Source organism: Oryzias melastigma, linkage group LG10 (assembly GCF_002922805.2).
Source record: "Oryzias melastigma strain HK-1 linkage group LG10, ASM292280v2, whole genome shotgun sequence".
NCBI lineage: Eukaryota > Metazoa > Chordata > Actinopteri > Beloniformes > Adrianichthyidae > Oryzias > Oryzias melastigma.
Window position 1 is genome coordinate 15,952,572 of NC_050521.1, and position 71,413 is coordinate 16,023,984.

Genomic DNA, 71,413 nt, shown 5'->3' on the forward strand with positions numbered 1-71,413 from the left:
CCACAATTTGAATTTATCGGTATTGAACACATTCTAAAAAATCCACCAATGTTTTTACTGCTTTCAGATGCATGTTTCAGATACTTTCAGATACTTGTTCAAAATAGATCATTGGCACTGGGAAGCTTATGTTTCCAGTCATTGCAGTAATTGTTCCGACTGTTTTCATGTATATTATATATTTGATAGGGATACATGTTGTTCCTAATAAATCCCCGGCATTGGAGAGCTTGTGATTTACAGCTGTGTCTAATAGTCAGTATTAGTCTGAATGTTTTCAGAGTTTTAAAGTAATACTTGTTCCTATGAGACTCTTAGCTGTATGTTAAAAAGGTTAAGTATAATGTAATTGCATAATAAGAGATAAGTTGTGCATTTCTTATAAAGAAACAAAAATCAAATCTAAACCTGGTGTTGTTGTAGTGTAGACACCTAAATATTGGTATCTGCAAATATCGACCGAAGTTGCAGGAGAAATATCGGTTATTGGTATCAGCCAGAAAAAATCCGTCCATCCCTATTTCTTAAGCAGATGTTAAATATGCAACAAAAACTAAAGAAAATATAACATTTTAAGCCCTAGTTTGAAAAGATGTGTCTCATATCAGACAAGATTTGTGGTTCAGGATTCTTTTCATCTTCTTGTCTCTGTGGGTCTAAAATCTTCCAGACCATTTTCATTTCTTCCCATTTTTGTCAAACAGTACATTGATTATGACCAAAAAAGTGCCCCATTGTAAATGTGTGATGATGAACAACAGGGGTGTATTTCTGAAAATTGATGGGTTCAAGCTCAGTCAAGAAAAGAAGTTGCCATGACAACGTCTGTATGCATCGCAAAAGAACCAGAAAAAGGGGGAAAAAAAAACTGCTTTGAAAAAACCACCTCAGGGTAATTTTACAAACAGGAATATTCCAGCATGTGGGCAGAAAACAAAGATAGATTAATCAGTTATGGCAGCTGAGGCAAGGAAACGGTGAGGCAGGTGAGCTTTTTAAATCAGCATGAGCCGGAAGGAGAATTAAAAAAAAAAGAAAAAATCTCTTGATAACACACATGTTAGAGAGGCGTTCAGCGTGTTCAGCTGTGGCTGCTCTCAGTGGAGCGATCGGCAAACTGCCATGATGACATTCTGTTCCCTTTTCCACCAGTGGTGTGTGTGTGCGTGCGTGAGTGTGTACAACACGGCATAATCAAAGTCTATTCAACATGCAGGTTAGGATGAGAAAAACTGACCAGCTCCTTTGAGTTTCAAAATAATCTCTTCCTTTGCTGCTCTCATCCTTCCGAGCTCCTTCTTGACATCTGCACATCTGCCCACACGTCCACGTTTGACCATTATTTTTCTGTGGCCTTCACCCCCACACATTCTTTTTCCCACAAATAGTCCCTCTAGATGAGCACGGATCTCATGGCTTCTCCTCTTGCTTTAAAGGCTTCAACGGATCTTTATTAAAATTTCATTTATGGGGATTTGTGATGCAAAAAGAGCTCATTTAGGGGGAGTTTTTCATCGTTTTAATTGCTGCAGCTGTTTGTGTAAAGTCACTAAGTCAAATAACCCAAAATCCCATCGCGCTGCGATCTAAATGCAAGTTTTTCTGCAGATTCGGCAAGTGGACATTCATAATCAGGAGGAAGCGGTTGCATTTTTACATGCGGTGGCTGCAGAGGTTTTAAGAAAAAGTTCAAATTTTACAGCAACCAGACATTTTTTCTTTTCATTTTGAGGTCACGCAGTAGCAGTCCAGTGACGGGGGGATGGCGACATTATCAAATCATGCAACAGCTGGTCGGACACAAGGTGGTGGCAGCCAGAATCAATCAATCAATCAATCAATCAAACTTTATTTATATAGCACTTTTCATATAAAAATAACACAAGTTGCTTTACACTAAAACAAAAGAAACAATAAATAGATAATATAAAAGCAAGCATAAAAGTAAAAAATAAAACAGGGTCCATTTCCCCCCAAACCCGCAACCCCAAGTGCATCCAAAGCTAATTGCTGTTATTGGTTGCACGTTTTAATGTCCCGTTAGCTGTCCTAACCCTAATCATTCCTCTGGGTCCGTGCAGCCAAGACAAAAAGTTCAGCACTAGCTGCACAAATTAAGAAAACTACCTGTGAATACTGTTGTAACTTTTATCTGGGCTAATGCTAGCTAGCATGAAAGACACGTGTTGTCTTTATCTTTATGACCTGTTAGTTGCGTTTCAGTTACTCCACAGCAGAGTGTTCCTAAATTTGTGTCAATGTAATTTTCAGTGTCAGGTAGAAGCAGTCTGAGACGTGGTTCCCTTTTCTGAAACATCTCAACACATGCAGGAGTCCGTTAGCACGCTGCTACCGCTCCATGAAAAAGGCAGAGGCACCTCATCATCAGCTGAGAGTAGGATCTGAAGTCCAAAAGTCACCTCAAAGTTCTGTTGAACAGGTTTTAAATGTTCTAACACAGCTATGTTTTATCTCAAGAAGTTATATGATCATACAGTACATGGTAGTGTTTTGTGAGCACCTGGCGTTTGATGTTTCAGGAAAGCAAACTTTGCCTTTTTGGATGTCATTGTATATGCACATAATGACAAATTAACATACAATTTTTTTTAGACAATACCAGCAATAGTACAGAGAGTTTTGCTAAGTCGATGTGTAGAGTAAGCCACAACCGGAAGTAAACAAATGGTCTTATTTCAAACCGAAATCTGTTACACAGCTCCCTGTATTGAGTCCAGTGTTGGCCTGAAGATGTGTAAATGTGTCTCAAGACAGCAGCCGTCCATATCAAATACTGGCCATCGGTAACCCCGCGGTATATAAAAGCACGCCTACACCTGACTGCCACCTTCTACATTTATGACGACGCTAACAATTTAACAATTTGAAATAAAATGAAATCTTAAAGATTCTGCTGATGCCTCACCATTATACAGTTGTATTTGTGATCATACCCTAACTCAAGCTTTTATGTTTTGTTACTTTTACTTTTCAATCTCGTTGTGTCTCCTATTAAAGAGGAAGTAGATTTTTTTTTGTTTGTTTTTTTTACACTTCTCCAATGTTTGCTATATTTGCATCACTTTAAAAATAGCACCCAGAAGCAAAATATTTGTTGAAGAATCTCCATGACAGATCGTCTAACGGCTTAGAGCGGATCACATGATTATGTGGAGTGCCTCATGTCATCCGCTCAAAGTCATCAGGTGTCAGACTGGCAGCCTTCCTCGTTTGGCTGCAACAACGCCTCAGAGATTGAATTGTCATTACAGTTCTGACAGCAGTCGAGAAGTTAAGCGGCATCAGATTGATTCCCTGTAATACTTCAGCAGCTTTAAGGTAATAGTGCACAGAAAATTGATATTTGAGGCTCGCCTCAGCAGTCTCATTGAAATGACATGGAGTGTTCAAACTGAGACAAAAGCCTAACGTGTGAAAGAGCAAACTGGCACCAAAATGGCAAATGGCATTAACTCAAATGACACTTTTTTACCTTAATTACCTCTTTTACAAGATAGGTTTAGCTCCAGTGTTTGCATTCTTTCGACTACCGTAACTCTACAACAGTTTACGCGATTGATTCAAGTGATTCACTTTACAGTAGGGAATAGCTTACACAACCAACATCTGATTATGATACAAGAAAAGCAGCTTTGCATCATTATGAAACACTTTAAAGAGGTCCTAACATCTTTCAGATTAAACTATGTCCCAAAAAATGATCATTTAATACCTTTGGAACTCTTAAAAACAACTCATTCATAAAATATGAGACTCTTTTCATATCCAGAATTAAATGAGGCTCCGCCTTTTCTTCCCTGAGGGTGCCACCCACTTGATGACGTCATCCTAAAGCCATCCTCATCAGCGTGACACTCACAAAAAATGGAAAAACATTTTTTTTCTTTTTTTAAATATTGATGTAGGCCTACAATAAGTGAAGTCAGGCCTATATTCCCAAAATTTGGCATAGACAAAATGTAGATATAACGCCAGATAAACATTTCAGGATTTATTAAAATGATGGCATATAATCACAAAGCTAGTTTTACACCGCTAGCTTAAGCTGCTATAGCTTTGTGGAGAAAGGGTTTATGTTAGCCTGGGGGGCGGTATAGACTCTTCCTGAAAGGGCGGTTCTTACCTTGTGATGTAAGCAAGTGAGGACCTGTTTTTGTGGGTATGGGAGGGGCTAATGTTGAGAGTGCAGGTTTTTAAAGGATTACTCAGAAATGCATAAACAGACCAAAATACCGCTTTGGGGTTGATTATGGTGAGGATTGAATAGTTTATTACACTTAAAAGCTCAAAAAGTTGTTTTTTCATGGAATGGCCCTTTAAAGTATTACATAAGGGAAGTGTCGATGTGAGAATCAGTTGATTTAACCTGATCACGTTAACGATTGATCATTGATGCTTCAGTGTTAAAGGGTAAGGCCCAGATTAAAGTAAATTGTGATTGTTTAACATATTCTCACTCCAAACTCATCATATACTGTAGTTTCCAGACCCCTCTGCATCACTTTTGATATTTTGAGTGACACCAACTTGTCGTTTTGCTGACTGTTCCTATTAAATCGGGGTCCCCAACCCCCAGGTCGTGAACCGGTACCAGTACACAGTCCTCTTGGTCCCAGGCTACAGACAAGAAAGAAATGCATATAATTACTTTGATTATTTCCTCTTTTTTTATTTTCTGATTCTGAAGGAAGATATATTTTAGAAAACTACCAGATTCAGTTCTTTACATCAGCTTGTCTTTCTGAGTCTCGTGACATTAAACGCCAGCTTGCTCAGAGCACTAGCAAAAGCTAAAATCTAAAAAAAGCCAAACAAAAAAACGTATTTGGTAACTATCTTTGGTGATAAAAGAGCTTGTGAGAGACCTGAAGAAGAGCCTTCATTTTCAAAGAAACACGACTGAAGTTACCCTCCAGTTGTTAGCATCCACTTTGACGTTAAAAGGAGAATATTCATCCCAGAGTCTGTCTAAACCAGCACCAAACACTTCACAGATCCAATCAAATAAAGTTGCTGATCTGGTGAAGATGTTTCTGAACTGAGGAAACTTGTAAAAGGAACATTTAGGATTTTTTCCTGCAATAATCCATGAATTAGGCAGGAATTTGTCCAGAAAAATGTCTCTTTAACACTGCAGATGATGGAAACTTAACTTAAGAAGGGAAATACCTTCAAGTTCACAAAGAGACACAGAGAGAGCGGACAACTAGATAGAAAATAGAGTAAGTTGCTGTAAAGATAAATGCTTATCTTATATCTGGCACCAGAGAATGCAATTTGCCTCTTTTTTTTGCCTATGATGTATGATCACGATGTCCTTCGTGTTAAAAATAAACGCTGCAGACAATCGCATCACTTGAAAAGTATAAACACCATTCAGAGAGAAGGTCATCGCAGTTATAGCAAACAGTCGCCAGCAAAACCAGCCAACATTAGAATGAACAAGACCGCACAATTGTGGCGATGGATGATCGCTGCGAAGTATAAACTGGCCCTATAAGGTATACATTGCTTTACAGTCATAGTCAGTCTTGTGATAGAGTTGTACATACATTGTATTTAAAGTTAACATTTTTATTTATCACTTTTAACCAAAGAAGGTGAGTGCAAAGCTACATTCATTCTTGGTAAGGCCCGTTCAAGCAACCACTTTCAATGAGAGGTCTACGTAAACGTACGTAATGTGCATTTCAGGCTTCTGCGTTTGAAACTCTCACGTTCACACATCACTGTACACATTTTTAAGACAGTTTTTGAGCTCTTTGTACACAAAGTGCGGCCATTGAATGGGCACTGGAAGCTAAACCAGTTGAACTTTGACCAACCAGAGACTCTGTAACAACGTATGGATGAACCAAAAGTGCCAATTGTTTGAAAATCGATATTGGAAGAGAAATTCGTAATGATATGACACCAACTCTTTTGTTTATCGGAATAGAGCTGTTAAAAAAAAACATCTGGAGCAAGATTCATGAGATTTGCATCGCTTTGACATTTCACACCAAGCTTCTTTCAGCTGTAGGTGGCGGACATGAGCTAGTAAACAGTAGAAGAAGAAGAAGACCTTCCCTGTTCGTCCAGTGTGAACACCATGGGCTAAATGTCCATTCAAGAATTCTTGTTACTCAATGTTTTCTGGGTCAGTAAACAAGAAGATTTCTTAACTGAATGACGGATGACTCGACCAGAGCACAAAGATACTGTAAGTTTTAAAAAAGCTAACTGTCTTTGATATTCTAAGTTTTATATATTTTTCATCCATCGAGCCTCCCATCTCTTTCTACTGTCACTCCTACTTTCATTTATCTCCCATCCTTCTGAATTTCCTCAAATCTTGCCTCTGAAAGCTCTAGATTTTAACCCAAAGGGGAAAGTTTATGTGAAAATGTTTATTTTGGTTTCCCTCCATCAAGGCTTCGAGGCAGAACGGCACGTGCACACACAAAATCGCATTCACGTCAATTCCGAGGATAACTGACTCACATCCCATTTTCTAAGAGAAGCAAGCTCCTGCAATGTGATTGTGTTAGCAGATTTTTGTCCGCGCGGCAGAAGACACGCCACCGCGTTTCCCTGCACACAGTTTCCTTTCTCTCTCTCCCTCCGACACCCATTCTCCCTGATCTGTCTGTCTTTACTGCTTAGCGTCGGTGAAGATTCTCATTTACTGCTAAGGCTTACAGAGCAGCGCTGAGATGATAGATTAGGCTTCACTGTATTCCCCTTCCTGCCCAACGTTCCGCATCATCAAGTGGATAACTATTCCGGCTTCTCCTTCACTCCGACTTCCTCTCCGCTCAGTCGCCGAGCCACATCTTAGACATACGCAGATTTAAATTCACAAGACAGTCCTCCCTCTTTAGAAATGTATTAACTCAAATATTTACATCTAAATGTGAACTACTCATCCAAACAAAAGGAAAAAAAATGCAGAGAGGAACCAAAGCATACATGCAGAGTGGGGTTGATGCCAAAAAACTGCTTTGCAGGCCTGCAGAACAGCTTGAGCAGTGACGGGGAAAGCACCAGCAGACGGACTGTGAATCATTACGAGACCCAGAGACAGAGGATGTGTACAGGGTCATCGAGAGAGCACAGTCTGGGCTTTGACATCAGATTATAGAAGGAAGGAGGAAGAGAAAAATGACGACTTTGTTTTCAACTATTCTGAATACAGTCAAATGAACTGACCTAAACAACAATAACCAAAAAAAATACAGTTGAGCAGTGGCGGGCCGTGCATTTCACACCTAGGCCTTCAGTAGTGCTCCATCTGAATCAACCCAACCCTCAATAACTATTTTATGGCTATAAAACTTCTACTGCAGGTACAGCTGCCACACACACACCAAAAGCATAAAAAAATAACCTGATAAAATTGCAATAATATTTAGGTATATAGCAAAATTTTACTCACCAAAAATCCGGATTATTTGTACACAAAATCCATCCTTTCTATCCTCAAGAAGATTTCAATCACTCTGTCGTGCAGATTATCCGTGCGTTTTAGTTCCATCAAGAAGTCCTTTTCTATCGTCATGGAAGCTAATGCTGAAAGTCGAGCCTGCCCTGACGTATTTCTGGCATAAGTTTTAATTTGCTTCAGGGCTGAGAATGTCCGTTCAACAGAAGCAGTGGACACGGGGCTTGCTAGCTTCGGAGTTGCCCGACCCCGCTTAACAATGTCCAGCTTTTCTTGAAAAGTCCGTCTTGAAAACGGCTTTGACAGTAAGTCTGCAACCAAATCCATTTCTTCTCCTCCTTCAGCCATTGTGGATTGACAAACCAGCTATTAAATTCGATTTATTTGCCTGTGAGGGTCGCTACGGATTCAGTTTACCGGCTCTTCCTAGTACACTCTCCGATTATCCAATCACAGCGCGTGAAAATCCTGACGTTTCCGTGGGCCAGCTAGCTGGCCTATCACGTGGTCTCCTCCAGATCTGATTGGTTGAAGCAACAGCTTGGTCGACAAGTATTTTATGCTACAGAACTGATTGTGAAGGCCTCCGGGCAGATTTCTTTGACCCTAGCAACAAATGGTGCTGCAATGTGATTGGTTAATGCTTAAATAGGAAAATACACGTCTGGAAGCAGCGCAACCAGGGAGACAGCAATGAAAGGACGTAGACAGAGCATTTGGAATTATAGAATACGTATTCACGGAAATAAATAATAATTAATATCAGTCTGTGATTCAGATATTTTTAGGCCAGCAGAGAAGGCCTTGCAGGCGCTGACGGCCCGCCACTGCAGTTGAGGGTCAATTATTTTTAGAGATGCAAAAAGAGAGACTGCAGCAACTCAAATATATAAACAATAGAGCAGTCTACTGATTACAGTTTTTATTCACGATCACACTGTCAATTGTTAAGTTACAATTTATTGCAAAAGTATCACATTTTTAACTTTGTTTGCTTCATTTTGTAATTAGATGTAAAATAAAAACATAAAAGGATTAATGATGAAGAGGTAGAGTGGTCAACTTCTGATCAGAAGATTGCAGGTTCAGTGTCCGCCTTGTGTTGATCTCCACATATCTCCTATTGGTTTTAGGTTGGCGGCAGTGTAAAGCAGCAGAGTAGCAATCAGTGTGTGAATGTGTGTGTGGATGGGTGAATGGGGCTGTAACTGTAAAGCTCCACATGCAATAATGAGCAGCTAGTTCTTGAACATGCTTTCAGCACATGGTGTTCACACTGAACGAGTAGGGAGGGGCTTCTTTTTCTTTTTGTGCACCACGTACAGTCGGAGTAAAATGTCAAACTGGAGCAAATCTTCCTCCAGGCCTTTTCTTTCACAGACTCTATATTCTCTATAATTTGAGCCGATCACATTCCACAATTATTCATTTCTCCTCCATGATTAATTTACAAACAGCTGGCACTAAATCCCTGATTGGCCAAAGTTTGACCTGGTTTGAATTTCAATGCATGTTCAATTACTGCATGTTTTGTACATAAGGCCAAAAATCTGTCATTAAAAACTTGAGCATAGTTCTCGTGACTGCAAGAGAAACGAGCATTTCCATAGACATTTCATTGAAAGTGTCACTTGAACACACGTTGCCGAGTGCAGTATTAACAGTTTGAAGTGCTTTAGGTCTTCTATACATGCAATAGACACCATTTACCAAAAAAGCCTATATTTCAGGTTTTATTTGCACAACAAGACAAATGCATTTTCGAACACTGAATAATTTTGTAACAGCGTTCAAAAACCTGAGTTAAAACAGTTCTGACAGCATTGAACCCTAAATTCTGCCCATGATCACTTGAAGGCAACATTCAACAATAGAGTCATGTACATAATATAATATAGAGTCAAACTTCCAAACTGAAAGGTAAAACAGCTCAAAACAGCTAATTCCTATCTAGTACTTTGGCCATTTAAAGCACAACTACTCTCTAAACTTACATAGTTATCTGTCTGCTCTAACATGATTGAATACTTTTAATTAATCCAACCAGGTCTGGATCATTCTCTAAGAGGCTAAAGATGAGTAAAGCAGCAGTAGAGCAGATGTGAGAGCAGAGACATGAACCTGAGTTTTTTTTTTTAAGAAAAACTGGAAACAAGCTCTGAAAATTGATCAGATGGTTCTTGAATGTGTGCTGCATGAATCGGAAACCTCAAATATGTTTTTAGTTACACAAATCCACTGTTTCCTGTTAAAAACATCAACTTGATGAATGTGATTCTGGTAATGATTTCCCCAACAGAATACAAAAAAAGTCACATAAAGTCTTTCACCTCTGAGAGGCGCCGGTCAGGGTCACCACGTTTAGTGTAACTGTTTGGGGTCATTGTGACCTATTTGGTGAAAAATAAATATGCTTAACTTCTTTGTTCCTGACAAATAACCCAAGAAGTTAACAAACAAGATTTCCTTTGTTGCCTTTTTGTTTTCCTTCATCTTCATCACTAGTGAACCTAAAACAACATCCTTTTAATAAAGAACCTGACTTCTAATACTCCACTAATTTTATTTTGGATAATTTTTGGTTTTCCTGTCTGCTTTATCATCATCAACCTCTTCTTTATTAACTTTGCTTGCATTTTTCATCGCTGGTTTCAAACCAACTTTATCGTACTTCTCAGGACTCTTCCTGGCATAATGCGCTCCATATTATATTACAGCCATACTGTCAATGACATCATCATATGGCATAATGATGGTCAAACTGAATTAGATAAATCACATTACATGGATGTCATGACAACTGTCTCTTGTTAACCTGGTTTTCTCTTGAATTTCCACATTTGATTATTTTCTACAAACCACTGTTTGCTTTGGAGAATATTTTGAATGAAAAAATGTTATACTTTTCATTTTGTTATTATGTGTGGAATTTGATAAACACTTATGACACAAGTAAAAAATAAATATGTGATAATTTCACTACAACTAAAGTAGGATGAAATCTATTTTAAAAGATGCAGTATTCATTTTATAATAACAGACTAGTGTTTTTTTTTTAATTTAGAAAAGTTCCGGTTTACATAAAACACAATAACTCTAAATAATCTATTGGAAATGAAGGCCTTTAACTACCATCAGTATTATCTTGGAGCGTAAAAACATCTGAAGATTCTCTCTGCAGAGACATGAAAAGAAAGAAAAACGTCCCTTTTCCAACTGAAAATTGACTAAATTACATAATTCTGGAAAAACCTGCGATTTTTTTTTTTTACCTATAAATCTGTGTGCTTACAAATGAGGCGTTTTACCTTGTAAAGCTCACTGCATCAAAGAATTAACCTTTTTTTAAACAGACATCCTAAAAATAAATGCAATAGAAAATTGTTCTTTTATGAGAAATATATATTATCAACTGTTTTCTTGTGTGATTTGTTAAGTTTCAAATCTCAATGTTAGTTTACGATGTAAAAATGTTAACATTAGTGTTCAGGAGAAAAAAACGTTATTTACCTACTGTCTCAAATTTGATCCACTCATTTTTAAAATGGTGTAACTTTTTTTTATAAGAATTAAACATAAACAAATTTGGCTTTTTTTTTTATTTAGCAAGTCTTAAAAAGAAGAACAGCAACAGACGAGTTATTCTTTCTATAATGTTTCAAACGTTAGCTAAACTTTTTACGCCAAACGTGTTTAATGGAAGCAGCCATTTTGAAATAGGCGGGAGAAGCCCTTCTACTGCCCCCAGTGGAATGAAGATGAACTGCAGGGCTGAAAACATGAACTTTATTTATTTATTTATTTAAAACATGAATTATATTTAGTGGGTTCATAAGGAAAGTTTTGATCATTCTAATGAGATGGGGTCTCAGAAATGTTTGCGTCAAATATGATATAAATGGTTATTTACAGTTAAAAACTATTTTAGAACAAATGTTGACATTTTTAGTTGCTAAAACACACAATGCTAACCATATAATACCATGTCACGGTGACTGAATACCATGTTTCTCATAAAAAGAAAGAGACTAAACAGTGGCTGTGTAATGTTTGCAGGATGTTAACTACTCTGCAAATCATTCACAGGATCATGGTAAACATCTGTAGACTTTGTCGCTCTTTGAGTTCAATAGTTGTGGAGAAGAAACCAGTATCTAAATCTTTGCCTCAAGAAAGGGTTTCAGTAGCAAAAGGATACAAATAAAATTCTATTGTTAATTTAAAGTTACTAAAATGACAATTGCCCCCACTTCATCTTCAGAAATAGAATAAATGATACAGGAAAAAAAGCTCCATCTTCTCTTTGAAACTAGGAACTTTACAAAAGAAGAAGCCCACTGGGCTTTTGATGGCGGCAAGAGGAAAGTGTGCATTCAGTGACTGTATACGCACATGCTGATGCACCGAAAAGCACATTTTGTTCAAGCGATTCCTACAGCTATTTCAGCTCAAGCGGAGCTGCCACTGCAGCAAACTTCACAAAAGTGATCAGTCTCCCAGTACGCCGTGGAAGTGCTGAGATAACTGTGGCTGCTGGAGAATCTGACACCCGCCTTTCAACAATGCACACTGCCTCCGCTCTGAGAACACGCTCGGAGAGATGCTGGGGACAAAGCAGGAGCAGGAAGCTGGAAATAGGAGAGGAGTCCAAGTAGAAGGATGTGATTATTCACACCCACGAGAAATATGAACACATGCTCCATCCCGACCTGCAGAATGCACGTCATGTTCTGCAACGAGCTCAAACGTGAGCAGATAAGCACATGTGTGCTGAGGAGGATTCATTGGAGAGGAGAGCCGTATCGCCTTATCCCTAAGTAGCACGGTTGAGACATGTCGGCGTGAGTGCTCGCCATTTTTGTTTGAGGTGATGATTGACAGGGACATGTGGGAACCGTGGGCGCATCATTTTGTAGATTCTCACACCGACGAGGTGGCATGATAGAAAATCTCTGTGATGAGGAGCTTTATCTTCATCCACACTCGTTCTATAGAGGCGTGACAGCCGTGTAGGTTATGTAACCGGATGGGAATTGAGGCTGTCAGTGCTTAAGGTGGCTGCAAAGGCAGTGTCTATACAAAGACCTTTGTTTTTGTCGGAAGGCCCACACGGTGTGACTCACCATGCAGCAGCCACGCTTCGGATTCTGCAGCCATGAAGATCAACGCTTCCAAAAGAAGGAGCTGTTAAAGCTTATATCAGTCGGTTAGAGACACTTAGCTGGAATATTCTGAATAGATCTTGGCACGCTGTGAGAAAAAGTGATACATTAGTGGATGCCGTTCACCATGGTAACAGAGCTTCCCTTCATTGCAACGATATTAATCCTTGTTTTTAGTCATAATAGGTTTTATGTCGTTTTAACTTCTCTTTGCTCTAGACTTTTGCAAGCTTTTCTAAAAACCATCAAAGTCATTTTTTTTTCTCATTAAGAGCTGGAATCTAGAAATAAGTAAGTTCCACTCACACTTTTAAGCCAAACTTACAAAAAAAAAGTCATTTCTCGGACAGTTTCTGCAGAACAGCAGTGGTTCATTAGAAATTCACCTCCAAGTTGTAGGTGGGACTTTAGGAGTTAGTAAGCCTGCACTCATTTCCCATCATCCCTTTGTTTACACTTTCTTACAGCACCTCACAAATCCATTTCTATGTTAAAAACACCTAAGACACTATTTTCATCAGAGTGGGTTTTTAAATAAGTCCCAATCTTTTTTTTTTTTCATTTTTGACAAAAGAAAATCTTGATTTAGGACTTAAATTTGTTGATTTGAGAAATACTGATAAGACATAAAAACATTATTTTGAAACAACAATGTAGATTTATGCTCTAACAAAAAGTTCTAGTGTCGCATTTTATAAGATGGGCCAACTTGAACTGAGATTGTGTTGTCATTTTGTTCATATTTTGTTCTAAAATGAGTCATTTTCACTTATTACATGACTTTTTAGTTATTGTAATTAAACAAACTACAAAAGAAATGGATAAAAATCAGAAAGCACAAACTATTTTCTTATAACTAGCAAAAAATACTTATTTTGGTTCTGCAAGACATTCAATTATAAGTAATTATATTGAATTTTTTATGTTATTTTCCCTTTTTTTGATATTCTTGAGGAACTCCTTGTTTTAAAAGTGTATTATATGTTTCTTGTTAAGTAAATATTGCTGCAAGAAAAAATCTTTCTACTTTCTCGTGATTTTCTTCTTAAAATTGGTGTTCTTTTCCTAACTTAGCTGAAGGCTGAAATGGCACAGGCTGAAGAGTATTTTTGCCAAATTTTCTGTTTCCTTGTCTGTTTCCATCTTGGGCATTTCAATTGATCGGTTTGCCCTGACCATCTTCCTACAACGCTTAGATTCTCTGGTTGTGCAGAGATTACAACATATTAAACTAAGCTGTGTTAAATTGATCTATCATAGCTTCTTTTTAAAGGTTATGCACAAGGATTTTGTTGCATTAAAGAGCCACAGCTTAAAAAAAAAAATCTATCATTTCAAAAAAATTCTGTGCACTGTGGAGAGTTTTAGCCTAAAGGAACAATCTTTTATAACAGTACAACTTGCTCCAGCGTGCACTGCAAACTCCCACCCACGCAAAGTCGGGTGTGAACATGTGTACGAACATGCATGCCTTCGAAATTACACAAACGCACAGATCCATGTCCGGAAAGAAAGTTTATCTCTCTCCGTGGGGATTTCTATTCACCCCAAAGAAACAAAACATTTTTATCCTCTTTTTGTTGCCAACGCCCACCTTATCCTCCACTTCATCCTCTATATTTTCTGCTTTGCTTATTTTTTTTCCTTAGCCTTACAGAATCCCCGGTCTCACAGAGATGCCGCAGTTATGTGCATGAAAAAGCAAAACAAAAATAACCTTTGGGAGAAATTTCACTTGTCAGGAAAAGGGTTTGCAGCCATGTTTTTGCTCCGAGCTGCAGAGACGCAGCGATGCTTTTAGCCAAATTCACCTGAGTCTTTTTTACATGCTTCTTAGAACGACACTCCTGGGTGTACAAGGGTTTGTCTTAAAGAGCGAACAGATCATGTGGGCTGCAGTAAGTGGCCCCCGTTGCAGTGAGAACAGAAGAGAACGCAGCGTGGATGGGTGAAGCAGGAACATTCAGACAGCTCCCCTTCCATTAAGGTAATTAAAGGGCAATCGGAATGGGGATACTGCTAACATTCTTTGCACCATCCCTCACACAGACCTGTTGCTAGGAAACCCAAAGCGAGGCCGGTGGAAAGAATATCAAAAACAAACCAGCCTATGCTGGATGATAAATCTGCAGCATCACAGAAGATTGTGTGGAGGGAAATGCTATCAGGCGCAGAAGGCTGCAAAAAAAAGCTTTCCTTGCAGCTTGAAAACTGTCTGTTCTATAGTTTTTTATAATATTTAGTGTGAAAGGGTAGATTGTTTAACATAAAATTCTCGAAAGACAAAGCTATAACAGGGCCATGAAGGCGGTTGTACATTCTTCCTGTGTGCATTAAGTGATGATGGATCTGCGTGCTGTAATTACGTGAAAGAGCTCAGACCACATGGGTTAATCACCGCCCATAATGAGGCGGCGTGCTTGGCGCTCACGTCTTATCAGTCCGCATCCTTCGAAATCGTTTGTTTCTTCCTCCCTTCTCTCTTATTTATCTTCCAGCTCGCTTGCTTTGGCACAAACACACAATCGCACATGTTCCCTAATGAGATTAGCTTTTTCTGTGCGTTTTCCCAGAAGGGGAGACCTGCGAGGCTTCATGACAATTAGCTGCTCCACAGCTCTGCAGGGAGATCTGCAGAGGGCCTGCAGCACACAGAGACTGACCACAAAAAGTTAGCGTGACCCTTCAGTTTAGAGCAGAGGGCAGATGTAAAAATATCCTTGCACTGCATTTCTGATGAAAATTGTTAGTGTTTTCAACATGTTCTTGTGGCATTTTTCTGATGATGCAGGACTTAAATAAAGAAAATTAATCTTAAAGTTGCATCTCAGAGTATTTATTTATTCAAAAAAAATGTGAATTAGGAGCAGACACAAATATGTACTTAGAAAAAGCTTGCTGTTACTTAGAAGCTACTATGGCAAGCCACAAGCTCCCTGCTCAGCTCTATTCTGATGCATCCACTTGCATACAAATAGATCCATGTACATCTTTGTTTTCCTCTTCCTTCTGTCATTCCTGGGCATTTTTGTTGCACCACTAATGTGAATCTGGGGGTGTGAAGTCCTGTAAGCTAGCAGGAGAGCATGTAAACAGATGGACGATGGAAAGTGGGGGTGGGCTTACTCCTTGCCAACAGCCACACCCACAATTCAGAAGTGAAATTCTAATGAAAAACCACCACCCTGCAGAAACTATGTCCTAAAACATGATGGGTTCACAATTAAAGGCCAAATCTTTAAAATTAGATCAAATAATGATTGGTGTGGGGCTTTCAAGCTATGCTAAATTGCTAGTGTAAAGCTGTTTAGTATTATAGCCCTGTAACAGTGTGAAATGGCCTCTCTAACTGATACAAATCTGCAGGTGTCAAGGTAAAAACCAGAGGAAGCTCTTGCTGAGCGTGTGCAGACTTGATGCACAAAAGAACATCTCTGCGTGACTCACTGTAAAGCAGTGCTCTTCAACCCCTTTATTTGCATAATGTATGTAGGATGGATCCTCAGTCTTGGTGCTCCTAAAGATTTATCAGCGTGTACCAACACTGGAGAAAATCCTAACTATATGCATCACTTTATGTTTTATAACAAAAAAGCTGTGCACTGTGGATGACCCACAGCGCTCATTTTGGTAAAGTAAGGCCTTTTAGAGTTCTTAGTTTTGTAAATGCTTGAAATCTGTTTTTATCCCACAGATTATATTGAATATATTTGCAGTTTGTCCTCTTCATATACTCATTTGCATGCAAGGATGCTCCCGGTGTGGACTTTAACAATGAAACTCGTATTTAAATGCCATTTTGCCATCCTTCACAGACGTTTAAAAAGATCAAAGGAAAAGATTGATATATGGATTTTCTATGCATTTTAGGGGCTCAAAGAGACATGGCGTACCAAACTCTCAGTACACTCTGAATTGCCTCCCTGATGTTCTCCCTGCACCTCATAGTGGGGATGGATAAATCCAGGCCTGTTTTTTTTACCCCGAAGACTCTTGTTTTACACTGATTTGGGGTAACTTTACATTTAGTTAATGATAACTGGATCACTATAACAAGATTAGAGGTGTCAAACTCAATCACACAAGGGGCCAAAATCTAAAACACACCTTAGGTCACAGGTCGAACAGGATAAACATTCATTAAACGTTCTAAAACTACTTTTGTAAAACTTTAAAACTGTAACTTTTTAACATAATTATTATTACCTGCAACAATGCGAGTGTGAATTCTGAAAGCTGAATTTGGTCGCTGTAGATGCAAGTGCTGATAGCTGAAGATGCTGAAATTGATGGCTAAAAATGTTGTAGCTGAAAGGCAGCTAAAATATTAGCTAAATGCCCAATTAGTCAAAAAACTTTTTTAAATTGGCCAAAACAGCTAGGATGAAGCTATAAAATACCTAAGAAAATTTTAAAAACAAAAAAACTGAAAAAAGCCTAAATTAGCCAAAACAGCTAGCATGAGGCAAAAACTCTAAAATAGCCTCAAAATCTTAGTAAATACCAAAATAGTCTAAAAAGCTAGCAGAATGCCAATTTTTTTTAACTTTTAAACTGTAACTTTTAACATAATTATGAATAATAAAAGGCAGGAATATTATTCCAGAATAAATCAACCTTTCAATATTTTACGCTCCATAAAAATATGTTTTGTCAAAATTATACAAGTTAGAAATAAGCGCAAGATAACATTAATAACAATAAAATAAAATGATCTGGAGGGCCGGATCCGGCCCCCGGGCCTTGACTTTGACACGTAACTTTGGCGGACAATAGAAGACAATCGGAAAATTCTATGAAGAGGTTCAATAACAGACTCATCACAAAAAAAGAATCTGACCACACTATCAACTCCATGTCCAATTCCTTTCACAATAACATCCCTCAAAGCAATGATCAGTGATTCTTGAGATGTTGGGCTGCAGATAAAAACCACTTAAATAGCAGAACCCTCCATGGTGGCTAGAGACCAATCTTTGGTGATGAATTACAGACAGGAAATGTAAAAGGTGAGAGCAACAGTCCGTTGTAATTAGAACACTTGAGGTTGTGACCCCCAATCTGGGAGAGAGGCTCCAGCAGGATCAATATCTGAGATCTTTGACCAGAAGAGTGCCGTCCTAAGAACAGCAGAGATACTCAAGCTACCAGTGAAACAATGTAAAGAGGAGCAGACCACTGACTGACATGTCAAGTGGGGAATTTTTCAGTTAGATACTCTGATTATTCTCTGGTTCTGAGTTACATAGTAAGAAGAAAAAGTGTGTAGCAGTGACAAAGATGCCGTAAAAATATTTTAAATCTGTCCATCAAAGAAAAAACTGCGTTTAGTAATTATGTTTAAATCAAAAGCAACAACATAAAAAAATACAATAAAAAAATAACATTGCATCATTTAGATTTTATGAAAATCAAGAAAAAATAATGAAACATTTGCAAAATATCAATAATGTAAACAGAAATAGTAAGAATGTGAAGTTTTGGAATTCTGATTGGCTTTTCCACATGAGTATTAGACTTGACTGAATTGTCTAAGAAGGAAAAAAATATATCATATATATATATAATCATCATCATCATTTGAAAGGAAGAGCTTTCAAATCCCTGGAAAATCGTTTGTTTAAAATTCTCTGCTTCTTTTGTTCCTTGTGCAGTCTATCCTCCAGCTCCTGTCACATTCATTTCTACATTTTTTCTGAGGTTTTTCTTTGCTTAATATGGAGCTTTCCAGCATCTTTGTCCTCTCTTGTTCTAGATGGATAATTAGTGAGTTGTCACTTATCTTGAGGAGTGAAACCGTAATTATTGCCCAGCAGTTCTGGAAAAGACCAGGCATAAATTAGACTTTTATTTTGACAGCTTTGTCCTTGATGAAAGAATAGGATGAAAATCTAGCTACTGCACACAAAAAGGGTCATTTTAATCAGTTAGAATTGATACAGACGCGGATTGATTTCCCAGGAGAGCACAATGCTGATAAGAAACAGACACAAAAGCAGCAGGTTTGCTTATTCATCCAAACAAGCAGATGTCCGCGCACTAATAAGAGACCCTGAATGCACCTGTTTAAAGTGGAAAGTAGACAGGTGAGTCATGTTTTCACACCTGGTTCCCTCCGTGAGTTTGGAGCAGATCCTCAACGGGTAAACCTCTACAGTCAAAACAATGCAGCAGATTTTTAGACTGCCGTCATTGAGTCAAAAGGATGATGTCAGAGTCTCTGTAGGGAAACTCTCTGAGGGATGATGACACTGACTCTGCGCTGTGCAAGCCTTTATCTCAGTGTCTCAAGGCCCGAGTGGATAAGCAACAAGCACAGTGGGTGATGTCATCCCTTTCAGTTGGCCCCGGCCCAGTTGTGCCATAGGCGCTGCCGCTGTGAACGATGAACTGTGCTAATAGCAGCATTATAACAGAGAGCCTGGCAGGGAGCAAAAGGGAGAAAAAAGAGGACATAGCATAAAAAGGAGATCCTTTTTGGTCATCCTTTAAGCTCGTTGCTTCACCTCTTCCCATTAGTCTGGAATAAAACGTCTCCTGAAAGCCTTTGATTGAGCAGGCTGTCAGAAAAGTGAAGGAAAGTAGGGAGACGTCGTCAGTGTGTGAATCACAGACAGGCCCTCACAGGCAGCGGCCTGCTTTGCATGTGGGCCGGCGTTACAGACGGAGAACGGAGCTGAAGGAGGCTGTTGAACAGAACTCAACAGACTATGAGACATGGCACCAACAACTACTGTCTGCCGACTCCGTCTGCATCACAGTCATTCATCACGGGGCACGTTTGATTCAAGAGTACCCACAACTCTTCCATCTGCAGCACTTGTCTGTAGTGACAGAGCTACATAGCATCATTTTAAAGGACGAGGTCAATCATGGAAAAGAGAGGTGGGAAAGGGAAAGTTAATCTGAGGATGTCTCAGCAAATCCTATTTGCAAAAGCTCCTAAAGATAATTTCACTAACTTAAGGTATTGCATCTAATGCTACAGTACCTTCATACTGTGCAATGTGCATACAAAGGCCTCATTCAATTAAAAAAAGTCTGTGAAAACACGTGTTGTTTGCAGTTATAGGACACCAAATCTTTTAATATCTTCAATCTTTTAATTTTAATATTGAGTAGAGACACTCCAGCGTGAACACCATGTGCTAAAAGCACATTCAAGAACTCGCGTTCAACCTATTCTTAAACATGTGACACCCCCTCTGTGAGAATGTAGTATAAGAGAGATGAGCAACTTGTGTGATACAAAAGACACAGAAAAGACAGCTTACATTGATATGAATCAACATAACTAATGATATCCTGATGATAGAAGAACAAGTCGTAGAAATTACAAAAGTATGAAAGACTAATTTGTTGTGTATTTCAGGTGATTTAACGTTTTTTCTGTTTTTTGCAGAGACTGGGTGTAAATTTGCAGATAATTAACACGATTTAGACTAATGCATTACTAGCTGCATATTTGCTTTCATAAAACTATGTTCAAGCAGCCACTTCCAATGAAAAGTCTAAGTAAATGCACATTTTGGACGTAAACGTTTAAAACTTTTGTAAGTAATTACAATCATTTCCAGGCTGTACATACAAAACGTGTGACTATTGAACTTATGTTGCCAAAACCAGGTTCAAATCGAATTTGGTAGTGATGCAATGAAACTCACTCAACTCAGTGTAGCTGGTTTATCTTTATTTGAAAAACAAATGCAGTCGCGGTCAGGCGTCTGCATTTGTTTTTCAAATAATGACAAACCAAGCCCACATCCACCATTGCAAAGATGCTAGTATTGAACCAAACAGTTTCAATTACATGCCTAAATCATGACATTTGCACCACTTTGGCTAGTAAACAATTGGGAAAAAAAGAAGCCCCTCCCTGCCTGTGCAGTGTGAACACCGTGGGGTAAACGTGTGTTCTTGAACATATCAAATGGCCTGTGTGTACGTAGCTACATGCATTCAAAAGATGCTTTTTGACAAGGTATAAAGCTGCAAAGACTGGACTGAAAAAGATCATTATGGTAGCAAAAAGTATCCTGCTTCAGCATAACAGCTTCTGCTTTGATGTTGCCAGTCAAGGCACATGCCGTAGGTAGAGACATACAAAAGCCACCATACCCTTACATGTCCTCCAGCTCTCATCTCCTCCACCACTGGCACCCCGCAGGGAAGTGTGCTCGGCCCCATCCTCTCTATTGTTTCACCTTTCTAGAAGGACATTTCCCACATCAGGTTTGATGATGACGCCGCAGGGTTGGGACACATCCCTGGCAGGGATAAGGTGGCCTTTAGAAGGATGGTGACACAGTATGAAAAGAACAAGCTCAGACAAGATGAAGGAGATGACATCAGACGAGAAAAGATTCAGTTCTTTGCATGGGCTGTTCATCCATCCACGTACAAACTAGCAGAACAGGAGTTTTTCCAAATTGCATTGTCTGAACAGAAAGATTAATGTTATGTACCACAACAGCTGGAGACAATGAGGTTTTCAAAATTTAAATTATTTATTTCAAATTTAAAGGTCTATTTATACAGGGTCATGCAGGGTCATGCATCATTTTCTTGTCATAACCCTGAAATATTACAAATATTTATATTTGATTATTTCACATTTAATTTTCTATTTTGGAATTGTCAATAAGCATTTCAATGTGCTTCGTTTCTGGCTTAGCTGCTCCACAAGTCGCTTCAGACTAACTGAGTCAGTGCCAATCTTTTTCTTTTAATATCACTCATTCGGTTTAAACTTTGAAGTCAAACGCTCCAATCAAATGGATTTGAGTGTCTATGTTGTTTATATCTGACGTATCCCTCCTCTACAGAGATTCTTTCCCCAGAGACGTGCAGTATGTGCACTCTCCTTTGAACCCTCTCAGCGTGCGTGATGTCAGGGCCAAAGCCGTCAACGCACATTCTGAAACGTCCACACCGACCTTGCCTGAACTGATCGGGCCTCCATCCTTCGTCGCTTTCTCAGTCTCAACAAAGGCATGTCAGAAACTGTCAGGCTCCGCGGTGTCACAGTGACAGCTGAAATTCTGCACTAACAACTCTGAGGCGTGTTGGGTTGAAACCTGATTCCATGTGCTCATATTGTTTCCTGAAAAGAGTGGGTCGTGTGGTTCTGTTCTAACTTAGAGCATAAATGAACCATCAAGCCAATCATAATTTTAAGACCAAATACATGCAATAGCATATTAAAGAATTATTTCTCAGGTTTACCTATTGGCTGATGGAGAAAGCACTATTCCGAAAACTAGCAGGTCTGGATTTAGCCAGCCGTACTTTGGCCCACTAAGAACCCACTAATATCCATAGATGTCCATTAGTCATCTAATAGACATCGATTGAAGATGTCTGTTAGATAACTAATAGATACTTATTAGATAACTAATATACATCTACTGTAGATGTCTATTAGTTATCTAATAGACATCTATGTATGTTAGATAACTAATAGAAATTGTGTGTCTGGTAATAGGAAATTATCCAAATGGCTTGTTTACATCAAGCAAGACATGATGGTACCTCGACAGTAAGAACGTTTTCTGCTAGAGATCTAAACCTTGATATGCAATAGACCTCAATAAATAGATGACAGCCATATCTATGGCAGTGAACTTTGAAATATCCATGATTAGATACCTAATAGATGTGCCTGTGCCTACCGGGCTTGGGACAGGCACAGGCAGGTCACTGGTTAGTGCTGCATGTATCTTTTTTTTCAAGGTCAGTCCATCCATTCTTACATTTCTTTCTTTCTTTTCTTGTTTTTTGGATATTTTTTTACTGGTTTGTCGTTTTTTTTTTTTGTAAATTTTTTGGTATTATTTTTATTTTGGGGTTTTTTTTGTGGCCATCCCATTTTGGGTGGGTAGTGATGGCATTTCTTGGGGCATTGATCCCCCATCGCCCATACCTTTACAACCAGTGTCCTTGAGCAATAATTCCCAGTGATCCTATGGAGAACAGCTGAGCTCAGTGTGTCGCTCTTGGCAGACTAAACACAAACCACTCCTTCACCATCACACTTAGAGCAAACATGAAAGGGATTCCAATCTCTGCTTGAAAATTGATGTTCAGACATGAGCTATACTGGACTATAACATCATTAATATTGTGCACACACACACACACAACACCCTGAAGGAAATAGAGCTGCACAGGAGTGCAGGTCTGCAGTTGGCTGATAGTCACCACTGCCACCTCTGCTTGTTTGTCACAGCCAGGATGCTCAGAGGAAGAAAAAAAAATCCAGAGATTGATGCCTCCTCTCACACCTTAATGTCGCACTGAATCACACAGACCTGTTCTCCCAGAATTGCTGCAAACTTGTGTTTTGATTCCCCTCCATTCCACACTCTTTCTGTCTCCTCCGCTGTGACTCATCTTCACGCCGTCATCTGTACATTTCTCAGCGCTCCTCACAGAAACCTTTAGTCACTGCAATTATTCTGCTGTGACAGAAGAAGGTGTTTCTTCAGCTTGTGAGCTCTAATCCCTGCTAAACAAAAACAACTCTCTGCACCATCAAGTCCAAGAAATAAAATAGAATTTTGTTGTTCTTTTTTTTGTAAAAAATAGGGGTCTATAAGAATTTTCACCTAAGGTATGAAGCCATTTTTAAGACCATATAATGAGTCTTTGGTGAAATAATCCTTTTTTTCCCAGTTTTAAAAACAGATAAAGCTGTTTTGATACATTTTTGGTCCATATTCAGGTTGAATACACTTCTCCATAATGGATTTCTCTACATGAAGTGTCCCCAGTAACCAAACTAAAAAAGACACATCACATCCTTTGGTTCTGTTTTGGAATGGGGTTGTGGATAAAAGATGGGCTCGGGCTGAGACACAGAGGCGCCTGAGGAAATGCAGACAGTGGGGATGGAGAAGGACACTTCAGCGGGATTTTTTGTCTGACTTGCACCCCTCATAGGAAGAAAGAACAAAAAAGAGAGCAGCACTGAGCTTCAAACTGGAGCCAAAGTAGCATAGAGAGTCAGTTCTGGGGCATCTCTCAGCTGGCTGTTTATACAGTACTTTCCTGTAGCTTTTGTGTTCTTTTCTTTTACCTCCTTCCTCTCATTTGAGATCAGCTGTCAATGACGTTTAGGCTGCAGCAAAAGTAACCTCATATAATCGTCCATATCGAATTTGATAAAGGCATTTCAGAGAGTCTTATCTCATTAGCATGACCCATGCTTTCCTTTAAAATCTCTTGTCTAAAACTTGGTTTAAAGTTTCTGTCCTGTTATTCATTATTTTTCCACTAGGGGCACTAGAAAGGCTTTTCCTACTCATTTCAAAATGGCTGCTTCCATGAAATCTCAAAAACACTTTTGGTGGGAAAAATTTAGCAAATTTTTAAAACTTTACAGAGAGAATATCCCATGTTTTGTTACTGGTTTTATAAAATAACGACTTGCTGTTTTGAAAACAGTGTGATGATATTTAATTCTTTATAATACCTTTACACCATGTTAAAAATTAATAGATTAAATTTGAGACAGTAGTTAAATAAGGTGTTTTTTTCTTGAACCCTCACATCAATATTTTTGCATCTTAAGCTAAACCGTTGTGAGCAAAATCACTCGACGTATTATAATTGATACTATCTGTATCTCAGAAATAAATAAATAAATCACAAAATTAATTTTGTGGATCTCATCAAAGTTTTAAAAAATCCTCTTCATTCCCACCAAAAAATATAAATTTCTTTCTTTCCTTTGACGTAGGGCACTCGACAGGATTAACTGTCTTCTTGTGCGAAACCAAATTAGTACAACTTGTCAAAGAAAATTCACAGTTCTATCACAGTGTGATTTGTTTCAGTCACATAGGTGCTGAATCATTCCCATCACCATCAGTGGGACGAGCTATTTTTAAATGTTGGGCCCTAACAGATATCTGAACCAAGCAAAGAGAGGTTAAAGTTAAAGTCCCGTTAGCTGTCACGCACCTATGTGTGTGAAATTTGTTCACCATATTTGATGCATCCCCTGGGGGAGACACAGCCGTTCTCGTGTTCAGGCACTGAGTCCCATTTTTAGAGTCTTTGGTATGACTCTGACAGGATTTGAACACTTTCCGGTCTCAGGGTGGACACTCTGAAACACAACAAGAAATTACAGCTTTTGAAGACCCACTCCAATCATATTTTGATCCATGTTGAAGGCATTCTTAGTGTTTGTTTTTTTTTTTCAATTAAAAAAAAATTGTCTATAAGTCATTTTCAAGGACGCAGAGCAGCAGGAATCAAACTGAAATGTGCCTATGTTTTGTGATTTCTAAGTCTGCTTTCATTTCCCATCATCCATCTGTTTGCTCTCTCCGCTCTAGCTTACAGCCCCAAGCTAACATTAGCAAAGCAAACAAATGCAAACAATATTAGAACCAGCAAGCCGTACAATTTTGAGCCAGATAGCAGCTAAAATGAGGAAAACAAAGACCGATAGATCTATTTGTCTGCAAGTGGATGCATCTGAATGAAGCTCATGACTTGCAGATTGTAGATTCTATGTAAGAATTTTTATGGAAACTTCAGTTTTTTATCTGTTGCTGATTCACAACAGCTTAAATAAAGAAATACTTACGAATCCAATTTTAATTTGGTTTCTTTATATATCTACTGTACTCCATCATGAGCAAAATGCTACAATTACATTGAAATGTGTTTTTAACGAGTCCCTCCCTAAATTCAAAGCTAATGCTGCAGCAGCTTCATGTTCGCCTTCTGATCAAAGCAGAAAAAGGCCACGTTTCCTGAAGAGCAGTTTAACTGTGACACTGCAGTGCGCGTGAAGACCGTTCTCAGCAATGTAGGCTGTTGCTTCAACTTTTGATCTGTGGTTGTCGAACCAATAAACAACACTTCTCTGTGAAGGTGCACTTTTGAGCTTGCAGTGTGGATGTTAGCATGCAAACGAGTAGCAGAACAAAAGGGAGAAACCACAAACATAAATATATATATTATTTTTTTTTTCTTTAGGTGAAAGAATTAGTAAATACAAGCATAGATTGAAGGTTCTGTTCAGAACAAATTAATTTATGAAAACAAAAAGACCAATAATGGATTTTTATTTAAATGCACCTAAATGTCATGCTTGTCCATCTTCATTTGTGGCTGAGTCTCTGCTGTGTTTGTGTGACTGCATATGCTCACACACTGCAGGAAATCATCCTTCCATTTGGGAAAAACACTCGGCCACTACAGGTTCGACTATTTCAGGATGGTCGGTAATCATGGAATATCTTCCAATGTTGCTGTTGTGCTCATTTGTTTTCTTTTTATGCTTTTTGCGGGTTGTTCCGCCAAACTGCTCCACCCTCAACAAGTTTGTTCAATATTTAGTTGTGAAACAAAGATACCAAGAATTGATATGGCTGTAAAGGAAAGCTATCTTTTAACAGCATCAGACGTGACGCCTGGTTTTAGTTGATAAAAAGCAGACGTCAGTGTGAACTAATTGCGTTTTTGACATGACTTTTTCTTTTTGAAATTAGTCATAGTACAAATTTTTGACATGTTAGGAGAATCAATAAGCTTGTTTTAAACACTTATTGGGGTTAAAACGCTAAAAAGATCAATTTTCAAATGAAGTTTCTTTGGCTTTTTTCATATCAACGTTTATTTTACCCATAATTCAAAGTGAAAGTATTTCTCATTTGACATTTCAGTTTGCAATTTGATCATGCAATTTGAAAAAGCATTTTACATTTTAAAATTCAATATGAAAAATTACAATTCACTCTTACATCTTTAAAATTAAATATTAAAGAAAAGCTAAATCAAAAGCATTTGAAATTGCTGTAGGTTTTTGTTACCATAATGCAAATACAAATGAATTTTGCAATTCACAATTTAGTATTGAATTTGGTCATAATTTTTGAAAACAGAATTTCCAATTTACAATTTTAACATTAACCCCTTCACACCTGTCTTTATTTCCAAAAATAAAATTCTCTTCAATATTTGTTTTCATTCAAGGGGATGTTAAGTCAAGTGGAGTCCGGGATTAAACGCTGCAAATTAGCAATATAGGGCATGAAGGGGTTAAAAGGGAAATTTAAATTCCGTTGCTTTCAAACTTCCTTATAATCTACATAGCGTTTTAATTTCAATTTATGTGTGAAATGATGTCAATACTTTCAGTTGCAAAGACTTTAAAGGTTGCTGTGACTGTACATGTATTTACATTTGATAAAGTAAAATACACAAAGGCTATTTGTTTTCAGTTGGTAACATTGTGTCAACATCATTTGCTTGACAGCAGGATCTGTCAAACGAAGTGTTTACTTTTGCCTCAGTGGGGAAACCTTGCTGTTTGTCAAAGTCAAGGCAACAAAAACATCAAACAGGATGTTTGCTTCAAACTTTTTATGGAGCTGGAAATGCTTTGGAAAATTCTCCAGTTTTTTTGAAGAAAATTTCAAAAAATGCAATACAAAAAATATTTATATATAGGCAAAAGTTTCTGTTTGAAGGCAGTTTTAGACCTCAATAACTTTAAATAGAATCCAGTTTTTCTCAGAAAAACATCACACCCTGACAACCACTTTATATGTTCCAAGTTAAGATTAATAATGCAGAATATCAATCATATTTTTTTCTCATTTGTTTCTAAACTTTGACTTATTTTTCATCTGTCTATATCTACAATAGTAGGTTAAGCTTTTCATAAAAAATAATAAATAAATAAAAAGCTTTTGGTCTAAACCATGATAATTTGATTTTGGAGGTAAAATTTTAATTCCATATTTCATAGACTTTTCATGGAAAGTTTCTTAAACATTAACACTAAAATAAGTCTGATCTAGATCCTTAACATTTAGCTGCTATGATTGACGGAACAAACAAACAAAGTCACTTTTTGACCCACTTGCATAAAAAAAATAAATAAATAAATCCATTGAAAATGTTTTTTTCTATTGCTGCTGTTTGGAGAACCCTTATGTTAACTTTGTGCTGGATAGAAGAAAATTATTATTTAAAATTTACAAATTAAAAATTATTAATTTCCCATTCCTAATCTTACTACATGTATGCATTCATTTATGAATATATAATATATAATCATTATTTACATGAAATGCTAGCTGTTCAAGCAAAAACAATGGAGCCTTCATTGTGATCTGATGATTTACACAGTGACTTCCAAATAACTCACATATAAGGGAATCTGGAATATAAAACAACATTTTAGTTACTTGATTTTGTGTTATTTTAATAAAATATTCCAAGAAATGAGACAAACATAAAACCTGACCCTAAATAGTGGGTTTGACTGTCAGCTGAAGAAAAAGTAAGTAATTAAGATGATCAGTAACCTTTCTTTTCATGATCATATTACGTATTTAAAACATATATTTTTACTTTAGGTAAGTGTTGACAAAAATGTGTTAGATGGTAACCTTGCAATAATAAAATAAATCTATGGAATGCTTTTAGCCGATGGTTGTGAATGAATAGTTTTTGTTCAACAAGACGGATTTTAGAGCTTAAGAATATAGAAATGAGTTTCAGTAAAATAAATAATTCATCTTAAGATTGGACCAATAAATAAAGGTGCTGTAGCGGTCAAGGCCTGTAAGTAATCAAAGCTCTGCTTTGTTCATCCAATCATCCTGAAGCGTGAGACATTAGATCTCCTGAGACAGCAGATCACACTCAGCTCCTCGTGGCACAACAAAGATTTTACAACTCTGCATCTTATCTGCTTAATTTTTTATGTCATGTTCCATCCCTTTCACTCACCTTGAAATTAATTGCTGTCGCTTATAATTTATAAATCTGTCATAAGGATTAATGCAGTGGAGGCTGACATAACACCAATTAAACCTTCACTGCATCATTTCAGCTACAGGAGGGACCCTATTGTTACTTTTAACTAAAGATAATAGTATTAATGAGCTAAAGCCTTAATGTGAACATGGCATGTCAAAGTCTAATTTCCTGTTTGGAGGTCTTTCCATGATGACAAATGTCTATAGGCTGCCATAATAGAGGAATCTTTCCCTGCAGATTACAGGAAACAAGAAAGAGGCTCTTGTCTGACATCATTTGCCTGCAACTGTTTGAACAACTTCACTGCACAATAGAAAGACTCCTTGGCTAATCAAAGAAGACTAATTAATTTGGGAATTAATACATTCTGGGTCTCGTAATGGCTTTGAAATGAATGTGCCTGCAGTGCTGGAGCTCAAATAGGGTTTTTCTTCTAACATTAATTTAATAAAGTAAATCCCAGTGAGAGTGTGTGTTTGCTGGCGGAATGCTACACCATCGTTAGGCCTTTTTCATTTTCTTTCAATACTCTGAAAGATGATGGATGAACTCTGCAGCCAGAGAACGGCCGCGTCATCAGCAGAGCAAAACACTACAGCGGAAATTAATTATTTTCCAAAATAAAAGCATGTCAGATGTGCACTAAAATTTTATCTTAAAATGGTGAAGTAGGGAGAAGAATAAGTAGCCTAAGCTTTCAACAAAAAACGTTGCACTTCTATTTATGGAACGAACTGTAAATTACTCCGACAGTGAACATGTGTAAGGATTTGTTTATTACAACTTTAGTCGTACAAGACTTATTTTCAGAACAAATTAAAAGAAGCATCAATTTAGTCATGTATGAAATCAAAAATCTCCTGCCAAAGACTTTTAGGCTACTTGAGGACATTAAGGTGGACAACTGTTTCAGTAGAAGTACAAGAAAAACTATTAAGTGTGTTAATGTGGAATTTTAATCTAAATGTAATCTAGAGTTAATTCTGTTGACAATTCCTTTTTAATTACCAATAAAAAAATATATATTCCCCAATTTTAATGTATTTAATTCACAGGGACAGTGCACGTTAAAGCAGTACATGCACTGAGTCAAAATTAGTTGCTATTTTTCATCTGTTGTCCTTAGACAGATGTTAAAATTGTCTACCTAAAAAGCTGAAAACAACAATTTTGTGTTTTCAGGGCTTAACAGTTTTTATTTTTGTAAAACAGCAAAGTGGTAATAAGCTTAAAAAATACTTATTTAATAGTTTGTATAGTGACTCTATGGGTTTTAGTGCTGTTGTGTTTATCTGTCACCAGGTTGTAAGGCAATATGTCAGGTTTGACAAAACCATGAACATTTTAGCAGTCTCCAGTGACAAATGTGTCCAAAATAAACCTAAAATTGAACAAATTAAATTTAAAACGGTTTTGATTTGAGATTTAAATGTCATCCTCGTGTCTAATAAAACCTCAAGGTATTCAAATACTTCTATTTTCCGCCTGCAACAAAAACATCTGCATGTGTTTGATTTTGATAAAAACAATGCAACTGTGTTATCTACATAGAGTTTTAAACTTGACTGACCCAACCATTCTCCAATATTACCCATAAATTTAGTGAGAATTTCATTCATAAATGACCGCATCATCCACATACATCTGTATGACAATATTAAGACAGACTTTTTGAAGGTCACTTATGTAAGGAGAGAGTCGCAATTGCCCTAGAATAGACTCTGTGAACTGACTGAGATCTATTTGAAATATATGATTCAATTAATCTATTCCATAAACGCATTCCAATAAGATATACAGTAGTCCTTTCCTCACGTGCAAACCCTCCGCAAGTGGCTTTTAATTTGAAAACCACAAGCGGAAGTTAGCTAATTTCCTGTCCTTGACGCCGGCTTTCTTTACTTCGCTTTCCCCTCCCGCTGTCCTCACACTTGGCTGTGAGGACTGGCGGACGTGCCACCGTTTCTCCGTGGCGGAGGAAAGAACTGTCACCACGCCTTCAGGAGGAGCTTCTTCTCGTCCAGGAGTCTTTTTATTTTTGTTGTTTTATATCTGCAAGCCACCTGCCATTTGAACCGGGCAGCGGCTCTCGAGTCCGGCTCTAGAAGCTCCGCGAGCCCTCATTCATTTGGGAGTACCGGCGTTTTTGTGTTGATTCGCTACAAACTGGACCGCAGATGGAGGCTGAAGTGTAGTGCTGGTAAGTAACGCTCTTGAAGCAACAATATCTATTTTGCATGTTGAAGTCTCCTCTGGCGCTCTCGCGCGCGCGCGGCCAGTTGCATTCACGCGCCCACTGTAATCAGATGATTGTGAAGTTTACTAGAGGCACGGCTGTGATGACACGGCGCTGCGCTCCTGCAGAACGCGCCTCGCGCCGCTTACTACGATGGAGACATCACAGTGAGTCAGCGATGACAGGAGCGGGGCTGGATCCTCTGCATCTTCTGACACATTTCAGACGAGAGCCCCGAAACGCGACATGGGATTATTTTAGAAATAAGCAGGTGTCTTTGACATGATCTTTAAATTAGAAAAACGCAACATCCTCGTGGGATCAAAAGGTCTCAATCAGCTTTTCACTGAAGGGCGCTGCAGCATCTTCTTAGTTTAAAGCTGCTTTTTTTGTAGCTCCAAGGTGAAACTAGTTCTGTCAGAAAACCACTTTGATTGGAAGAGATTCTTATGGTAGAGCCTCATCTGGTGCTGAAACCTGCTCCCACACCCGGAGCTCAAGTGTCTTCCTTGTGCTGCACTGCTCAGGCATCACATGAGCCCCTGAGATCAGGAACCTCTACCTCATCCAGCTATAGGTGTAACCATTCACTTTAACGATTTGATTTATATCATAATTTGTGGTTGGCAATATAATGTATTAATCTATATTGGTTCATTTTGAAAAATCCAATTCACTCACCTAAAATCAATAAATCTTTGTCAAAAAATTCTAGTGAAACTGCAGTGTGTGTAGGTGAAGTCTTCCAGATTCCTTGTTTTTTTGCAGGATAATCAAGTAAATATACGTACAAATAAACAAGTAAATAAGAATTAATGGCAAATCCATTCACATTTTCAAACACTTCCGACCACTGTTGTTTTTCTGCATCAAAATAATAATAAAGGAACATTATTCAAACATTATACCACACGTTTTTGCAGAATTCATTGTGTTTTTTTTTGGACTGTAATATTGACTTGATCATTTTTGTGCTGCTATCACATGTATTTTTCAGTTATTATGCTATAGTAACATAAATCTAGCATGCCTCAATCCAGATTGGATTTTTCAACAATTAATTTTATATTGAAATAATTTTATAATAGGTTCATTTAATTAACAATTTGCGTCAGACTCTAGTAGGATCGTATAAATCGGTTCATCAATTAAATGTTACACCCCTACATCCAGTTGTGTAATACCTACAGTTCTTAACTGATTAGATATTTGCTCACCTTCATTGGCCGTGTGTGCTTTCCCATACCCTTCTTCAATATCTGTTTTCTTAGGAATGCATGGAGGACTAAGCCATAAATTCATCCTCTGTACTCTAGGGTTCTTGACCTTGTTCACAACCACAAAGACTTTTTCCTGCTATAAGAATGAATTGGAACTGAAGAGACGGCCTTTGCGTTAATGATGGTGAGGGCCATACAAGTATGAGCCATCAGAGTGGAGGTCATGCACAAGTTGTTGGTAACAAGCGTGCGACAGCGTTGAGAATGTAGCAGGTGTGCTGGTAATGAGGGCATCCTTTAGTTTGACGTGAAACAGAGGGAGGCGGGTTCCCAGAGATGGAGGCCAGTGTGGGATTGTGTTGAGAGACAGACAAAGCAGAGTCTCTTCAGGGCAGGTCATTGGGGAGGAACACAGTAGCTGTTAGTCTGAATGCAATGACAGCTTTATCACTACTCGAAGGTTTATGCCTGTGTTTTTGTGTTGGGGGAGGTAGGGCTCTGTGCTTCTGTATTGTAGATCACTCACTTTTCAAGTCTACAGACATTACAGAATGGCTCTGCTGTCTGTGTTAGCACTATATGGAAAGAAGGAGTTATTTTTATGTAAAAAACAACAGCAGATGTAAAATCATATATTTTTGTACATTTGATTTTCGGTTTAAGTCACGGTGTTGTTCAGTTACGTCACGTTTCAGATGCTTTTTCATTGGGGTAGTTCTGGACTCCAACAAAATCTATAGTCTGCTCTGTTGGCAGGTGTGAAAGCTCACCTGAACTCGAGTGTGGTTCACAACAGTGTAAACTCAAACCTTAAGGAGTTATAATGCATTCATACCGAATTCTTGTCCTCCATTACTGTTAAGACGCCTGGTAGATTAGCTGCTGTATGCTCGTCCCAAAAATGCGGTCATAGGGAATGGCAACTCCAGGCCTTGGGGGCCACATTTCTGTATGTCTTCCAACATACCCTACTCTGGCATGTTCTGATTGGCTGGACACACCTGAACCAGGAAATCAGTCGTGAGTACTGTTTGACAACTGGAAATCATGCAGATACAGCGGCCCTCGAGGCCTGGAGTTGCCTGATGCTGAACTAGATGCTCCTTCACCTTGTGAAAGGAGCTACTGCCCAGTTTTCAGCCTGACCGCAACATGGAAACATTGAATGTATATCTAAATCTCACATACAATGCATTGAAGACACTGATGATGTTGAGGGATCAGATTTATTTAGAGAGTTTCCACGTCTGGGTTCATGAGATCATTCAGTCTCTCAGTATGGTGAGATTCACCATCTACTGCAGGAGATGTGTCTGGATGACGACCGCTTTTGGAGATACTTCTTCTTTGACTTTGCTGTCCACGTTGGTTTTGGACTCCACCAATTGATACCACCATCAACTCGTGAAAGGCCAAAGCTGAGTTCTTGATCGGTTGATGTGATACAAATTCTTTGCCAAAGCTCAGAAATTTGAACCTTCACGGCACAGTCATATCTGCATTGTTGCACCACCTGAAACACTCTTTCGCCAGGCCCAACGTTAAAATTGTGCCGCAGGTAATATCATCACATTTGTACATTGACTTAACATTGAAACTTGATGCTCAAGGGACCTTAGCCCACAATAACAACAAGCCCACAGCAATAACTCAAATAATTACAAATCAAAATAGCTTTTTAACCCACTTGAAATAGAACACACTCTTTGAACTACTGTAACTCTTTGACCATTTAAGCAAATTATTGCAATTTTACTAGTGCATAGCTGCTTTTCTGTGTGTCAGAATCTATTGGTTTACCTTCATTGGGTTAACACTCTAATACTGTTCAGTGTTACTGTCTCAAAGCTGCTTTTCTCTGCTTCAGAATGATCAAAGAGTTACGTTTATACGTAGATCATCAACACTGGAGCCAAAGCTCTGCTTCTAAAAGGTTAACATACAATTTCAACACAGAGGAATGTGTGTTTTATGAGAGATTACTCTCATTGTTTGTGTACTTTTTTTCCCTCTGTGCTCTGCTGATATGCTATAATAAAACGAGCACAGTCAGCAGTTCAACACATTGAAAATGTCATGTTTATTTACCAACGGCGTGTTTATTATTGAGTAACACTCTATTACACGTTCCCGTACGGCCACGGCCATGATTCTTGTGGTTGTTTTATTACCAGCATGTGTTTGGGGATTCCCAGAAGTTGCTTCAACTTATGTTGAGTTGGCAAAAACAGGTTGGAATTTCCTTTATTTAGCTTCTGTATATGTGAAACGGGCCAGTGATTTGAGATGAATGTTCTACCAATTTATGGACAGAACACTGTGATAGCTTAAGTCTCTGACAGCTCTCCACGCAGCATCTTCAGCCTCTGTCAGGAGGATGAAGAGGCTAAAATTGCTGACAGGTTGTGTCAGATGGAGTTCACGTGTTCAGTCAGTCAGGCTCTCCGTCCCCCAGAGACACACAGACAGGAGGGGGCAAACACGAGATCTCGATGGCACACAAAAGAAAGCAGGGGATGTCTCAGCGGAGGCACAACAGGTCTCTAATTACCCCCGCCCCCCAGCAGGAGCCTTGACTCCATGGAAACGCTCTGCACTCCCCGTGTCTGCGTGCAGTCGCTCAGGCAGCGGCGGAAGGTCAGTCTTCAGATTTGGCAGGGTCACAAAAGCAACGGATTAAGATTAGACCCCTAGTGTGTTCAGCAAACCATGGTGGAAGCATCTAGACTGATGTTGGAAGTGTCCTCAGCAGCAGAGGCCCAGAGCAGATGCTTAGAAAAAATGTGGGATCTGATTCGGGTACCATTTAGTATTAGTTCAGTTTGCTTTTAAAGCAAAACTCTATCTTTTTTTACTTTTTCATTCTTAATCCATGTTTTTCAAGCCCTATGCTACAATCACACCAGGCTTGAGACGCGCATTCTTGAACGCACGTTTAGCACATGGTGTTCACACTGGAATGTTATGACTCGATACTTCATATGTGAAGAGAAAATAGCCTCAACAGATTTGGATGTGTGTTATACTTTATTTGTAACTTGTGTTTGCCAGTTTGTATGTAACTTCAGATTTGTGCATATATAATAATGGATTTGGAACTCGTGCAATACATGTTGTGCGTAACTGTGTGTACTTTTGGTTGTGTATTCACATGCACACTCGAATATGAAAATATTACAAATACAAAATGCAATTTATGCAAACACAACTTGAAATCACACCACTTTAAAACAAATCCAAAACAGCTCCTACGCCTTAATTAAAAGAGATGCTGTCCATCACAACCCAAGTCCCCGATTGGTCAAAGTTTGACCTGCTTTAACTTTCAGCTCACATTCAACAGCCGCCCGTTTTGTCCGTAAAGCTTGAAAATAGTCATAGAAACATGTATAGTGACGCTTGAACGTGGAAGTTTTGGAAGCCTGAAACGTGCAGATGCACGTTTGCATAGGTGTACGTTGCTACTGTGTGAATGTAGCTTTAAGTGCATATTTTAGTCTGGTTTCAAACAACAGAGGGTTCGGGGAAAACAAACTGTTCTTTGGCCGTATTTGAAAAGGAAAATGTTAGATTTTTGCCTTTGCTTAGTACAAAATTAAGTTTGGATCAATTAAACATTAAATTAAAGCTATAAACTAGTACATTTATCACCATTTTTAAAATTTGTGAAAAAAATATGATTATTGTGTATTTATTTAAAAAAAAATTATTAAAAATTACGTGTTTTCAAGATTTCTTGATAGTAACTGGAGAAAGCTGGACTCCACGCAGCCCAAAGTGTAGGCGGACCAACCGAGGAACCCACTGCTTAACTGGTTCAGACCAAAGGAGCCGTCCCGGTCCCTGACACTTTAATGTGGTGGCCTCCTCAGGTGCTGCTTGTAATGAGCTGACAGATGCAGTTTAGCCGCGCAGGAGGCAGCTGTGGTGATATTAGCGGTGTATGGGTATTGGGTTTGCATCTGCTGCCGACTTGCTCATTAGTTAGCAGTAGCTGTTTGGATGAAGGAAGGGAAGTGCCGGTGCTGAGTGGGTGTTCAGAAGAGAAGTCTCATTTTAGAGCCTGCCCTTATTAAGCTGGCTGCTGCAGCACAAGCGTCTGATCACCACGTTCTGCTTTTCTTCCTTTTGCTTTGTGATTTGGTTCTGTGAGTGCACAGAATATTACATTGAACAGAACTCTGAATACTTAAAATTTATATTTTTGAAAACGATTCTACCACTGGGATAATTGGTTTTTATCTGTCACACAACATAAAAGCAAACATAAGTGATGTGACCATTTGTCAATATCAGGTGGTTTCAATTTTTTTCCCCCAAATCTGGAGACAACTAAGAAGCACTAAATGCTACAATTCCATAAATGACCACTGGGGGTTGGTTTCAAGAGGGAGCAACTTCCGATTGACTCCCATGTAAATAAGTTTGGTGCTAGAACAAAAGTTAACACACGTGCAGCCTTGTTCTATAAATTCTTATAGTCTAAAACTCTAGTTAATGTGCCTTTTACAATCTCGAGCTTCATTTTCACCGTTCAGAATTCTGTTGGTGATGTGAGAGATTATCCTGTCTGTGCTCACCATCCTCTATTTATCTTGCTTTGGTTTAGATGCAAAAAAAACCCTTTTTTGTAAGAAAAAAAACGAATAAATGTGTTCCAACCCAATTTTTTTTTTTTTTTTTTGCCTGTCAGCTTTTTTTGGACACACAAATATAAGTGCTAGCACGCACACAGCTGTGCTCAGGAATGAGCATGGCTACATATGTACGCTTTTATGGTGAGGAATTCCCAGCGTGGATTGCAGTGATGGAGCGGCTGGGTGTGGAACAGGTGTATGTGCGCATCCCAGCACAGACGTAGCGTGGGGAATTCTCCGGAAAGCGTATTAGGGAGTGTGTCCTCAATGACTTTGATTGGAGCCTCAGAGGGAAGCCGAGGAGTGAGTGGGGGGGAGGCGGGAATGCCTCCAATGTAATACAATCCTGCATTTAGCAGCTGGGTGGGTTGCATGTGTGCGTGCATTTGTTTCATCCAAGATACAAAGAAGTCATTTGTTGTCTGCAGCACTCCTCTCCCCTAAAAACATGCTTACCCAGCAGGCGTGCGGCGTTCTGCTTGTGCTGAAGCATGTGTGCATTGACACGCCTGGTATTTTGTCGTCTCTGCTGGCACCTCTGCCAAGTCGGCGCTGTGCAGTTCAAGCAGCCAGATTGCCTCTGCCTGGGTGCCGCAACGTCCAGCCCAGACGCCAGCACGCTTTTGGGTTTCTGTGGAGATTTGGGATGATGGTCTGGGCTGAAGGCCAAAAAAACCCCCATGCCAGTAGCTCCCACTGGCTACACAAGCTCTTACTGGGCCATCTGTAGCGGCGTCCTGAGTGGACACAGGAAAATAGGGCGTGGAGAGGCAGACACTGGAGGAGGGGGGAGCCGAGAAGGAGAGGATTTATGACAAAGAGGTGTGTTTACTTTAACTAAAGCCCCCATTCCTCTGTGAGACGACCGGACTGTTCAATCATTAACGTTACGAAAGCTTTCCAAGACCAATTTAGGTCAGAGCTGCAGCGCTCTTTGGTGCAGGGTAAGGCGTCAGGACCAAAAATAAGCAATTATCTGCTTTTTTGTAGAGCGCAGTCCCAGAATAACAGCAGTGACGTTAAAGGTGCCAACATGTGGATCTCTAATTGGAAAGGAAGTAAATGAGGAACTGGGGGGGGTCGGATGCTGTCTTCACAACTGAGACGACAGGTGATCAAAACGTTTACACTTAAAGAGCCAAAACAGACACATTTTAGTCAGTCGAGGCCATTGATTGTATTTGAGAACTGGACTGAGTGAGTGTTGTTGCCCCAGAGGATTGTGGGACTTTAAAAAAATAGAAGAAAAGTATGTGTGAACTTGCACAACTGCATTCATGGCTCTAGGTTTTTGGACTGGATGGACTGGTGCACCCACACTGGATTTCACATCCTAGTTAGCTTGCGCTGCGGCGTTGCTGGCTGCTCTGGACCGTCTCTACCACCGGGCTTTCAGGGGACCTGCTCCGATTACTTATAATGGTTTCTAATCGGGGCAAATCGGACCAAGTCTGTGCAGTTACTCCATGAATCAGGTCTAAACAGTCTTAGCAAAAAAGTTGTGAGCATTTCTGCTAATCTTCTCTCGTCATCTGAGGCTTCATCCACTCAGACATGACTCGCTGCTCCTTATGCAGATTGATCCCACACAAATACAAGAGTATCTGGACCAATCAGAGGCTGGCTTTTCACCATCCCTGATTGGTTTAGATCACAATTTGGTGTGTGTGTTGTTAGTAAACCTTCAGAATCTCAGAGATGTTTTCTGTTTTATACTTTGAGCAATTGGCCGCACCAATACAACATGAGATTTTTGTTTGAGAAATTGGACCCCCACGTGTGCACAAACCTGACTTACTATAACTTGTTTAATTTAAAAAGCCATCATTCTGAGCTTAACACTGGTCTGTGATGGTTAGCATCAGGAGTGAGGGCGACATATGCTTTTTCTTCATATGTGGTTAAGGCATAAAGACTCTTAGGGGGCGTGCCGCATCTGTTTCTGATCATCTGCAGCTCTGTTGCATTGCAGAATATCTTTATCTTGGTTGTGTGGTATTTCATAGTATGAAGACATGATCTAAAAGTGTTTTATCCGGTTAATTATAACAAAGTTTAACAGCTCTAAAGGAGCTCACCAGTTTCAGAAGTTAAAAAAAAACTGGGGTTTTCCCTTCAGTCATGTTTGGACATTTACCCAAAGCACCAGTGAATTAATTCAACTTTGCAAACTTTTTTTTTTTCGTAAGCAAATGTGTCTATTTTATAATAATAGTGCATTTCTGACATTTACATGTTGAAACTGACATTTAAATGTGACAGAAAAGACTCGAAGAACAGTTGAGGAAGTGTGTAGAATCTCTTCTGAGTATTTAATAAAATGTAATTTTTTGATGTCTAGTTATCCTTTGTTTGACATGTTTTTATGGATGTAAACTATATATAAATATTTTTTTCTTGATTCCTTAAAATAAACCATTTCTAATCTAATAAAAAAAGAAAATCTAGAAACAATACCCATCATCCTTTCATATCAACATGTCATTATTAATACTGAAAACTCAATAAATGGGTTAAGTATTCAAATTAAGAAATTCCGACCTGATTTTGAACAAATAAATCTTTTGATTTTGCCACATTGACTCTGGATGTTTATGATTGACAATATAGCTATTAGATATTACTTTGTTAATATTTTTGTAGATAAAATGTGTGTAGGCGTGTCAAATAGGCGGCTTGATATGAAGGAAACTTGAGATGTACGATAATCAATATTGCGTTGACGATATGACTTGCTCTACATAAACATATTGCAAAACAAAAAAACAAACAAAGTAGAGTATTGTCCACATTAACACAGTTAGCCGTGTTAGCATATTCACAATACCTGTAATTCCCAACCTTGTTAGTAACTTGGTTGTAAGTCATTTCAAATGACCTTCATCTACTCAAGACGAGGGCATCCTACATAAAAGGGCTCCATTTGATTGGTCAGTGACGTGAAAAAAGTCCCTCCAATTGATCAAACGTGCTTTATTAACTGTTAAATATTTTGATCTGCCATGAGATTGTATTACCATAATGTGTGTTAACATTTAAAGTAACCATTTATCACAGTTTATGCTGTCTTTTGATATCAAACAAGCTGAAATTGTGAAGATGATAAATTTGCTATTCATGGTGCAGGCCTTTGTCAAATAATATTTCTCTATCTATGAAAAAACATAATAATTCTTTAGTTTTATAGCTGGTTAATATTGCAGTATCTCAGGTTGACGACACATTTTCAATACATTAAAAAAAAATTGTCCCTTTAAATGATGCATATTTAAAACCATCCTTAAGTGAAAGCTATTATTCTTAGAAAACCTTTTAGTGATTTTGTAGGGTCCCCCGCTTCACCCCCACAAAGAAGCTTAACTGTTCCCCTCTGATTCTGCCAGGTCAAAGGTCAGACGGTGCTTCGGTTTGTCCTTAATAAGCTTCTACTCTTAATGGAAAACTGCTTCCAAGGTCGATTGTTTTCTTCCATTAACCCCTGGATGGAAAAAAGCTGATGTGTCAGCAGTTCTGCCTCCACACACACACACACATGGTTGTGCATTTACTAAAACAGGTTTTGCAGAAAAAAAACAAAACAAAAACAGACAAATAGGTTTTGTAAAAGTGAGTCTGGAAGCTTTGACAGCTTGAAACTGCTGGATGAAGACAGGAATGTCTTTGTGTTATGAAGACACACCTTACACTCACACCTAACACACACCTAACACACAGCTCTGCTGTCAGAGGTGTCGATGGAGACGGTTTCCCGACTGCGCCGTTCTGTAAATCACAACAGAACAAAGCAGGCGGATCCCTCGATGGCGGTGATAACAGCCTGACAGATCGTAAGACAAAACACACTGACACTCGCCCAATGAAAGGGCCCTGAACAATGGCGCTCCCCCAGCTGTCTAGACGGGGAACAGAGCCGCCGTCGGCTGGCTGCTGGAGACCTCAGGGGGGATCGGTGCACGTGTCACCACACTCACCTGTTCTTAGACGCCCCTGCTTTCTCAATCTGTTTTTTTTTTCCACGCAGCATTGATGTGTTTTGACAGCACAGCTGGAACACGGATTAATCATGTAAGACAAAGGAACTTTCCCACTGTAAGGAAAATATGCAGTATGACTGCAAAGATACACACAGGTGTGAATTGTGCTCCATCCTGGTTAAGACTTTTTTCTATTCTACAAGTTATGAGATGATTATTTTAATTGATGTTAAATGTGGTCAAAATTGCCTCGTTTTTTCCTTTAAGTAGCCTTACACTGATTATATAGAACCCCAATGGAGTTAAACCATTATCTTCAACTGCTGCATGAAAAAACTGATTTTATTGCATGGAAATGAAAGCATCTCTCTTTTTCCACCTGCTGAGGGTGCAGACACTTTATTCATCAGCTCTTAGCATTCACCATGCAGACTCGGCAAACACAGTAGCATCAAGGTTGTGTCTTCATAACGTTTGCTATCATGGATTTTTGTTACTTACAAATACAAAAAATCGTCTTGAATAGTGATTTAAAGCATTTTAAGACAAAAACAATACAAAAAATTAGGAAACATATTATTACTTTGATGCTTTATTTTGTCTTTAAAATAACAGCTATTGTTTATTGAAAGTTTTGGTAGCATTGGACTTTTTCAAAGGCTTATAAAAACAATTTCTGATCATTTTCGTGAAGAAAAATGTCTTAGTGAACTTAGTGGCACCAGTGAAAACAAACATGTAAGTGAAAAGTTTGGTTCACAAGTTACCACTTAAATAAAAGGCCAACACAGACTTTTTTACCACTTTTGCTGCATAGATTGGAGCTAAATGAACCAAAATCGTGATGGCAATGAACTTTTAAACTCTTCAGTTGACTTTAGTCATTTTATGACAAATACCAACATTTAGAAAAAAAAATGTTTTGTCAGCATCTAACATGTAATATCCACTAATGTAACAGATCCAATTCATTCAAATTGAGCTTTTGTGCTTTGCATCCTATTTTTTCTTCTATTTCTCTCATTTATTTTCACTTTAAATAGATTAAATAAAGACATAAACCAAGTCCTTTTGGCAAATGACTTCTATTTCCAAACACTTGAATGGAGATATAGTATATTAGGACCTTTAAACAAAAGAATAAGCTTTAACTGAAGCATATTTCTATTTTTAATTCAATTTAAATGCTGTGTATGAAGACTTTTTTGAGCTATTATGTTTCTATAAAACTCTAAATTAAGCCTACATTTTATTTTAAAACAACATTGGTCAAATTTTTGTTAATCTATTATTTATTATTTTTTTATTCTCTTTGGCGAATGTGGGTCATAAAACAACATAAGTAATAAAATAAATTGGCAACAGACATAAGAGACTCCAAGCTGCTGGAAAATTTGACTTTAAAGACCCACTCGGATGAAATTTGTGTTTTTTTTTTTGTTTTTTTTAACAGGTTTTTGTTGCCTTTTTCTGCCAATGGAGAACATATTTAAAGAAAATTAACCTCAAAACTAGCAGGAGAGGGTGTTAACAGAGAGCTCTCAGCATTGGAGAGAGGATGCTCTGTGCCAATGGTCCCACCACAACTCAGAGGCGAATTTCTAATGAACTACAGCTACCCTGCAGAAACTGTCACATCAGTTTTTTTATATAATTTTGGCCAAGAAAGAGTTCAGAAGATGATCAGAGTAGGGTTTAAAAAGAAAACATGCAGTGGTGAAAACGATGCAGCTACAAAACACTCTCTCTGCTTTTCTTTTCTTAACAATATCACACTGTCTTTTGACTTTGGTAAAGTGTGGCGGCAGGTTTTCCTGCAGGTGTGGAGTCTCACACAGAAGCTTCAGCTTCTCTCGCAGTCTCCACTGACTCGTGTCTGTCTGTAACCGAGTGACTCTCCTACAGATGACTTTTTCTGCACTGTCATGTGTTCCATGAGGCGGAAACGGCACATTTAGAGTCTGTTGGCTGATTTTAGTTTTTTACTGGTTCCATATTGTGGAAACATGCTAACTATAACTGTCATGGAAGATTAGTCAAAAATGTTAAAGTGAAAGAATTTAAAATGACATAATGTTGATTCAAATGTCAAAATAAATGTGTTCAGCATGAGTGAAAAGCAATTATAAGATGCAATTCTTCTGACAACAGTACACTGTAGATCCAGGAAGCCTAGAGTGTGTTTGTGTGTTCATTTTTACAGGAGGTGAGGGGTTACTGCGAGTCCAAAAGTGTGATGCCTCTGGGGGGAAAAGCTGTTACAGAGACCGCCTGCTCTGCTTAGATTGCTGTGAAATCTAAAAAGCTTGGAGAACAGTCTGACATGAGGAGAAATGCAGCATTAAGGGACCAAACCAGTGTGCTGGTAATGTTTCCTCCCCCAGGAACACAGTTCCATCCTCTGTGAGAGGTGCTTTGTGGCTGTTATTACCTTATAGTGCAATAGAAAATGAGTTACACGGCTGACTTTGGCACAAACGGATCTGACAGAGACAGAGCTGGAATAAAATACGCAACAGGAGTCCAAGAAAAGCTGGGAACTGAAAAAAAAATAGAGGAGGAAGCAGAAGAACAAAGGAAGTGGAAACTAAATGGAGGAAAACACCGGCAGTATGGTTTTGGACAGTAAAGTGCTCTCATTCATGCACACACAGCTGCTGAGGCACAAGGGGAGGTTTCCTTATTTCCTCATCACCTACAAATTTACTGCAGGATGCAGAGACAGAAATCCCAGAGACACCTGCTGATCGGGCCATTCCTGCTGTCAGTCCTGAAGCAAAAGAAACCCCCTTCATTTATCATAAAGCTTCCCTTTCCTTTCTATTGTTTATACATATTGTTATTAAGGAAACCCGTCCAGGTTTGAACCCTCTGAAACAACCTTCATTCTCAAGAATAGAGTCGAATATACAAAGAAAACACCAAATTGATTGGATTTTTTTAAATTAAACATCTACTACTATGTGTAAGCCTTTACATAAATAATACATTAAACTAAAGAAATACTGAACTACCGGTATATGTTTATATTTTGAGAATTTTTTTTCATTAAAAAAAGCAACTGAATGCTATTTTAAAGGCAAATTGATTTTTAAATTTGATGAATTGATATGGCTTAATAAAAATCCATTGGATTTTAATATTGGATTTTTCATTCTCCCCTCGGGAAGAATCAATCAAAGCAGGATTCTTTTATTGCTTTAAAGATGAAGAATGAATGATGAAGACTACCACCACAGTTCTTCCCCACATTATGATTTCTTCTCCTCGGTGGGACAAATTTAAGCTACAGTCACACCCAGGATGTGACGTGCACTCAAAAACACGCATTCTTGAACGTACATTTCAGCCTATGGTGTTCACACTGGACAAGCAGGGAGGGGCTTCTTCTTTTTCTTCTTTTATTATTTTTTACTATAAATGTCGTTGCGGTGCAAATCGCTCAAATCTGGCCCCTGGCTCTGTTCCAATACATGAAAGAATTGGTGTCATATGAGGGAACAAACCACAATTATTAATTTCTCCTCAATTATCAATTTTCAAATGGTTGGCAATTTTGTGAATTCAAGACGATATCATCCATTCGTTGCTACCAAATCTGAGTCCCTGATTGGTCAAAGTTTGACCTGGTTTAACTTTCAACGCACATTTTTGTTCATAGAGCCTGAAAACAGTCCTAAAACCTTCCATAGCTACGTGTGAATGTTAGAGTTTTGAACGGGGAAGCCCAAAACGCTTCGATGGTGTGAACGTAGCTTCAAACTTGCATATTTTATTGGTGTTTTGCACATCCTCCACATTCACAACAGTGTGCATTATGGGAATCATGGTAGCGGGTGGCAGGTGCGTGTGAGTAGGTGGGGGAAGCCATTAACCCCCCACGCTCGCAAAGCTGACTTTCCACTCCCCTCCTTACTTGTGGGCCTGCTTGTGGTCATGAAGGTGAAGAAGGGCTCAAATGTAGGTTATGAAGCAGACCTCATCCTCTCCCAGGAGATTAAGTAAAGCTGATATTTTTGTGATGCTGGTGGGAGTTGGATTTAATAGCCTTGAGATGAGGGTAGCTAAGAAACCCCCCTCCCCTTGTGAATGTATAGATGCCAACAAACCTGGACTATAACCTAGGATCCTGATGATGTGACCATACCAGGTTCTCAAGTGTCCATCCACACTTCAGATTTTTTTTGGTGTATTTTAGTTTAAAAAGTGTGTTTTTTTTTATATTATTATTTTAGCCATTGCCTCAGCCGCGAGTGGCAGGAAGAACAAAATGTGTTTAGCACTGAAATAACTTCCTTCATGTTGCTTGAGCTCCCACCGTCCACATGTGGAGGTGTTGCTACGAAGACGGAAGTGAGCTTTGGTGATTTACAGTTTCCTTTTAGTGTAGACATTTTTTATTATTAGAAATGAATTTTAAATATGTGGAAATACAAAAAAGGAATTCCAGCTTCTGTTCTTCCAGCTTATAACTTTCACTTTTTATTTCCTAAAGTGTTGGAGGTCATTGTTTTTTAGTGAGCAAAAGTGACCCGTCAGAGTTTATTTATGATGCGTGATACGCAGCTTCCATGAAGGAGAACACATACCAGACACTTTTGAAGGACACAGAAACTGCAACCGTCTCCACGGCGACTGGGTAACCCATTTTGGTTCTCTCTTTAGAGGGGAGTCATTTGGGAGTAGGGGGGCGCTACGCAGAATGTGTCAGTCACAGCCGTGGGTCATCGGAAAAATGTTTGCTTAAAAGATCTGGGGTGAGAGCTGACACATTTAGATCAAATGTTTTGGAATTTTTATTCACGCTTCCAGTTTGATTTCAAAATATTGTGTAGGTCTTTGGTTTTGAGGGCATTTTTGTGTCGGCTGCTAACAAACATTCAGGGCATCAAAATAAATGGACATCAACAAAGACAAATCTGGAAGATGAAAGACTAGGAGCTTAAGATTCACAACCAAAAAGTTGCTTTCTTATGGAGAAAAACTTGGTTCATGAATTAATGATAAACATATCGATGCCTTCAAAAGTTATTTTGGATAGTTTTAAAAGTAAATTATTTATAGACTTTCATTAGAACTTGTAATGCTCACATATATTTCTATATCAATTGGTAAATAGTTTTTTTATTCTTGCTTTAAGACTTGCTGAGCCTAGTCCTGATGAAGTAGCTGATCTTAGACCTCCACCTGGTCTGTCATTCAGTCCACATTTTTTATGCCCCACTAGAGTGAGGCAGTCTGGGCCGTTTCACAAAAGGCCGAATATCCGACCCTCAATTCCTGGCCAAGAATCTGCTCTCCCTCCCCCTCTAAGGCTCCAGGGGGAACCTGCATTGTCCGATAACTCCGCATGCTTCAATAAACTCCTCCTGGGGTGCTTAATTGGTGCCCCCACCACCAAAACAAAGAGCCACTTTGCTTTAGACAATCCATTATAGCTGAGGACTTCGAGTCCTCCGTCACTGTTGGGTGACGAGTCCCTGAGGACAACCATGACCCAGAAAGACTCAAACCTAAAACGCAGAAACTGATTTATGTCAATTTGATTATCAGTTTTTTGGATTTCTGCTTTTATTTATTTATTTATTTATTTTTTGATAAACAGATGAGTGACTTTATCTGTCCTGGTATAAAAGCAAACAACAGAATCTCTTTTTTAACATAAAATTTGGCATTTTCACCAAGTTGCATTCTGGGATTTTTTTTATTCCTGTTGATCAGATGTGTTTTTAATATGTGAAAAGTCCTCAAATACATTATCATCAAAACAACAAGTTATGTTAATCCTGTATTGGCACAAAACTATAGTCTTTGAGGTCAAAAAGTTTCTGTTTGCTTCCGCCTGACCCGGTTCTGTGGTGTGTTTTCCAGTCAGGAATGCCCCAGACTGTGTGCTCAGGCACCATGTTTACCACTCCCACTGGCTTCAGCCCTCACCTGGCCTGTGCTGAACCTGGGGAGGAGGAGGAGGAGGCCCCACAGGAAGCTCCGGGGCCCGGGGCCTGTTTGGTCGAAGGGCCCCCCATCACCTCGGCGTCCCTGGACACCTTGATCCAGAACCTGGTGCCTACTGCTGATTACTACCCCGAGGTACAAGAGATTATCCTTCATAAGGGTCTCTCGTCTTCTTTTTTAATCTTTGTGTCCCATCACATGTCTCTCTGCGTCCTTTGACAGAAAGCCTACGTGTTTACTTTCTTGCTGAGTGCTCGTTTGTTCATCCCGCCCCCGGAGCTGCTGTCCAGGGTGTGTGAGCTGTGCATCAAACAGCAGCAGCTGGACCAGAGCCCGCTGGACACGGTCAGCCACAAACACGTCTCTGCTAACTAACGACTTCTCTGCGTGACACTTTTTTTAAGATCTCTTTGTACTGTTTGCATTGCACAAGAGCAGACATTTATGAGGCTCGTTTGCTTCTCTAAATAAAAGGCAAAAGTGCGAAAGTTTGGCCCCAAGATCCTGCAGCTGCTGACAGAGTGGACGGAAACGTTTCCCTCCGACTTCAGGGAAGAGAAGATGGTCGGACAGCTCAAAGACATCATCCACAGGATAGCTCCGTGTGACGAGGTGTGACCACACATTTGTTTTTCTGCTGTAATTTTAATGGAAGGAAATTGCTTAGATTGTCAAAGAAAAAAAAATCAACTTGAGGTTTTCTCCTCCGGTTGTTCAAAAGTCAAGCTTTCAGTGAGAAATCAAACTGTGGTGAGAAGTAACGAGGAGGAAGATTTCAATGTCCTCTGTGGTGAGTAATGGAGCGAGCAGCCTCCCTCCCCAGAAGGAAGGAGCAAAACTGCAAAGACATTGATGGTTGTTGCCTCCAGGGAAATAGAAAGAAAGGGATGAGAGTAAAAGAAAAAAGGGTGAGGGGCGAAGGTGATGATAGCGAGAAGAGAGGAAAGGCAGGTGGGGAGGATTGTACTTCTGCTTGCAGCTGGCTGCTCTCTGCATGTGGAAGCTGTGGGTCACGTGTGAGACAGAGTGGCCCCTAGTGGCCCCTGTGTACAGTCAGCTGCAGGGAGGAGAACATTCAGGAATCTGAACACCATGTGAAAAGCTCGTCTAAATTCTATGGAGCCCTAGACATGACATTAAAAAATAAAATACAATTAAGTGTTCTCTTAGATTAACATTTTGTGGGCACAAATTCTTTTTTCATGGCCTCAAATTTGTATTTAATGGGTACAAAGCATTTTGAGGGCACAAAAGGATATTTTGTGAGCAGAAATTAGTATTTGTGGGCACAAATTAACATTTTTGTAACATTTTGTGGGCTCAAATTAGCATCTTGTGCACACAAACTACCATTATAGTGGCATCTTGTGCACACAAATTAACATTTTGCAGGCACAAAAATCATTTTAGTAAACTTTTATGGGCACAAATTAGCATCTTGTGCACACAAATAATCATTTTAGCAGCAATCTGTACGCTGAAATTAACATTTTGGGCACCATTTAGCATTTTGTGCACACAGAATAACATTTTGCAGGCATAAATAACCATTTTAGGAACATTTTGTGTGCACCAGTTAACATTTTTAGTTAGTATTTTGAGAGCAGAGATGAGTACTTTGTGTACAAAATTTAGTATTTGTGGTCACAAAAAGCTAATTTATTCCTATTCTTATATTTGCATGGTAAGATTGACATTGGCATTTTGTGGCCACAAAATTCTAGTTTGAGCCTACAAAATATTCACTCGTGGTCAAAATATATATATATATTATTTTGAGGGAACAAATTGTTTTTTATGTCATTTCCAGAGCTTATATATCTGTTTTGGGTGAAAAAAAGCAGATTCTTCATGTGTTCTTCTAACAAACTTAACAGTAGGAATACATTTTTAGCTGTTTTATTTTAATGTTTATTCTAATGTTTTATTTTAATGTTATTAAGTGATATGTTATGTAAGTGATATGTTATGTATGTATTATGACCTGATTGCTTGAAATAAACCATTTCATTCATTCATTCATTCAATGTTTCTAAGGAAGAACCATTAAAATCTAATTACTTTAACTATATAGATCTTTAGTTATATTTGACATTGCTAAATTCAGGCTAAAACATTTTTTAAAGCATTTATTTTTTATTCTCTCCTTTAGTCTGGCACTGTGTTGTCATTTTTGTCCCAAAAGCTCCAAATCGGAAAAACACTGGAGCAATAAAAAAAAAAATAAATAAAAAAAATGTTGGTGGAACTCCAGTCATTAGAACACATCTCCAGTGCTGTCTTGGGTGTTAACATGTTGGGAGGACAGGGATGGTTTGAGATATATTCCACAGTGAGTGGAAAATGTCAACACCACCATAGTTATCTTCTCATCCAGAAGCCCGTTTGTCAGTGATGAATGATTCCTCCCCTCTGCTTTCAGGCGTACTGGAAAACCCTGAACCAGGTGCTTCAGAAGCTCAGCCAGAGGCTGGATCTGATGAGCCAGGAGGAGGAGAGCATCATCAAGGTCTCCCTCAACGCCTCCTCAATCTCCGATAAGCTGGCCGCCTTCAAGACCAAGCCCCCGCCCATCCAGAAGGACATCCTTTCCATCTGCAACGACCCCTACACGCTGGCACAGCAGCTCACCCACGTGGAGCTGGTGAGACCCCGGGAGGGGTGTGTGAGAGGGAGGGGCACGGCAGGGAGGTCACACAGGGGTCACCGTGGGAGATGATAACATGGATGGACAAGGAGGAGAGGATGTCCGCGGAGCGTTAGTAAGGATGGAGAAGCATGAGTAGACATTTAGTTCACATCCAGATCGTATAGATGAAGCACAGATGTGATTGGAAGTGACAGGCAGGAAAGAGGGAGTTTGTGGTTAAAAACGAGAACAAAAGGTCCGCCCTCAAGCTTTCACCTAGACTTTCACATGTCATTATTTTTACCCAGAAAAGTAGCAATAAAATAATTTAAAAGAAACAATGCGCTGAGGGCGTGCACACATGGGATTTTGAGGGAAATGCGTTCCTGCACCCTCGCCGAGGTGGTGACATCACCCCAGAAGGCAGCGATACGCCCGGGGCGGCCAACAAAGAGGAGAAGACTGCAGCAGATGTATGTGACCTGACAGCTTCACACTCTGACACACACACACAAAGACCGAGGCAGGGAGACGGAGAAGCCATGTGATCTACACACATCCCGGAAGTGAAGCTTTTGCTTGTAGGTTCCCATCTGGAACGGTCGCCATGGCGTTCTCGGTCTGCAGCGGCTTGTTTTGGAAGAAAGCTGAAAGAAGCTCCATGAGTCACTGTGGTGTTACACTGTTTGTAGGAGTCAACATGCTTTCAAGTGTCCCTTTGGAAATATGAAGCCAATGAGTCGCATCATTGAGTCGTTACTTCCTTTTATTGATCGGCTTCCATTAGTGAAATGAAAGAGGTGTTGATGGGAATCCCCCATGGGAGGGATGGGCTTCCCAGTCACACCTTATAGTGACCTGCATTCATTTAGTTTTTTTAACAATTAAGTACATCTTTAAATATCTGCTTATTTCAGTTCGTGTGACTAAACAAAACAACTATTTCTGTTTTTTCAGGAACATTTGAGCCACATTGGACCCGAAGAGTTCGTTCAAGCCTTCGTTCAGAAAGACCCGCTCGATGGAACGCTGGTAAACTGACTCTGTAGTCTTATTTTCAGGTCATCTGTGAAGAAAGTAACCTTAAAGAGAGTTGTTTTTAAGTTATAGGTTGTGTCTGTGGTGGATTTAACTTCATCCATGTCTTAAAATGACTTATCTCCTCCAGTGGCGATCATTTTTAACCTCCTTTAAAGTCCCACTTCAATCATGTTTTGATCTATCTTCAAAAAGTGGTATTTTAGTTAAGATTTGGCCTTTTTTTTAGCCAAACTCAAAAAAAGTGTCATTTTGTAGAACATAGTTTCTGCAGAGTGGCAATAGTTCATCAGAAAGAGTAAGCATGCACTTATTTCCCATCATCCATTTGTTTACACGCTCTCCCGTTAGCTTACAGTCCCTCACAACCATAAGCCAATATTACCGGTGCAAGAAAAATGGCGAGAAATATTGGAGCCATCCAGTACAGTTTTAAGACAGATAGCAGCTCAGGCGAGGAAGACTAAGATGTACTTGGATCTATTTGGCTGCAGGTGGATGCATCATAGCCGTAGTAGCTTCTTTATAGCACCTACATTTTCTTCCAACAGCATTTTATTTTTGCCCCTAATTCACAACAATTTAAATACAGAAAAACTTAGAAACTCAATTTTAAGCTTAATTTTCTTTATAAATTATTTCCAGCATTAGAAAAATGCCACAAGAACATGTTGAAAATGTGGGTTTCATCAAGGTAGTCTTTAATCAGAAAGTTAAATAAATAAATTATACCAAAATCAGTTTTTTTATGAATACTGTGACCAGGCTAAAAGTTCCCATAAGCAAAACAGCTTTATAAAAACTTTTCTTGACAGCAAAATCTCCATTTAACAGCCTCCTGACATTCAGAAACCATTAAAAAAAAGCAATTTATCGATTTCATCCACAGAAAGGATGGTAGTTCTTTACTAAACTTTTTTCCTTTTTTCCCTTGATCTATTTCTGTTTTTTTAATGCCTACTCTCTGAAGCAGAAAACGTTGTTTCTATTGGGTGATGTTTGCAGAGTCCTTTCATCAAGGATCCATAAGATGCTCAGTGTAATACTAAAAATAAAGGCCACTTCTTCAAAAGCTACTAATAGGAATATTGACCTACAGCCATTTACATAAATATAGTTTACATATTTATCGTCAACGATCAAGATTAGTTATGATTAAAACAAAAACTTTTTTACTTTTGTTTTTTTTTTTTTTAATAAGATTCCCTTCTTGCTTGTGCTTTATATGTAGCAACCCGCATATACCCATAAAACTGTACTATATTGAGATTGTTTTGATGTTTTCTGACTTTATTTGACTTTCTGGCTTTTAAATCTCCTGCTAAATGTAAATGAAAATATGTGATATGGATAAAATTAAAATTTATATGTGGAAGTAAGTTGCTTTTATCCAAAAAGGAAAAAAAACATATTTTTTCTAAATATTTTCCAACCTTAAAATGATCTCATTTGTCATTAAAAGAATAATAGTGTTCAAATCAGAATTACTCTTCTGAACAATTAGAAAAAAAAAGATTTTTGGAAACAAATTTTTATTAAACTGTTACAGTTTTGTCAAAGTTTCTTACAAAAACTTGTGAAATTGAAGGAATTTTAATAAAACATGTACTTAAGAGTGTGAAGGGACTGATTGGGTTTAGAATGAACGATCTGACAGTCGCTCCACAGAAAACTGAACAGAAATTGTTTTGTAAAAGAAAATCTAATCTTGATGGTCTTAATAATGCATCTTTTTAGAAAATGTCAAACAAAAGGAAATTGTTGGGCCAAACACCACAAACAACACAACACAGAAATATCACAAGTCAGAGCAGAAACGAACATTATGCAACTTCTCCATCTGGCCTCAGCAAAGCCATTCCATGCCGTTCTCTGTCTCTTATCGTTTCTGATCTGACTGTTGGTACAAAGAAACATCTCATGGTGCTCTCAAAGTTTTAAAAAAAAAGTGGGAGACAAAATTATTTCATATCAGAAATTCTTACCCCTTCTGCATCTCCTGCTTTCTCCATCTCTATTTTCATCCTTTCAGCTCCCATCTGTGTGTCTATCTTTCTCTTCATCATTCTGTTTCTCCCGAGGTCAGCCTGTAGATGGGAAGCTAATTAGTGTCAGCAGAAATCCCTGTGGTTGCACGTTCTATACTCATTTACTATGTGTGTGTGTGTTTGTGCAGCCATGTTTTGGTGACCAGAAGAAGAAAACTTCGAATCTGGAGGCTTATGTCCGCTGGTTCAACAGACTCTGTTACCTAGTTGCTACAGAGATTTGCATGGTGGGTAATTGTCTTTTTAACAGTTATTATTACTTAAATTGCTTCCAAATTTGGTAGAATCATTGTAGAAGGTTTTGCTCCAAAAAGGGATTGTTACTTTAAAATATATTTGTATATATTCTGACTCTAAATCTCATTGTGTTTGTTTTTCATAGTAATATGATTTATAAAGTAATAATTAAGAATTCTTTTGGAGTACCACTGCCCCCTAATGGACATGTGTTGCTACTGCAATCAAATTGAGAATATTTCATCAGTAAAAAATGGCAGATATTTTTTTTTTAAAAAGAGAAAAAAACAAAACGTTTTACAAAAACAAAAGCACATATATATATGTTTTTATTCTTTTCTACAGCCAGCAAAGAAGAAGCAGAGAGCTCAGGTTATAGAGTTCTTCATCGATGTAGCCAGAGAGTGTTTCAACATTGGAAATTTCAACTCTCTTATGGCTATCATCTGTGAGTAACTGTTTTCAGTGTATTAGCCAGTTTTAAATCTACCCTGTTATTAAAAAAGAAAAAACCTCTCCCCCTTCTGTAGCTGGAATGAATATGAGTCCCGTGTCACGCCTGAAGAAGACTTGGGGCAAAGCCAAAACTGCAAAGTTCTTCATTCTTGAGGTAACAAAGCTCCCATATGTCATTATATTAGAAGTCATAGTTCAAAGCTGATGGGTTCTGTTGTTGTATTTGGCTCTGACAGCACCAGATGGATCCGACAGGAAATTTTTACAACTACAGGACCGCTCTGAGGGGGGCTGCCCATCGCTCCCGGACTGCAAACAGCATCAGAGAAAAGGTACAGACTCTACTGCCGGTACTCCAAATGTTTTTGTTTACATTTTACACTTTTTTACAAGTTTTTTCTCTTTTAAGTCATGTTTTGATCTATTGTAAAAGCATTCCCTGTGGTCTTTTAATTAGAAATATGCCATTTTGGTCAAAATCTTTAAAGATTCCTGAGTTTTATTAACCTTTTCTGTTATTAAATAAGAACAATGTGTCAGAATATATTAAAATTTTATATCATCAGCACAAAAAATAACAATGCAATAAAAAAACACCAGAAATAATACTAAAAATATAAGGAACTGTAACAATTCAAGAAGTCTAGATTCTAAAAGCTGAAGTTTTCTTAGTGGAAGGTTTAAAGGAAGTAGCCATCAGAGGGATCGACTTTCTAAGAGAGGATGGAAACTTCAAAAGATTTGAGGTTTTTGAACGTCTGCACTGCTGGGGATTATGGGAAAAAAATCTCAGACCAGGTACAAAACCACACTTGGTTGGAAATGCAACAGAACGGAAGTCCCACTCAGCTAAGATCAGCAAGAGGGAACTCTGATTTTTCAGAAACATAAATATAATTTTCATAATTGAAATTAATCGTTAACTCAGCAAACATCAATTTAGGATAGTAGCATCAGCCTTTTTTATGGTTTCAAAATAAAAAATCTCCATCTGCTTCAAAATTTTGTTCACTATTGAGGACAATAAAGTTTTGTCAACTGCACTACAGAGTCCAGTTACTGCTACTCCTCCAGAAATGCCCCCGCTTTGTCTAATTGGTTTCATGTTTTCTCCCTCAGATTGTGATTCCGTTCTTCAGCCTGCTGATAAAAGACATTTATTTTCTGAATGAAGGCTGTGCCAACCGCCTGCCCAACGGCCATGTCAACTTTGAGGTGTGTATGTTTTAACTTTGTCGATTTTTTTTCCTTTTGCACTTTTATTTTTTTAGCACCTGAAGATACTATTGTCTTTTATTCACACAGATGAATATGTTCTATATTATGATGTGGGTTTTTCCATTTGTTCGTCTTGTAGAAATTTGTGGAGTTGGCTCGACAGGTTGGAGAGTTCATGACGTGGAAGCAGGTGGAGTGTCCGTTTGAAGAGGATCAGGCTCTCCTGCACTACCTCCACACTGCTCCCATCTTCAGTGAGGACGGTGAGGACCAGACGAAACGTCCTCTGTCTTCAGTTGTTTTACTTTTGGGTTCATATTTTAGACGAGAACTGCAGTTGAGCTTTTCAAAGAGGTTGTAGTTAGAAAACTTTTTTCTCCTCCTTCCTGCAGGACTTTATCTTGCATCGTACGAAAGTGAGAGTCCAGAGAACCAGGTAGAGAAGGACAGGTGGAAAGCCCTCAGGTTAGTGTGTCATAAATAAGCCCTAAAGTGTAACTCATCTTTCTTTTTATTTTATTTTTTTAACCTTTCACCTTTGCCCTCAGGTCAAACGTCCTGGGGAAGACATGATGGGCTGATGGGAGCTGAGCCCCCCTCTCTCCTCTCCATCTAAAGGAGAGTTGGATTTCTTTGCACTAAACTGAACTGTGAAGGAACCTGAAGCTGGTACTTTGGTGTTTTGTTTTATTTTTATGAAGAGATGGTGAGGAGGGGGAAGGACAGCAAAAAAGGGAAAATGGGAGATAAACGTGAAAAAAAGGTTTCAAAAGGTCAGTTCAGGACACCAGTTTGTGGAAGAAGTTCTTGCATTTTTACTCTGTGAATACAGTTTTAGAGGACAGTTACAGGGATCAGCCCTTTTTAAAGTGAAATTCCCACTGATGCTGTTTGATGAGATGTTCTCCTCCCCTCTTCCTTCTGAAGCCTCTTTTCTTGACCTTGTAAAGTACTGTATCAATGGATGAAAACCACATGAAGGGCGCTGGACTGCCCTCATCTGTCATTACATTTTATAGGCTAACTGAAGGAACTGAGTGTGTCGCTGATGGTCAGAGTACACCTGTACTGATTGTACGGTGGCCCTGAAGTTCAAATCACATCAACATATGAAAGATCACGACAATTAAAAAAGCAAAACAGATAATAATAAAAAATATATACATTTTAAATGTCGAAACATAAATAAAACATTTTCTTAAAACTTTGTTAAATTGAATTTTGATTTCTGGAAATTAGTTTTGTTTTCTGAAAGGTTCCCTTTTTATTTATTTCAATTATATTTTGGTTTGTAGAATTTTACTTTGATTACTTAAAATGTTATGTTGTTTTTTATTCTTTGTTTTGCTTTTTTAATTGTAGATCTTTAACCCCGTAGAGCTAATGACATCAAAGAAATTACGAAAAAAAAAAAAAAATAGAGGAATTTTTGAAATCCTTTGATAATATCCACAAAACATTGAAAAAGTCTATTATTTCTATGCTATATAGATAGTGATAATTACAATACATTGGGTGAGTTTTTGCTCACAGCAGTGTTAGTTTCTTGATGTTAGGAAAAAGGACCTTACTTACCCAATATCTTAATTTTTTAGTATGTTGTATTTTTATTATTTCAATATAGCAAATAGTCATTTTTAAAAATGAATAACAATAAATTGAGTTATTCTCACCGTAAAGTTTTGGAAAATTAGCTAAACTGTGTTTTTGGGAATTCATGGAGGCGGACACATTGAAAAAGGAAAAAGACCTTTTACTGCCCCTGGTGGAATAATCATGAACTACAGAGCAAGAAACATTGACCAAGTTATATACAAAGGATATTTAAAGAAAGTGCCAATGAGATAAGGAACTCGAAAATGTATGTATGATACAGATGGTTATACGGGGTTAATATGTGTTTGCATTAAGAGATTTATCCATATGATTTGGACTTCAGGGCCACCGTAGGATCTAGCTGCTCATCAAATACATTAATGTGTTTCTTTTTTTTTCTTGAAATCTTTTGATTTTTTTGTTATTTATTGTGTCTTTGGAGAAAATGTCCCAGGGGAGCATTAACTCAAGTGTTTACTCTTTTCAAACGTGTCGTGCCATCGAAGCGAAAAAAACAAAAAAAAAAATGTAAGGACCTCCACATTAGATAGACCAGGTGTAGATCATGTGAAGATGGTGTTTACTCCTCAACTTTCTGCTCAACAGGAAATTCCTCTGACTGACATTCAGTTGCTAAACGTATTTATGGAAACTTCTGTGGTGGCAGATGTAAAGTTTTTAGTTGTAATGCTCCTTTAATGAAGTCATAACCTTTATTTTATTATTATTATTATTATTTTTACGTCATAGTTGTTGCCAGCTTGGGCTGCAAAAACGTTGAAGGAAACGTGACAGTTAAGGCTCATTCCGCTTGAAATGTGTGAGAAACTCTACAAGCTTTGTTTTTGTGACTTTCGTGGTGATTCTTGGAGGTGGGCGGAGCTACAGCGGTGGTGTAATATAAGCTTCTTTAAAAGACGAGGAGGAGGCACCTTCTCCTCTCTTTCTCTGTTACAGACTAACTGTGATCCACCCTAATCCTCTACTCATGACCCTTTTTCCTAAAAAGAATAAATAAATAAAAGGTTCAGGAGAAGCTGAGGTGATCCGACCATCGAAGGTGTTTTAATAAAAGCCTCCATGTGCTCATATGAACTTAGTGACAATCTTCTCTTTCTAACAGCGTTAACAGACTGCCAGTTTGATCTTTTACTTAGCATTTGTGGCTGTGAGAACATTGGGGCCAAGAAGACACCTCTCTCTTGTGTCACTGGAAGAAAAAGCTTTTAATAAAAAAAAAGCTCCTAATCAAAGGCAAGTGTGGGGTTTTTCTTGTAGTTTTTGACTCAACGGTTTACTGCTTCTGATTAAATATCTGAGGAAATATTATTCACTTTGTTAATGAAAAAAATGTTGAATAAAAAACAGTTCATCTTGAGAAAAACAAGTCCCAATCAAATGGATTCAATGAAGCTTCTTTTCATACTAAACATTTCAAAAACCTTATTTTTGAAAAATACTAATCAGATTCTTTTAAATAGTTGACATTTTGAAAAAATAAAAAGAGAAAAAGTTAATTTGGATATATTTTATTTGGTTATATTAAGAATTTAAAATATTTGTCAGAAATGTAAATACTTTTTTGTTCTGAAATCTGTACTTTTTCTACATGACTCATTTTTTAGTTTGTTTTATATTTATTGATATGACTGATATTTATAACTAACATGAAGAAAAGATGCATCACGGTGATGAGAGGTTGATTGTGGAGTTTTCTGAAAACATAAACCTTCAAGAAAATATCCAAATATGCTTTAAAGAAGTCGTTAAGTTTAATTTCAAAAAATGACAACCAATGAGCCTTTATTCTGTTTTTCTTTTTTTAAGTCTTTATATAAAATTTGTGTTCAAGATTTTTATTTCTCATTGACAGATTTATAAGTGGTATTATTTGCAATATTTAGTCATTTATTGTTTATCATTTTTATTTAAAAAATTAATTTAAAAAAAGGTTTCTTAAAACAAACAAAAAAGAAAATGCAAAAGAATAAAAAATAAAAAACAATTCATGTTACATTATTAAATGTTATGTTAAGCATAAAGTCCAAGCAGCCTACCATAATACTTTCATCCTGATAAAAAAAAATAATTTGAATAAATTAATACTTAGAAATAGAATTTTATTAGCAATATCTGAACAAACATCCTCCATCATGAGAAAATGGCAAGAGTGCGTTAAAAACACCAAAAATACGATTCTCATCACAGCAAAATTAAGATTTATTTTCATTTAAACTTTTTAAATGAACGACTCCTTTGGAGGCTCATAGTTTTTTCTTAAATTTAATAAGAATAAACTTGGAAGTTTTTGTTCAATGGCTGATTCGGATCTGTGTGAGCGCGCGGACGGGCGCGCGTGCCTCCAATTTAGAGCGTCTCAGTCCTGCAGCTCCTCGTTCTGACCGAACGATATCCGGGCGAGTTTGAAGTAGGTTTCAAAATGTCTGGAGCCCAGGTAGGTTCCGAAGAAAGCCTGAAGCAGCACCACCGCCCGCATCTTGTTGAGGACCGGCCTGGAGACGTCCAGGCAGTACCGCAGCAGGTTGCCCTTCCCGGGCAGGGGCGCCGTGCTGTACCTGGACGCGAGGCCGATGTTCAGGGGTAACGCCAGAAGGATGGGGTACACCGCGCCGCCCAGCACACCCACCACAGCCCCCCGGATCATGGAGCAGCTGGGGCAGTTGAGGTCGCCCGACAGGAGGGGCTGAGACACCACGGCGTTGTAGAGGGCGCTGGTGGTCAGGAAGGGCAGCACGGCCATCGGCAGGCTCGAGGCGAGGCGCGCGGCGTGCACATTCAGGGCCCGCCGGTACAGACTGTTCGATATCAGCCCTGCAAACCCCGCGTTCCCCGCCAGATACAATGGCCCCAAGGTGAAGAGTTTCTGGTCGAGATCAGGAAGCTTTTCGAAGTTTTTATGCAGTATTTCAGAAACGACCGCTTTGGGGAGCTTCCTCCCGGAACCGCTGCTCTGCTCTGCGAGTTCCGACATCTTCAGCCTCGATGTTTACAAAAACAAAAGCGTTTTAAAGACTAAAATGCTTCCAACCACAAGCAATGAAACAAAACATCAAGGTGGTTAATAGAACAGCGCAGACATGTTTTACCCACAATTCTTTGAGCCTGCTTTGTGTTTAATGCTGCCCTGCGTTTTGTCTGTCAGGCACTGCTTTGAAGAAGACTCATTAGACACAAACTAAACTTGACACAAAAGCAAGGAAGGTCGTTTTTTTAGTGGAAACATATTTGAAAAGAATTCAAGACAACAAATGCACTTTATGTAACTTTGCTTCATCAGAGTGGGTCTTTTAGCTTAACACCAAGATCCAAATAAAACATCTGTTGCAGGATGTTGATTTTAAAATCTGATAATGCAGTTGTTCATTTGTCATAAATAAACTCGGTGTGTGCATTTATAAGTTTTACACTTATGAAATAAATCAGTGAATGAGTGAAGATCTGCATGAATGAATGGACCAAAATAGCTACAAACCTGGTTTACAGGAAACATTTGACATCTGTCATTGTAAACCAGGGAAACATTAAAAAGTGTTAAGGTGACCTTTTGTTACCAATCAAATACTTAGTTTCTGCACCATTATACAAATAAAACATTTTTAAATCAAACCATGTGACTACCTAGGTTATTATTTTACAGTCTGTCTCTTACAGTTGAAGTGTAACAATGATAAACAGACTATAAATCAAAAATGTATTGTCATCACAATATCAGTCTCGGTGACGTACATATCGCCAAAGACTATATAAATTGTGATAAATGGTTACCTTAAATGATAAGGACCCCTTTACATTTCACCAATCAAATTCACTCCTTTTATGTTAGATACCTGCCTCCTATACAGACTTGGGACATTTGGAAAATAATGTAGGTTTTGTTGACATATCTAAGTAAAATTGTCACAGTGAAACAGAAATGGTGTATTAGTTGTTTTTATTGTGCTATTTGTTCATCTATCACAACTCAAATCCTCATCGCAGTATTGATCACTAATATTGCACATCGCAAGTTTTCCTTGTAACATACAAATAACCTTGCTCGTTTCTAAAAATATATGTGAACCTGATATCCACTATTTACTTTTTGCCAGTCTTAACTAGCATTTAGGTTTACTAAACATTATTCTTCCGGTGTTACTTTTCCAACCCTTCTTGCCCCTGGTTCTAAAAAAAAGGTCAGATTACTGCAGGGCATTAAACCTTTTAAGTTCTCAGTCTGCAAAACTAATCATTGGATTAAAACTGCAATAAAGTACCATTTGGTTAAGCTCAGGAGTAAAGGAGGATGTATAACCAATCCAAAATCAAGGGTATAAAGTTTTGAAATGCAAAAACAAAAAGAGTTCAAATTACTGTGACTGGGCTAAAGTTGGTGTCAGATTTTTATTTTACACTATGCTTATGCACATTGAATGGGCCTTATACAAAATCTAGTGTAAACATTCATTTTGAAACTGCCAAAAAAGTTGCTGATTTATAATAGTTGGTTTTGATTAGTAAAAAAATAAAATCATTATTTTTGTTATTTTTATACAATGCTATTTAAGCCTATGTCATATACAAAAATAAAGATAGTTCAATTCAGTTTTAGATTATTTAGCTCCATATGGAGATACATTTAAAAAGTTGGATTTGTGATGGTTCAATAAAATTATTTTTGTTTGTTTGTTTGTTTGTTTGTTTGTTTTTTATTTTTACATTTTTCTTTGTTTTTGTAGAATGTCATCTTAGCCAGGGTCCTGAAAGAAAACAACTGCACTGAGATCATTCAGTCGGCACCAGTCTTTTATACAGTATATACATACATACATACATACACACATACATACATATGCATTTGAGAACTTCCACAAATCTTTTGTAAGACATCTACAGGCAGTTTAAAATTGTCTTTGTAAAGTAAAAAATCGTGTAGAATCAATAAATACATTTCAAAATTCAAAATACACGTCAAAAGGGAAGCTCTACCGGGATGTCTCCATAGACCATTAAAAACAACAACTCCCATAAGCCCTTGCTGTTGGTGTTATATATTTGAGTTACGTCATGTTTACTGGCAAAGAAGGTTCCATCGGATTCCGCGGAAGAACGCCATCTTTGAGCACAACGAGTCGCAGTCGATTTTGCTTAAACCTTTGTTCCAAGTTTTCTTCATCTTAAAAGCTCGCCACATCTCTTCTCAAGAGTTAATATTTGAGGTAACGTATCTTGTTTGTGGACAGACAAACTATTTTGTCTTTATGTTTGCAATTGATTCGAACTTTTTCAGTTTGACTGTTTTCGACTTTCGACGTGTCGCCATTACGGGACGGAGATGGTGAAATACCCGCTTTCAGTTAGATTATTCGGTTGTTTTGCTCTGTTTTTTTCAAAAACAATTTTAAGAATAACTTTTTTGAGAATATGTTAATAGTAAAATATATATATGGTATACTAGGTGCTTCTATTTAAGAATAAAGGAGATAGCTGCGAAGGCCTTGCTTTAGGCCTTTTCCGCAGTCCTCCTCACTGTAGACCCTTTACTATCTAAACTGCAGTTGCGATAAATTAATTTATATATTTATATTTAATTGGCCTGTTTTTGTATTGCTTTTTTTACTACCACTTACGGACTTTTAAGTGTTGGAAATAAGGTAATGATAGTTGAGAGGCCGTCATTATCGATACAAAATTGCCGTATTGGTTAATGTAAGATAAACCAGAGGAATATTTCGGGGGGAAATGCACTATTTGTTAAATCTATAGTGCTAAATTCAGATTAGAGCTCCTATTTTGCTGATTATTTGGTGTTTCGTAACAGGGGCGGGGCTAGATCTGAACTCTCCCATCCCCCACTGGGTGTTGTGCTCTCTGCAGAGGTTAACGCGGAATTAACCAGACAGGAACTCTGTCTCTAAATGGGCTTGATGAGTGCAGTAGTTGATCAAAAGTGAATATTTTTGTTTTTCAGATGCGCCACTCAAAGCGCATGCGCTCCCCGGGCGTTTGGCTTGATGAATACAGCTGGGAGGAACGCATGGAGTGCCACAAACGCAGGAAACTTTCGCACAGCAGCGAAAGAGAAAACAAATCCAGAAGACAACAGCGCCACCACAAGGCCTGCGAGGGGTACACTTTTACATCAACTTACATTTATTTTTTATTTTAATGATTTCTAACTTAAAAAAAAATATTGACATGAAATCTAAATGGTTAAAAAAAAAAAAAACTTTCATATGAATAACATTATTTTTTCGGGGTGTAAAAAATAAGTACACATCCTCCTGGACCTGTATTATAGGTCAGGCTGTGGCTTCTTGATGTTTACACATCTACTCTAATTTTAAAACTGTAGGGAGGCAGACTTCCTGGAAGAAAACCGACACCACCTGGTTGCTAAGACCCTACGGGTTTCTTGGCCTTTTTTAGATGCTGACATGTGCTGCCCTGGTGTGCAGTGCTCATATTGACTATAAACACATTTGTATGGGACTATTAAAGTGACATTTAATATTTCAGTAATGTAATTTATGATTTAAAAAAGGGAAGAGAGGGGGTATTTTTAAGTATATAATTATATACATGTTTTTTTTTTTATGTTTCTGAAAGAGGAACTGGTTGCTTAAGATACAGCTATATACTTAATGATTTTCTGTGTGTTGGGTTACATGTTGGCTTTTGCTCACTCATAACATGACTATTTCTGATCTGATCGTCCCCTAATAAAATTTCATCCTAAACTGCTGCCACTATTTGAACTAGATGCCTAATTGGTTGCTTTAAATATGATGTTGCTGATAACAAATGTTATATAAAGGGCTCAGGTGGGTGGGGGTGTCAGACAGTAGTTGGATCACAAGAACAGTTGCGCCCGGATTTCATTTTTCCGCTTCATCCTTAGAGCTTTTACTTTACCAGACATTTTCTTTTTGCAGAGGTGTTTTTATGAATCTTTTTGTCTTGTCTGTAGGCACTACCTGGAGGCCCGAAGTCTAAACCAGAGACTGGATTCTCAAGAGCACCATACAGATGACTACAATTTTGACATGATTTATGATGACAACAGTCGAGATGGCGCCTGCAAAGACAGAGACCTTGATTGGCACCATTACAGCAAGTCTTCTGGGCGCAGTGGACACAGCAGACGTGACAGACACAGAGACCGAAAGTATAGACGCAGCCATTCTCGCCACAGATCCTCATCGGTACGAGTATTTCCTTGTTGAGTTAACCTCAAACCCCCCAAAAGTTTTCTTAAAATATCAGCGGATTAGATGCATCACTATCACAGTTGTTTAGACAGTTCTGAACACCCATCTTTTTGTCTTTATTGTTGTATTTTTACATGTTCTCCACTGTTAAGCTTAAGTGAATTATTTAAGTAATGAGGGTGCTTTGGGGGAGAAAGGGTTAAGGATTATGAATGTGGAAGAAGGAATCTACCAAATATTTTTGATGAAAATCTTATGGACATTAGTAAGACTTGATTAAAGAATGAAGTATAATGATGACATAGAAGTATATTACCAAGTTGATTTTTTTTATGTGCTACACTGAGAAAGTTTCTCATCTGAAAATCTTGTTGCCATGTTTTTCTTCTGTAACACACACCATGTGGTGGCTGCCGCCCATTTTCTCTGACGGGGCTGAATTTGCATTTGCTGCTCCGTCGTTCCTTCCATTCGCCTGGTGATGTTACTGAACGGGCTGAATCTATCCACCCCTACACCTCCCCCTTGGCCTGGTTGAATGAATGACGATGTCGGGTTGTGATGGCCGGGTGCTGGCTGATGCGTTATTGGTGTGATGGCGGATTGCGGCGGTTCCGGGTGCAGAGGAGGAGCCATCACCGCAGGAAAAGATCCAGGAGTGTTGAGGATGATGGCGAGGGTCACCTCATCTATCACAGTGGAGACATGCTAAGAGCGAGATGTACAGAATATATACCTTTTTTCTTTCTACTGTTGTTAACCTTTTGTCTCACTCTTTCCTCTCGTCTGGTTATTTTCAAACATTATTTAAGAGACTGATATATTTGGGCCTGTACACATAAGTTATAGATACCTGTTTTTGCATTTTGCAATGAGTTTTTGCTCATTGCTTTTAAAACAAATCTGTAAAAATTAATTCTAAGAATAGAAAACATTTTTTTTACTATTACTTTAATAGCATTTTAATAATATTCAATGAAGAAACCAAAGGCCAAATGATTTGATTTATCCTTTCCATGTAGCTAACTTGCTTATTCTGTTTTCTGTAGATGAGATTGTGTATACACTGGGAGAGGGTGCCTTTGGGAAAGTCGTCGAATGCATTGATCACGCAAAGTAAGTTTCTTAACTGCAAAAATATAAGATCACTAAATACTTAGAAGCCTTTATCAAAAGATTTTTTTTGTTTTTTAAATTTCCATAATGCTCTTGATGAGTAATGTCTTTCTTTTTTTTGTCTCTTTCAGTAACGGGGCTCGTATAGCTCTGAAGATCATAAAAAATATAGACCGCTACCGAGAGGCGGCGTTGTCTGAGGTAGAGGTGCTGAAACAGCTGAATTCTGTTGATGCTGACAAGAGATAGTAAGTAACCCCAAAGAATTGGCTCATTTCTGACGTCACTTCAGGCTGTTTACTTAATCCCATCGTCTTTACTCTCCTTACAGCTCATGCGTGCGCATGCTGGACTGGTTTGACTACCATGGCCACATTTGCATTGCTTTTGAGCTGCTTGGCCTCAGCACCTATGATTTCCTCAAAGAGAACAACTTCCAACCTTTTCCTATTGAACACATCAGGCACATGGCCTTCCAGATTGTTCGAGGTGTAAAATGTGAGTTTACAGATGCACAATGTTTTTGAATATAAGGATCATTGTTAAAAGATTTGTGATTCTAAAACATTGTTTTTTTTTCTTTTTTAGTTTTGCACAAAAACAAGCTGACTCACACGGATTTGAAGCCTGAAAATATACTTTTTGTAGACTCAAACTACAATATGGAATATAACCGTGAAAAGGTATTTTTCTGACCAAGTCTGATCTGCTTGACTTCATTGAGACGTTAAAGGAACATTCTTCTGTAACTGTTCCATGGCTTTGTTCTGTCTGTAGAGACGAGATGAACGAACATTGAAGAACCCGGATGTGAGGATTGTGGACTTTGGGAATGCCACCTTTGATCACGAGCACCACACTTCGGTCGTCTCCACCCGCCACTATCGCGCTCCTGAAGTCATTCTTGGTGCGTCTTGATTAGCTTACCTGTGGACTTGAGGTGCTTTCTTGACGAGTTGATTAAGTTTTATTTTATCTTTTAGATTTGGGTTGGGACCATTCCTGTGATGTCTGGAGCATAGGCTGCATTCTGATTGAATACTACCTCGGAACGACCCTCTTCCAGGTGGGTAGATGGAGAAGATGGGAAGTGAAGCCACCTTTCTTGTCATTCCTTACTTCTTATCATTCTTTTTTGTAGACTCATGACAGTAAAGAGCACCTCGCTATGATGGAGAGAGTACTGGGCCCTATTCCTACAAAGCTTCTGGAGAAAACCAGGTTAGTAAATTTAAAAGAAAGCGACAAATTGGTAAAGTACGTTACGAAAGCGGTGATTATGGATATTGCTATAGTTTGATTAAAGTGTCAGGATTGTTCAAACCTGAAAACATTTGTTAGCCTTTTAGTTCTGGTTTCATAGAGTTGTAAAATTTGATTTCTTCATCTGTTGAATGTTCTGCTTTGTAGGAAGCGACGATACGTTCACAGAAACAGGCTGGACTGGGATGGTCAGAGCTCCTCTGGGAGATACGTCAAGAAACACTGCAAACCTCTCAAGGTGAGTAATGGAAGTTCAGTCAGAACATGGAAAACAATTGAATTGAAGCATCATAAAACACAAAAGATATATTTTTTTCATTTTATTTCTCTGTTTTTATTGACACAAGATGACGACCAGAAAATATTTTAACTTTTCTCATCTTGTTTTACTTATTTTCTTTTTTTCTTCATGTTGTAAACATTTTCTAAAAGTTGTCTCCTAAACTTTTCCCTCTTTCCTCAACAGCATTACATGTGGTCAAAGGGGGAAGACCACCGGCAGCTTTTCGATCTGATTGAGAAGATGATGGACTACGACCCCAACAAGCGCATCACTCTGGAGCAGGCCCTCCATCATCCCTTCTTCTCCTGCTTCTACAAGAGCAACAACAGGAAAAGCTGCAGCAGCAACAGAAGCACCAGCAGCAGTAGTGCCGGAAGCAAATGAGGCCTCCAGCAGCCTCCAGTTCCTGACTCTCCAGGAGAGATGTACTCTGACTGTATCAGTCACAGCTTTGCTCCGGCCCGTTCTGTAAATAAATGTTTTAGATCTCAATGGAAAGTTACCATCCTTTCTTCTGGCATGTTGTGATGTCATAAATCCAAACAGCAGGTGGTTTCTATTTATTTACATTTGTAATTCAAATTACAAAGCAGTAATAGATATTTTGTTATTTTTGATTCAATGTTCAGTCTTTTTCTTAGCTTTTCTTTGTGCATTAGTGTGTGATGGAGCTGGTCCAGATAAACCTCACCAGTGCTTTCTTTGGTTTTGTGAAGTGTTAAAAAAAAGTTTAATCCTCCAAAGTTGTACATAGACCTTGTTAAAAGATAACCTTTTTTCACCCCACTGTCATGTAATTTTTTTCATTATGTTCAAATAAAAGTGAAAGAACTGGAATCCTTGCCTGCAGTGACTGCATTTGACCGCATGGTGGCAGCAAACTAAATCTATGATTTGTCTCTATTCTAGTTTTAAAGATGCTATCGATTAGTTATCGAATTCACCTGCTACAGGTAAAGAGCACCAGATAAGACGTACATATTTAATTTCCAGAACTAGAAGCTCCTGCTTTAGGGTGACTTTCTAATTTTCTCTGAAATGCAGGATTTATTTGATTTGGACCAAAACCTTTAGTTTAAATTTTCTCACGGATAGGGTTTTTTTTTTACTAGATGAATAGCTTAAGTCCAGGATGTGAGAGGGGATGCAATAAACTTAATGTAAATATAACATCTCCACATAAATTCGTGTTCAAAAAGAAATTAAAAGATGAATAAACTGTAACTAAGGTGACCTGATAAGCAGAGAATCCATCCAGGCTCTGAGCTGTCAGTCTGCAGCCTCCCACGTGGTCAGCAGGGCGGGCGCATCCCAAATAGTTAGACTTGCAACTTCAGAGGGGCAAACAACGGGATCTATGGGTGGACTCGCTTGTGAATCTGAACGTTGCAGGAAACACAGTTTACTGTCTGCATCATTTACTCCCATCTGCGCGCGCCTGCTGATTTTAACTCCACCTGAAGACTGAGGAGTTCGGACAGAGTTTGGAGCGCTTCTTAGTCAACTCCTATTACAGTCTGGTTGCAGAACGGAAGGCTTTTAAAAAACCAAAAACCAGCACCGGTTGTTTTGTGTGGAGCCAGATCGCGACATGGAAACATCCAGCGGCTCTGTGGCAGAAAGGAAGCCGGCGTCTGCGTGTTTCACCAAGTCCGCGGCGCAGCGCTGGCTGCCCGGGTTCCCCATCGCTCTGTGCCTGCTGATGTCCATAAGCTCCATCACCGTGTGTCTTCTGATGAGCTTCAAGACCTACCAGCTGGAGAACCGGCTGCAGATGCAGATGGAAAAGGCGTCCATCTTCCAACCTTTACGCAGGTCTTTTCAAAACGAGGATGGGAGCCTTGTTTCAGATCTGGCTGCTCCTATAGCGGATCTTGTAGAAGAGGTAAACGTCACGTTTTATTAAATAGATTCAGGCAAAATGTTGATTTTACAAAAAGAAAAGGAAAAACTCGTGTGAGACACGTGTTCACCTGCGCGCAGTTCGTGCGTAAAATAGGTGCCATGTGCATTTTACGCACATGTCTCTCTTATTCATTTTCCCAGAAAAACTCTAAGTGAATCGAGGGATCCAGTGACCATTTTCTTAATTTGCAATTTATTTAAGAAAAAATAAATAAATAAACAATATATGAAAAGTATTTGTGACAAGAATGTGCTTTACTTGTGCAAATAACGTTGACTTTTTGACTCCTTTTGTGTTCGCAGAAAGTTAAGACTCTGATGCCAAAACTGCGGACAGCTAGAGATGCTCCAGAGTGCGTCTGTCCTCCAGGTACCAAACGTTTTTACCCTGATATCTAAAGAAGTTCTGCAATGTCCCCTTTTAATCTGAACACACCGCTCTGCAAGTTTGTGTTTATTTCATTCTGTGTGGATTGGCTGTAATAGAACTCATGGTTCAGAATGAAGCTGCAGGGCTCAACACAGAGGGTTCTGGACACCCCTGTGAGCTCAGGGACAGTGGATGGAGCAACCGCGGGCCAAGATTGGCCAGGTTTTATTTGTGGTGTTGATTCCAGGGCTTGTGTTAGTTCCTGGGGTTGAGAACAGTGTGTGATCCACATCAAGTTACACTCACAGCCCCCTCCCCATCCCCAACCCCAATGATGTCTGTGAGTTTAAGAAAGATGCGTCTCCTTGACTCATGTTCAAGTCACTGTTTCATGTGAAGAAGTGAAGAGTGCCCACACATCTTTACATATGTCTACCTGACCTATGACCTATAGGAGGTGTCATTCTTTTTTGACAAAACCTTTTTTTTATTCGTTTAGAGGCAGCTGAATGTGATTGGGAGTTCTCCAATAAGACATTCCAGTGAGAAAACAAACAAACAAATAAAACCCCCAGAGCACAAGTGGAATTTAGTGATTTCTTCTTGGATGCTTTTATTTTCCAAAGCAGCCGAGAAGCTGAGTGCTGGGTGTGAACAGCAGCAATAATAGAAGTCTTTAAGTGGAATTTCTGGCTCTGTGTCAAAACGATGTTGTTTTCCTGCACAAGTTTGAACACTTAAAGATGGAAGGAAAGCTGATCCAAAACCACAGAAACTTTTGTTTTACGATTCTGATCTCTTTCCTCTGAGGTGACCAACTTTTTGGTAAAGTGCGGCTGTTTTTTTCCAGGAGGGCTGCGTTCTGTATGAGTTTTGATTAAGCTCTCTGGGTCACATGACTTGAGGCATGTTGCGTTCAGTTTTCCTCCCAATTTAACTCAACTTCTGAGCAATCACATGGTTTCTGCGCTGAAACTTGATCCCTCTGCCACTTTACTGATGTCTAAAGTTTTTTTAGTTTCTGGTCTGGAAATGTGGTTTGTTTTTATAAATATCTTTTAGGAAACAAAAAGCTGTGATGCTTGTTGCGGCTTTGAGGCTGTTTTTGGTTCAGGTCTTTGGAATGACATTGCATCAAATGTGTGGGTTTTTTTCTGAAGAGAAGAGTGAGTTTTGAGCTTTATTTGTAGAAATCTTTGCACGTTTCTGAGCTGCTGCATCTCATCCACATCTCTGGGAGGCCGTTTTCAGCTCGTATCACGGTGACATGTGGACAGCATGAAAGCTGCACATCAGGGTGTCTTTCCCTGAAGTCTTTGAGGGGCCGAGGTGCCGTAACAAGAGACCCCCACCCCTTCTGCCTTTAGCGTTGACTCTCACCACCTGAAACCCGAATCTTTCACCGGCTGGGATCAGAGGCCGAAGTATTCCTGCCAGTATGCGCATGAGAGCCACACTACCACAGAGAATGAGTGGCATTTGCACCCGCCACACCAGGGTGCTCATCTTTCAGCCTGCACAGGTGTGAGGGCACCAATAGGGGGCAGCACTTATGCAGCAGCCCTGGAATGATGCTTTATTTTTGCGTCTTCTCATAAAAATATGAATATATTCATGTCAAAACCCACTGGCAGCATCCCAGCTGAGATCAGGATGCAGACCCTCATTGGTCTTAAGACAGTTGAGTGCCAACATTTAGACAAAGGGTGATAATTATTAAGACTTAAAAATAAATAAATAAATAATCATAGAGAGCAACTCACATGTTTGCAATCAACACCCAGCAGCTCACACACTTACGTACGCTTTCTAGACGTGCTCACACTCCAAACACGGAGTAAATCCGAATCATGTGGAGGCCGTTTGGATCCTCTCATGGGGTTTGTATCGTCATCTCCTCAACTGGCATTTAAAGGCTGTTTAATATCTGATAGCACCCAGGAGATGAAGAACCCGGCGGCCGTTATCCACAGTTTCAGTCTTTTTTTGTAGACATTTGGTCTCTGTGAGCTGAAGACCTTAAACACACCCTTCAATGAATACATTTAACATGTAATTGTAGCATTTTTCTCATGATGGAGGGCACATATTACAAAAATTCTTTCCAAGTATCTTTTTACTAAAATCATTGTGAATCAGGAGCAGATGAAAAAATGCTGTTTGACAGAGCTGGTTGATGTGACGTAGAAGTTACAATCGGTAGGCCACAAGCTGGAAGTAGAGGCTGACCTTTTTTTGGGAATGGATCATGGGATTCCTGTGGGAGTCACCTCTGCCATTAATCACAGAACTGGGACTGGATAAAATTCTTTAACCAACCAATAAGAACGATGAGAAACAAAAAAACAAAGTAAAAACTAAGCCTTTTTGTAGTTTTCTGACTAAAATGCCTACATTGAAAATCGATTAAAACTACATTACCCAGAAGCCATCGTGTTCCTAGTCACTGTTTTCTGCTGAAATCTAGTGACCATATATACATAGGAAAGATGGAGAGTTATATCCCATGGCAAGTCTGATGACAGAAAAAAATTACCTCCAGCAAAAATGAAGGATGAAACATCCTTCGGTTAAGTTGAGAGAGCTGAAATAGAGGTCAGATGTAATAAAATCAATCATTAGAGTCGAATGATAACAATAAAGACAAAAATATAAGGGAGGATTATCATTTTCAAAGGGAGTGGGAGTCAGATTAGCAGGAGTGAAAATCCACTCCCGTCTCCTCCTCTAGCTGTAAGTTAGTGGAAGAGAGTGTAAACAACGGAATGATGGGATATCAGCTGAGGCTTAGTTCTGTGCCGAAAGTCCCGCCCACAACTCGGGCAAATATCTAATGAACTACTGCCACTCTGCAGAAATTATGTCCTAGAAAACAACACAAGTTTTTTTCATTTTGGCTAAAACAGTATTATCATACACTATTACAAAAGATCAAATGATGACCTTTAAGTTTTTGAGATTTTGTTTTTTCTTTGTTTGCACAAAACAAACCAATGGCAAAATTTGACTATTTGAAAGGTTTCTTCTCATTTATAGATACAGACTGTTTTGCTCAGTCTTAAACCATTTAGTTTGTGTGTTTGGTGTGTGAGGTCAGGAGGCCAGGACTCCTGCTGTGCCCCCAGATCAGTTTCCATCAGATAAGCTCTCATTTGCACATTAAACACAGACTCCGCCCTTCATATCTGAACCATTTTATTCATATCTTTACTTAGAGATCACAACAGTTTTCACATCTGTAAGCAGAAGACTTATCTGAGTCAGGTAGTGTGAATAAAGATGAAAAAAGGGCCCGGCGAGACTTTGTGTGGAGCCGCCACGCAGTCCGCTGGGGTTAACCGGCCTGTCGTGGGGTTGATCTCTCACTTAGCAGGCACAAGCTGCACGCCCTCCCTTCCCAGCATCCCCTTCTCTCACCTGGAGGAGGGATTGAGGAAAGCCTGCTTTTGGGAGACGGAGCCTCACAGTTGGAGCAACATCCCCCAGGGCAGCATTTTGTTTTTAGAACCATCATAAATCAGACGGGAAGCTTGCGGCTACCTACAGACCTACAACCCATCGCCACAGGAGGAGTACTCGGAGCATGAAAGAGCCATTAATGAGCTTTTCTGAAACAATACCTGCAGGAA

At 38.7% G+C, this 71,413-nt stretch overlaps 4 protein-coding genes and 1 long non-coding RNA gene across 16 annotated transcripts in view; 4 read left to right on the forward strand and 1 right to left on the reverse strand.

The window, feature by feature from the left end:
• LOC112153528 overlaps positions 1-1,034 on the forward strand; it is a 5,377-nt gene extending 4,343 nt beyond the window's left edge. Inside the window, exon 2 of the long non-coding RNA XR_002920512.2 lies at positions 1-1,034. This exon is cut by the window's left edge and continues 1,558 nt beyond it. This is a non-coding gene — a long non-coding RNA (uncharacterized LOC112153528).
• A 29,279-nt stretch (positions 1,035-30,313) lies between these two features.
• LOC112153102 (ras-GEF domain-containing family member 1C) lies at positions 30,314-54,708 on the forward strand. Of its 2 annotated transcripts, none has more exons than XM_024283008.2 (14): positions 30,314-30,595; positions 46,334-46,552; positions 46,640-46,762; positions 46,892-47,029; positions 48,840-49,061; positions 50,004-50,078; positions 52,261-52,359; positions 52,715-52,817; positions 52,900-52,979; positions 53,062-53,157; positions 53,945-54,040; positions 54,183-54,306; positions 54,436-54,508; positions 54,592-54,708. In XM_024283008.2, exons 2-14 carry the CDS (start codon positions 46,340-46,342, stop codon positions 54,614-54,616), a joined length of 1,467 nt encoding a protein of 488 aa, XP_024138776.1. In that variant the 5' UTR covers positions 30,314-30,595; positions 46,334-46,339; the 3' UTR covers positions 54,617-54,708. The 2 variants fall into 2 exon arrangements, with proteins under 2 accessions (XP_024138776.1, XP_024138777.1); XM_024283009.2 differs by lacking the exon at positions 30,314-30,595 and adding an exon at positions 44,261-45,219.
• Positions 54,709-57,738: 3,030 nt separating this feature from the next.
• Positions 57,739-58,779, reverse strand: tmem126a (transmembrane protein 126A). The gene has a single exon (XM_024283010.2). It carries the CDS (start codon positions 58,629-58,631, stop codon positions 58,017-58,019), a length of 615 nt encoding a protein of 204 aa, XP_024138778.1. The 5' UTR covers positions 58,632-58,779; the 3' UTR covers positions 57,739-58,016.
• A 1,917-nt stretch (positions 58,780-60,696) lies between these two features.
• On the forward strand, positions 60,697-66,346 carry clk4a (CDC-like kinase 4a). Of its 2 annotated transcripts, XM_024283006.1 has the most exons (13): positions 60,697-60,855; positions 61,608-61,765; positions 62,607-62,841; positions 63,472-63,568; positions 63,897-63,963; positions 64,095-64,211; positions 64,295-64,461; positions 64,552-64,646; positions 64,741-64,870; positions 64,947-65,029; positions 65,105-65,184; positions 65,374-65,464; positions 65,693-66,346. In XM_024283006.1, exons 2-13 carry the CDS (start codon positions 61,608-61,610, stop codon positions 65,891-65,893), a joined length of 1,521 nt encoding a protein of 506 aa, XP_024138774.1. In that variant the 5' UTR covers positions 60,697-60,855; the 3' UTR covers positions 65,894-66,346. The 2 variants fall into 2 exon arrangements, with proteins under 2 accessions (XP_024138774.1, XP_024138775.1); XM_024283007.2 differs by lacking the exon at positions 63,472-63,568 and having other exon boundaries at positions 60,704-60,855; positions 65,693-66,011.
• A 503-nt stretch (positions 66,347-66,849) lies between these two features.
• Positions 66,850-71,413, forward strand: part of si:dkeyp-44a8.4 (collagen alpha-1(XXIII) chain) — a 145,062-nt gene continuing 140,498 nt past the window's right edge. For all 10 annotated transcript variants that reach the window (XM_024282910.2, XM_024282907.2, XM_024282913.2 and 7 more), the window contains exons 1-2: positions 66,850-67,394; positions 67,718-67,784. In XM_024282910.2, the coding sequence (XP_024138678.1) occupies positions 67,101-67,394; positions 67,718-67,784 (361 nt within the window). In that variant the 5' untranslated portion in view covers positions 66,850-67,100. The remainder of the gene's footprint in view (positions 67,395-67,717; positions 67,785-71,413) is intronic.

Bases quoted from the DNA above. Each gene is read 5' to 3' on its own strand.
- tmem126a (XM_024283010.2), bottom strand. From the start codon at position 58,631: ATGTCGGAACTCGCAGAGCAGAGCAGCGGTTCCGGGAGGAAGCTCCCC.
- clk4a (XM_024283006.1), top strand. From the start codon at position 61,608: ATGCGCCACTCAAAGCGCATGCGCTCCCCGGGCGTTTGGCTTGATGAA. The intron at 62,842-63,471 runs GTACGAGTATTT...TTCCGGGTGCAG, and splicing joins CTCGCCACAGATCCTCATCG to AGGAGGAGCCATCACCGCAG. The intron at 64,212-64,294 runs GTAAGTAACCCC...CTCTCCTTACAG, and splicing joins GTTGATGCTGACAAGAGATA to CTCATGCGTGCGCATGCTGG.
- LOC112153102 (XM_024283008.2), top strand. From the start codon at position 46,340: ATGCCCCAGACTGTGTGCTCAGGCACCATGTTTACCACTCCCACTGGC. The intron at 46,553-46,639 runs GTACAAGAGATT...GTCCTTTGACAG, and splicing joins CTGCTGATTACTACCCCGAG to AAAGCCTACGTGTTTACTTT. The intron at 54,509-54,591 runs GTTAGTGTGTCA...CTTTGCCCTCAG, and splicing joins GACAGGTGGAAAGCCCTCAG to GTCAAACGTCCTGGGGAAGA.